Raw genomic sequence first — 67,414 nt, 5'->3', positions numbered from 1 at the left:
GACGGAATGGCTCAATAGTATCATAAATGTCAGGTTTTTAAGAGAATCACAAAATATAAACAAAAGGATTTGTATCGTAAGTGATAAAACATACCTGACTCCATTTCCTTCCTTCAGTTTCTTTAAAAGACACAAGACAGAGAAACCAAAAAGCAAAATGACAGACACAGACGCAGCTGTGTCAATAGCATTAAATACAAATTGAGCCAACCATCAACTCCCAAGACAGGTTGTCATGCTGGACAAGAAGAAAAAGGAACGGACGGGCAATATGTGCAAGCATGTGGCGTTTGCAGGAAACACTTTAGAGTTGAAATAAGGATGAAGAAGTACCATGCAAGCAGATAAGAAATCTGGCATGGCTAGACTAACATCAGACAAAATAGACTATAAGACAACAAAAAATGCTACTACAAATAGAGATATATTTTATCATTTTAAAAGGATTCCTCTTCCAGAAGGATGTGTGATTCATAAACATATGTGCACCCGAAGTCATTGTGTCAGTCTGGGTACTTTAGAGAAACAAACCCACAGAAACTCATGTAGAAGAGAGAATTGTATATAAAGGTTAAATGCACATCAAGAAAACACCCCAACCCAGTGCTGCCCAAGCCCACAAGTCCAATATTAATCCATTAACCCATATGTCCAACATCAATCCACAAAGTCCTCTTCCATCTCATAAAACACACGCAACGATGCCTGTTTGGGTCGGGTCTGAACTAGGCAGCCCCTGTTTGGACTAAGCTGAAGCAGGTCCAGGCCCTGCACAAGCTTCCCTGCACATCCCCAAGGTCAGCAGCAGCCGGCGCCAGATACAGTAACCAGCGAAACCAGATGTTACTGGCTCGAAGAAAGCAGCAAGGAGTCCACCAGCAATTCTCCTGGTTTCCACGCCCCTTATGCTAATTACCCTACATCCCTCACCACTCCTTTAAAAAGCCCTCCTCCCCAGCTGCTGAGCGCAACTTCCCTGACCTGTTGACCTAGGTCATGGAACCTCGTCCGGGAGCTCCCCCCACCGAATAAAGCTATTTCTGTTTCTGCTCTCCCTTGTCCTGTCATGTTCGTCTTCCTCCCTGTTCCTCGGTTTCGCCTTTACAATGCCAACTGCAGGAGGAAAGCCGAGTCAGTGAGCATGTAAGCATCTCGGCGCTGGCAGGGGTCTCCACACGGCTGCTCCAGCACCCGGGGCTGCATAGGGGTAGGTCCATGTGGCTTCTCCTCAGGGATGTCTTGCAGGAAGTGAGCTTTGCCAGCTGAAGCAAGGAACTGACTAAGGCAGCTGCACGCTGGTCCGACCATCAGAAAGCAAGAGACCTGAGAACTAGAAAGGCGGGGCTCACTGAGTCATTTATCCCTCTGTCTTTCAATTAATCCCACCTGTGTTTATTGGCCAGGTTGGCACAATAAATGAACTAACTCAGTCATCAACCCAAAACTCGACCAAATAAAATGGAGAACTGGTCAACCCAACAATGGTAGTTGGAGTCTCCGATACCACCCATTCCGTAGTGAGTAGGAGGCATGCAAGGGCGCTCTCTCAGGAGCTTCCCTCACCTCTTTGATGTGCCTCCTGGGACTTGAGTCTAGAGGGAGATTCAGACTCAGAGAGGCAGTAATAGAGGGCCCTGCGGAGAATCAGTAGCGCTGTGCAAAGCAAATTGCTGTAGAGAAACCTTATTGATCCTTCTAGAGAATAAAAACTAACCTCCTCAGGTGGGGTGGAAGGACTACTTCTATTGAAAAGAAATTCTCCGTGGAATTTTTTAGTTCCTCAGGTTGATTGGAATCTGCCTGTGTGTTCCTGTGTTAGGCAGAGTTGACTAAAGAAACCAATCCAGGGACACTCATATATGTTTGAGAGAGTCTTATATCAAGAAGTAATATATGTATCAAGACGGCATCCCAGCCCAGTCCAAGTCAAGTCCATCTGTCCCTCTTCAGACTCACGCAGCCAACATGCCATGACACAGACTGCAGGATGACCGCCAGCCTGTGGGTGCAGCCTCTTGCAGATCCAAGGTTGGCAGGTAGGTGGCAGGGCTCCGGTGGCTGGCTGAATCAGTGGCAGAGAGGGGGTGGGGGTGGGGGGTGGAGGTTCCCAGGACCCTCCAATGAGAAGGCCACAGCCCCGAGGAGGCTCCATCAGGCTGTGTGACCTGACAGACAGTTTGGATGCCACCCCTACACTTGAGTACATTTTCAAGTTGACATGAAATTGTCTAAGTACCACTGTTCCCATCCCAGTTTTCAGGATCCCAGGCCTCCCAAATCAACGCCCTGATGTTAACCAACGGAGAGGTAGGACATTCCATTTGTGGTAAGTCATGGGATTAGATTGCGTTGGATTTCCAGAGCTCTTGGCCCCGTGCCTGAAAGAGATAGACATGTCTTGAGGAGAAGTCATTTACCACCACCTTTCAGGTCTGCGCAGACAGGGATCCACGGCTGGTCCTTTGAGGAGCGCTTGCTGCCCCTGTATCCCAGGACGACACAAGCCCCCTAACCGTGGAAAGGTCATCAATGCCCTTGATCGGGGCATATCAGAGAACCTATTTTTGAAAACCCAGAACCAGCCCAGAGAACACATCCTTAGGATCTTGTTCCTCTGAAATCATTGTGGGTACCAAGTTCTGTGTCAGCAAAAAAGACACACACACACACACACAATTTGATACAGGGATTTGACTTTATGAAGCTTTAAGACGGCTGCCTCTAGCTTGGATGCTAGCACTTGAGGTTCGCAGGGTAGGTGGCCAGAAAGGGGTTCTACAGGTAGGGTAGAGATTGTGTGAGGTACCAAGAATAAGCACAAAGTGGAGTTCACAAGAATGGCTTGAATCCTACGTCGGTTCTTTTTTTTAAAATCATTTTAATGGGGGCTCGTACAACTCTAATCACAATCCCTCCATCCATCCATGGTGTCAAGCACATCTGTACATGTGTTGCCATCATCATTCTCAAAACATTTGCTTTCTACTTGAGCCTTTGGTACCAGCTCCTCATGTGTTCCCCTCCCTCCCTGCTTTCCCTCCCCCATGAACCCTTGATCATTTATAAAGTATTATATTTTGTCATATCTTACACCATCCGATGTCTCCCTTCACCCACTTTACTGTTGTCCGTCTCCCAGGGAGGTCACATGTAGATCCTTGTAACCGGTTCCCCCTTTCCACCCCACCCTCCCTCCACCCTGCCACTATGTCAGTTCTTACCACCCCTGACATTGGTAGTGTGGGCGTCTTGCACAAGTCAAGCCCTAAAAGCCTAGGTCCAGATACAGAGAGCTGGCTCTAGAGTGGGAAAAACTGGAGGAGAATTCTGAGGGGATGGGACAGCTGTAGGCCCAAGTGCTCCCCTACACCAATGAAATGAACCCCCAAGCTACTGGTGACAGCTACAAAAGGCTGCCCCCCCCCCTGCACCAGAAGCTCCCCAAGAAGGAGTCTCTCGAGTCTTCCCTAACTAGCGTCCTCCAAGGAAGGGAATGCTGGCAAGTGGAGTTTAGCCGAGCCAAGCTGACACCTAACACAGCCATGACAGCAGGAGCTAGATAGAGCTCATGGCTTTACCAGCTTCGTTGGAAGCAAGCACAGGAGCAAATCTTGGGGTTCCCTCCCCAACACCTCAAGAAAAAGCACGGTCTCATATGAGGAAACCAGATTCCTTCTCTTTAACGCCATTTGGCCTCGATCCTTCCAAAACAAGAACCTTGGATTGTATTCAGGTGCCTGGCTGCGTTTCAAGAGCTCTTCCATTAGCTCTTGGCAAGCAGCTCTCTCCTGATGGAAGGGCAGAGGAGGAGGCTTTAGTTCGGACCACTGTCTGGCAGACAAACGGTACCCCAGGCTGTAAGAAAGGTTTTGTCTGAGGATGGACAACCTTCTGGGGCTCAGGGATGTGGCTGGAGACTTCTGGGGGGCTCTCAATTCTCAGAATCTGCTGCTGTGCCTTTCGGAGGGCCTACCAACCCTCCCCTACCCCTTTCACGTTTGAATAAAGACGGCTTGGGAAGTCTAGCCCCCTCCCCACCAATCCAACAGACTCTTGGGGAGGCAGTGTTACCCCTGATGGTATTCAGGGTGTCCGTGATTCAGCTAAAGCAGGGGTTCTCAACTTTCCTTATGCCACCACCCTTTCATACAGTTCCTCATGTGGTGGTGACCTCCCCCCCAGCCATAAAATTATGTTCGTTGCTACTTCATCACTGTCATTTTGCTACTGTTATGAATCGGGTGACCCCTGTGAAAGGGTCGTTCGACCCCCAAAAGGGTCGCGACCCACAGGTTGAGAACCACTGAGCTAAAGGCTATGTTTCCGAGCCTTCTTCCTCCAAATACAAGTGGTCTATCAGAAGTAAACAAAAGCCTTGGGGAGAACATCTTGAGAAGGCAACATATGAACATATAAGGGGGTTCAGAACGTTCCTGGGGAATGGGATTGGAAAATCATGGGCGATTTCCATGGACTTTTAACGCCCCCTCATATTTTGTAATACGCTGTACTGCTTCTGCTAGTCAGATCTGGTCCAACTCCAGCTCCCTTCCTACAGAAGTGTGGGAGACTGAGACCCCGGAAGAGTGTCTGCGGACAAACTCTCAACGCTGATGCGTTAAGGAGTCTGGGAGGCCAGGGCTCCCCTGGGGGAGACCTGCATGTTTGTGGGGTGGAGAGGCATTCCATTCCCATTCTTCTAAGTAAAAGTTATTCCCCTCGATGTCCCCCCATCATAATGGCGACTTTGAAGTGGTGGTTGCCAGCACACTGACTCTACTCTTGAAGGTCAACTGCTTGAAAGCTCTGCCTAAAGGTCATGTGCCATCGAAAGCAACAGACCATCTAACTCTAAGCACACCCCGCCCACTCCCTTCTGATAAGGAATCAAAGATTGCTCCCCAGGAGAAGAGTTCAAAGACACCTAAGGTCAAGCCAGCTCAGAGAAGACCAAGATTAGGCCGCCATCTTGACTCTAGAGCCCGCCCATCTTGTTACCCATGTGCCTTCCTGTCACGTGATGTCTCTAGTACCTCCCCTTCCTGTTGCGCGTACACGCCTAACTCGGTGCTAACACCCCTCCTGTTACGCGTATGCCTCTAATACAACCCCTTCCTGTTACATCTGTGCTTACTGGGGGGCTTGCTTGTCTGAGATTAGATAAGTCTGTGAGAGAATGAAGCACAGTCTCATTCTGCTTCCGGTCTCCATCAGAACAGCTGAGCCCTCGTATGCCTTGTCTTCTGTCTCTTTAATGTCTCCCTCCATCACTCACCGCCCCGAGGACCCATCCGGATGTGGGGCGGGACCCCACACAGAAGGAATGGACTAGCCCACCTTAGTGAATGCCCGTGTGACCACGTGGCTCGCTTTCGGTCAATGACATGTGAGCAGACATGATGTGGGTTTTTTTCTGTGAGATCAGGTGTGTGAACAGGTGTGTCTCACCCTGGTCACCTTTCCGTCGCAGTGTCCAGAAGTGTTTCTGCTAGCGGCTGTTCATCGCTTAGCCCCCAGCAGAACTCCCGCACGACCCACAAAGAACATGCCGTTCCAGTGAGAAACACGCTCAGATTTGGAGATTCTTCATGATCAATGATTCTTCATGATCAATGATTTTTCAAAGAAGCGAGTTGATCAAGTTCTTTGGAAAGACTAGTGGAGTGGACTGAGGCTCGGCATATGGTTTCCAGAAGGCACCCGAGTTCACTCACGGGAGAGCGTCCCTCTCCGTCCAACCAGGAGGCTCTCCTAGATGTGTCAATGTCAAGATTGCGTTGCTGTGAGACCCAAGGATCAGGAGGTCGTCACCACGCAGAACAGTTGAGTTCTCACTCCACTCAATGCCATGAAGTCTATCTGAACTCACGGTGAGCCAGTAGGACTGGGAAGAACTGTCCCCGTGGGTTTCTGAGATTGTAACTCCTGAGGCCCTGATGTTCAAGGAGTAGAATGCCTCATCCGTCTTTCTCCCCAACTGTTCCTTGGTGCCACCAAGTCAGCCCCAGCTCCTTGCCACCCTGAGCTCAACAGAGTCAAACGCTGCCCGATCCCACGCCATCTTCACAATCATTGTTATGTTTGAACGCAGCGTTGCAGCCACTGTGTCCGTCCTCCTTGTCAAGGGTCTTCCTCAATTTTCCATCCTCCTACTTTATCAAGCACGATGTCCTTTTCCAGGGCCTGGTCTCTCCTGATAACATGGCCAAAGTCCGTGAGATCAAGCCTCCCTGTCCTCACTTCTAAGGAACATTCTGGCTGTACTTATTCGTGGTTGTCCATGTTGTCCTATTTCATGTTGAAGTCGAGTTTATATGTCGTAAAGGACACACGTTTGAAATGTAATGTAATGCTTACTCCCGTTTCAATCTACTACATACCACTAGCAAGGGATTGAATGTTTTGATCCACCCAGAAATTTCCCTCGTGCCACTTCGGAATTTATTCCCCAACCCTCACCCCTCTAGAGACAACTGCCATTCTGATTTGAATCCCCACCAGTTAGTTTTGCTTATTCTAGAACAACACATACCGTATATACCCGAGTATAAGCCGACCCAAATATCAGATGAGACACCTGATTTTACCACCAAAATTGCATTAAAAATGTTCTGAAAACTCAGCTTGTACATGGGTATATACGGTAAATGGAATTATCCAGTGTGCTCTTGGATCCACTTCCTCTCATTTGCTCAGGAAAATGTTTCTGAGCACCGTCTGTGATGTGTTTCTGAGCACCGTCTGTGTTGTGTTTGTGAGCATCGTTTGTGATGTGCTTCTGAGCACCGTCTTGTTGTGTCTGTGAGCACCGTCTGTGTTGTGTTTCTGAGCACCGTCTGTTGTGTTTGTGAGCACCGTCTATGATGTGTGTCTGAGCACCGTCTGTGTTGTGTTTGTGAGCACCGTCTGTGTTGTGAGCACCATCTGTGTTGTGTTTGTGAGCACCGTCTGTGTTGTGTCTGTGAGCACCGTCTGTGTTGTGTTCGTGAGCACCATCTGTGTTGTGTTTGTGAGCACTGTCTGTGTTGTGTTTGTGAGCACCGTCTATGATGTGTGTCTGAGCACCGTCTGTGTTGTGTTTGTGAGCACCGTCTGTGTTGTGAGCACCATCTGTGTTGTGTCTGTGAGCACCGTCTGTGTTGTGTTCGTGAGCACCGTCTGTGTTGTGTTTGTGAGCACTGTCTGTGTTGTGTTTGTGAGCACCGTCTATGATGTGTGTCTGAGCACCGTCTGTGTTGTGAGCACCGTCTGTGTTGTGTTTGTGAGCACCGTCTGTGTTGTGTTTGTGAGTACCATCTGTGTTGTGTTTGTGAGCATCGTCTGTGTTGTGTTTGTGAGCACCGTCTGTGTTGTGTCTGTGAGCACCGTCTGTGTTGTGTTTGTGAGCACCGTCTGTGTTGCGTGCATCAGGGGCTCTTCCTTTGTTGTCGAGGAGTGCGTCAGGTATGCAAGGACCACCCTTTGCAGCCACTCAGCTGCCAGGGACCTTTGGCTTGCTTCCAATAGTTAGGCGACCAAAGGTGTGCTTCGATCAACATTGATGTCTCTGTGTGGAGGCAGGGCTGGTTTCTCTTGGGCGACTGTTTAAGAGTGGGCTGCTGGGTCATGGACCTTTTTAAGAGCCTCGTCCGACAGCTTTCTGAAGTGATGGTAACGATCTACTGGTCATCTCTTATCTCCGGATAAGAGAGCTGAGTCCACACCGGAAGACCCTGTCAGGGGGCGTCTGGGAAACGCAGGGTTTGCTTTCCGTCTCTGCTGCATGTGATAGTGGGGGATGTACGACGAGAACTCACTTATAACAGGGAATCTGGATGCTAGTATCCCACGATAGGAAAGCCACCACTTTGGTAAGTTAAAGCCCTAGTCCATGATCCTGATTTAAATGTCATTCCCACAGATTCTCCCCTAACAGCTGTGCTGCCTTAGAGTGAGCACCTGATTGATTTTATCTCCCTGCAGAAGCAGACATCGGTTGTTATCTCCTCCCGCCGTGTTACTCGGGGGCCCCCCCACCTTCCCCCAGTGCAAGCATTAGGTTTCCTCACCTGTGAGCTCAGGGTCCTTAATGTAAATACCACCCACCTTGTGAAACATGTAACTACTGAATATGCGTGTCTTATGGCTACCTATGAATGTCCCAAGAGAGTAAAGATGCCCCTCTCCGTCTCTCTTCTCCCACCTCCACGTGGACCACCAAGAGGGGCTGAGGTGAGGATGCTACCATACACTATGTCTGACTCCATTATTTTATTCTACCTCCTATCTTTCCTATCCTCTATGACTTTCCTGCAATCTTTATATATCACTGCCATACAGTTGCACCTACGGATCCCTCGGTTGTTAGAGGTTGGCTTCCTCTGACAGGACAGGACATGGAACAAGGGGGAAGTGGAAAGACTGAATGCCAATCCACCGATCATCTGTGCAGAGGGTTTGCTCTGCCCTCAGCTGCAACCCCTGAGCAGGCCATCGAGTAGTTACCTAAACCTCACTCACCTAGATCTCACTGCCACTGGGTGGATGTCGGCTCACAGCGACTCTACAGGACAGCGCAGAACTGCCCCTGTGCGTTTCCGAGACTGGGAATTGTCTCCATGTCTTTCTCCCAAGGAGCAGCTGGCGATTTTGAACTGCTGACCTTGCAACTAGCAGGCCAACCTGGAACCACTACGCCACCAGTGGTGGTGCGTGAGACGGCTTTAAGACCCAGACAACACTGAGTCCCAATGAATCTCATCATGAGAAAGTACGGAACCTTTTGAATATCTTAATCCATCAGGCTAGATGAGTGAGCAAGTCTCTGAGCAATAGGATGACATTCACACTCTAAACATTCCAAGCTTTCCCTTCGTGGGGCGGATCTCAGCTCAAAGGCCTTCAAAGGCCCGCGGCCCAGGATCCAGCTAGGACGCCGTGTAACGTTTCCTTGTTTTCACTGGGTTCATCCAAGGGCTGCCTTCTCTTTATTGATCTAAGCAATACTGGTTTTCCATGTATGGTGACTTAAGCTTTAGGTACATTTACCTAAGCTGAAAATCAAGCTGATCTGTGAAAAATGCATCCTAGGAAAAGGATGAAGAGACCGTAGCTCTTGGAACAAGGATGAGTGATGACTGCGGTTTGGGAAATATTATCCTAGAAATGTGCTCTGCACCCTGGTGTGGCTACCCAGCTGGGCTAACCGTGCTCGCCAACATGTTCTGTTTCCAGAGACAACTTCTCTTCCCGCATTTGCTCTCCCTGCAATATCCCCATTATTTTTATTTAAAGATCCACAGTGTGATACATTTCCTATCACCCATGAAACGTATCATTAGGTTGAACCTTATGAAAAGAGCTTTTGTCAGTCAGAAATATTTGAATAATGATGTATGTAATAAATACAGCACATTCTAAATGCATGAGTATGTGTGTCTATTTATACATCGATGTATCTATTCTTTTGTGACTGGTTGGACATTTGATTAGTAGGTGACAGTATAAAATATAAATAAGCCAATCAAAATAATTTAGTAGCCTCCCTACAGGTATATCCATACATCTACATATAGAATGTGCATATCCCATATTGTATGTATGTGTGTAGGAATACATACATTGCATGTATATGTGTAGGAACACATACATTGCATGTATATGTGTAGGTGGCACCGTGTGTTACATGTTAGGTTGTAACTGCAATGTTGGCTGTTCAAACACACCAACTGCTCTTTGGGAGACACAGAACTTGCTGTTCTTCTCAAAATTCACAGCCCCCAAACCCATAGGGGCAGTTCTACTCGGTCTATAGGTTTGCTATAGTTGGAATAAATTCTATTGCAGTACATTTGGTCAAAGATATATGTGTGTATGTATAATTTTACATGTTGTATGTCAATGTATTTATATATTATATATGCATGTAAAGGTGTTCTCTATAAACATATATGGTCTGTGTGAAGATAATATATTTGCATGTTTTATCATTGTGATGTACTCTGATGATGATTTCTACTTTGACCTCTTTCCACCACTTTCTTTTCTTTCTGTCTTTGCAGAGCCCCCACGGACTGGGACCTGGGGGTTGTGAAGTGCTGCTAGGCAGCCCCCAGTGGGCACGATCGTGTCCCTTTCCTTTGGTAGAGTCCTTAAACCTGAGCAGAAGGCCCCTGCCCTGAGCTCAGGGCTTCAGAGGCCCTGCTCTACCTGCACCCCCTCCCACCGGCTCAAGAGCCCAAAGGCTTCAGAACATGACCATTGAGTTCCCATGTCCCTTCTCGACATGCTCCAAGTCCCTGCAGCCCCACACCTCTCTGCCTCGGTGGCTCTGAACCCCGCCCAGGGCTTGAGTGGCCTTCTTGTGGGCACAGCCCTAAGCTGAGGGTAGCCTGGAGGTGGTCCTTTATGGGGTGCGCTTGCAAGTGCATGCTGGGATGTCGGTACTGCAGTGGGTGAAGACTCGTGCCACATGGGAGGAACCAGATGGGAACAGAATGGGGTATGTGATGAGCCAGAGGCCTCTACTCATGCTGCTGTTTGGGCATGGGGGTCTCAAACTGCCCACAGCTGGAAACCAGTCTTGACTCGCTCACTGGCTTGAGGGATCAGTGAGCCTCCCGCATCACCCCCAGTCCCTGCCGGCCTCACCCCTGCCTTGTCCTTTGAGTCTGTGGAGCCTCACTTTATGTGCCTTCCTCCCACCCTCCTTTCACAAATGACCCGAGACATCAAGGCAGGGACCACAGTCCTTTACTTTGGGTCTGAACAGAATGGGTAACTTGAGGGGCAAATCCTGCAAGAGCCGATCTGGGTGCGCAGGGCACTTGGGGACATCAGTCCATGTTCTGGCTCCATCTGCATCTTCTTCTGTGACCGCTCTGTAATCTCCAGGAAAGGAGCAAGCTGGCAGGGCATGGAGAGCTGACGGAGGTGTGGCTTGGGGGGGGTGATACCCACTAAGATTTCAGGCCCCGCCTCCCCACTTAGGGCGGGTTCATCTGCAAGAATTCCGGCACAAGTGTGACAGCCGTCTACATTTGCCACCTGTGGGTGAAGGAGGAAATGGTTTGGTCATGAATTCAAACACTATTGCTAGCACCTGGGGCCCCTCGGGCCCTGCCTCCCTACAACCAAGAGAATGAGACGCAAACGCTGGGAGAGCCTGGTACAAGGGTCCCCTGGGAGGAGCGCCCACATCCACACAGAGGTGATCGCGGTGACAATCCACACAGTGCCCTCCTCCTGCGTTCAGCAAATGTTTACTGTGTACTGAGTGGGGGCCAAGGACCCCCATGATGCGATGGGTTAGCGATCGGTCTATGGTTCAAACCCTCCAGCTGCTCCCCGGGAAAAAGATGAGGCTGTCTGCTCACACAAAGATTGGTAGTCCCAGAAGCCCGAGAGAGCACTGCTCCTCCATCCTCCAGGGCCGGCCACAGTGAGACAGCACTGACCCGGCAGCGGTGCCAGACACTGACCCAGTAGAGCTGACTGCCACGTCAGGGAGGCCCACGAGGAGAGAACGACTCTGTCTGATATGACCCAGGGAGCCTGGTGGGGTGGTGGGGGACCCTATGGGCTGCCAAGCACAAGGTCAGCAGTTTGAAACCACCAGCTGCCCCTTGAGAGAAAGACGAGGCTGTCTGCTCCAGTTCCAGTCTCAGAACCCCACAAGGGAAGTCTTACCCTGTCTTTGTGGGTCACTATGAGTTGGCAACCACCCGGTGGCTGTGAGCGTGGTTGGGTTTCTTGGCATCTCTAACCCAAACCCAACCCGCTGCCATTGAGTCGATCTTGTCTCCTGTGGAGCTGCTGCCGTGTCACTCACCAGACCTTGCGGTCAGCAGCTGAGCGCTTAACCGCTGCACCAGCAGGCCCCCTAGCTGTGCATGCCCACCCAACCCACTGCCATCAGGTCCAATCGGACTCAGAGCCACCTGTGGAGGGTTCCCGAGGCTGTCAGTCTTTGCAGGAACAAGCCGCCCCATCTTCCTCCAACCATTACACTGTGAGAATCTACACTGCAGATGATGATGAGGCTGGTAAGAGCAATGGAGGAAAAGCAAGCCAGGAAGTGCATGGGCAGGGAGGTCCAGGGGGTGCTGTTGACTTAAAACCCAGGTAGAGCCAGCAGAGGCACGCTGGGGGAATAAGAGGGCTGGCTCACTGAAGAGGTAACACTTGAGCAAAGACTTGAAGGAGAAGGGGCACGCGGGTCGCGGGGATGGGGTGGGGGGGAGAGTCACGTAAACACCTGGACCAAGTAGAAGGACCAGCTAGTGCCAAATCCCTGGGGATCCAGGGAGGATCACAGGACAGCAGGGAAGGCAAGAGGCTGGACCAGGGAGAGTCAGGTGAGGATTGTAGAAGCCAAAGGAGATGTCAGAAAACAGTGCCCGTCCCCTCTGGCTGCCACCTTGCTTGTCGCTCCCTGACCTCCCAGCTCCATCTGCCTATGCTGCTCCCCTGGCCCACACTGCTGCCCTGAGAGCTTCCTCTCAGACACTGCAACCTACCTGGGCCACTCCACCCCCGGGGCTTCTCACCTACTATGTTTCCCCGAAAGTAAGACATCCCCCGAAAATAAGACCCACCCACAGCTTTGCCTCTCGCTGAAATATAAGGCATCCCTCGAGAATAAGACCTCCCCGAACATAGGGCCTCCCCAATAATAAAGCCCCTGAAGCTTCTGTGACTCTGGACCTAAGTGGTGGGCACCACTACACAGCCAGAGCAGACAGGAAGTGCGAGTCAATGTACCACAGATTATGAGGAAATGTACCCTCGATTGTTGTTCATGAAATAATGGTAGTAACAAGAAATTCTTGATACTCTTTGATTCAGTTTGTCTGGTTATGCTGGTCTGTGATGACAACTACTACCAGTACCGTATACAGGTAATAACTTTCCTTTTTTGGTTGTTCAACAATAAATGTGTACCGTATTCTTCATGGAAAAATAAGACATCCCCTGAAAATAAGACCTAGTGTGTCTTTGGGAGCAAAAATTAATATAAGACACTGTCTTATTTTCGGGAAAACAGGGTAGTTTTTCAATCACAGTCAGCAGCAGCGGAGTCCACTCTGATGTCAGAGAAAGCCTTTCTCTTACCCACCCACCCCCACCGCTGTCCATCTCCTCACTTTTCTTTGCCTTCTGACAAATATCTTTCTCGAATGGCCCTACCCGTTACTATGCTTCACTGTTGCCTGTCAGCATCCCCACCTGATCTGACTTCCGTGAAGGCAGAGACAGGGCTGTTTGTCATGGCTGTGACCCTCCCGTCGCCCACTACCCGGTTGGTGTAGGCCCGGCACAGAGTGTGACCCACAGGTCTCTTCTTGTTGGAATAAGGGGCGGCCTGAGGGCTCAGCTTTCACCAGCCCGGGGCCTGGCCCTCCTCTGATTACTGCGTGCCGAGTCCCAGGCCCCATCCTCCCCCCAGCCCCGTGCTCACTGGTGAGGATGATGATGCCCGTGATGAACAGCACAGCTGCAACCAACAGCCCCCGCTTCCGGAGGGTGGCCTCGTCTGCAGTGAGAAAGATGGAGGTCAGAGGGGCCCCCACCCGCGCTCCTCCCCAGCCCCCAGTGCAGTGTCTCACCATAGAAGAAGGCGTCATCCGTGGCCTTCCCCGACCCTGCAGGGGACACACAGGGATTACGTCAAACTTCAGCAGAGACTTGTGGGGTGAGCAGATTAATAGCAGGATCAGGAAGCGGGGACGCCTAGGTGACAGACTGGCAGCCTTACAACCAGACCTCCCTGCAGGGCACCTGCTGGCTCCTGCCCCCTCGAGTCTCATGTCCACTGCTCTGCCCATCAGTCACTGCGTTCCAGCCCCACTGGCATTCCTGCTGCTCAGGGCTCGCAAGGGCACCTCTTCCTTCAGGGTCTTCTCCCTGCCCTTGCCGGCACTCCCCAGACACCCCAGCGCTCCCCCGCCCCCTGCCCGCTGCTCACTGACTTTCTGGGGCCTTGGCTATAAAAGGCCCCACCATTATATCACACGACTTCACTCATGTTAACAGGATGTATGTGATGGTCACGACGGTCCATTTCAGAACAATATCTTCTTGTTCGTGTTGTTGTTAGCATTTCCCATCCTCCGTCCTCCCCTGCCAGGCCCCTCTCCAGTTACAGTCTCCAAAGCGCTACCTATCCGGGATTTCCTATGCAGAAAACCATACCAGACACAAACACCAACAAACAAAAGACAGCAGTGACTAGACAGAACAGAAAAGCCTCAGTCGAAATGAAAGCAATTCATGTTCAAAGGTGAAATAACTTTAAAACGGGTATGAAGGGAGAGCAAATTTTTGTTCAAGCGAACATTTTAACTAGCCATGTCTGCACGAACGACTTTCCACGCTGTCTGTCTGACGCATCCCTGGACCGTGGTCAGAGGGGGTTCATGGGCGAGTCAGTCCAGGTGGGGCCACTGCAAGTGGGTTTCGGCTTCCACTGTCAGTCAGAGCCTGCTGCAAAGTGGGCGGTCACAACTTAAGCTCTGATATTATCCCTCCTTTGAATTTCTTGATCACAACTTAAAATCATCTAATGCATAAGTCATTTCACATAAGTAACTCATTAGGTGTAATTCCTTGTATTATGTGTAAATCATTGTGTTATGTGTAATTCATCATGTGTGTTATATGTAATTCATGAGGTGTGTTGTGTGTAATTCACTACAAGTGTGTGTAAATCACTGTGTGTTACATGTAACTTGTGATGTGTGTTACGTGTAACTCATGATGTGTGTTGCGTGTAACTCATGGTGTGCATTGTGTGTAATTCGTGATGTGCGTTGCGTGTAACTCGTGATGTGCGTTGCGTGTAACTCATGATGTGCGTTGCGTGTAACTCATGATGTGCGTTGCGTGTAACTCGTGATGTGTGTTGTGTGTAACTCGTGATGTGCGTTGCGTGTAACTCATGATGTGTGTTTCATGTAACTTGTGATGTGTTACATGTAACTCGTGATGTGCGTTGCATGTAACTCGTGATGTGCGTTGCGTGTAACTCGTGAGGGGTGCTCTGTGTAACGCGCTCACTCGTCTGTCTCCTCACTAGAGTGCCAGCTCCACAGGGCAGAGACTGTTTTAAGTAGTTTGATTGGCATGTACTTCATAGATCACACAGTTCAATCACATCAAGAACATCTGTGCAGCCATCACCACAGTCAATCTCAGAACATTTTCTTCTCATACTCCTTGTTGCTTGCTCCCCATTTCCCCTCAGCCCCCCCCCCCCGCCATGCCCCTAGGCAGTTGTCAGTCCAGTTACGGTCTCTATCCAGCTACCTATCCTGGATGTCATGCACAGGAAACCATACAACACACAAACAGGAAGCCAGCAAACCAACAACACAGCAGCCGTAACCAGACAAAGCCTAGGACACCTCAATCAAAAAGGAAGCAGAGCTATTTGAAAAGTGAAGCAACTTTAAGATGGGGCCAAGGGAGAGTTCGTGATCAAGGGCTGCGTTCACCTAACTCCACGGAGGACAAAGACTTGTGTAGCGATGTGTGTCCGTCTGGGAACTTTAGAGAAACAAATCCACAGAAACTCATGTGTAAGAGAGAGTTTGATATAAAGGGTAAGTGCACATCTAGAAAACATCCCAACCCAGGGCTGCCCAAGCCCACAAGTCCAACATTAACGCATATGTCCAACACCAATCCACAAAGTCCTCCTCCATCTCACAAGACAGACACTATGATGCCAACTGCAGGAGGAAAGCTGAGTCAGTGAGTGTGTAAGCATCTCAGCGCTGGCAGGGGTCTCCACACGGCTGCTCCAGCACCCAGGGCTGCATCGGGGTAGGTCCATGCGGCTTCTCATTAGGGATGTCTTGCAGGAAGTGAGCCTTGCCAGCTGACGCAGGGAACTGGCTAAGGCAGCTGTACCCTGGTCCGACCATCACAAAGCAAGAGAGTCGAGAACTCGAAAGGTGAGGCTCACCGAGCCAATTATCCCTCTGCCCCTTAATTAGCCCCACATGTGTTTATCGACCAGGTTGGCACAATAACTCACTACCTCAAGTTCTCTCCAGGACTTAGGAAAGTGCCTGGCACACAGACGGTGATCCATGAGCCCCCGTTGAATAAATGGATAGACATTTTTTGTGACTCTGGTCACTGAGGAGTGGGGGTGACCAGTCATGGGGTAGAGGATCAAACCATGAGGGATAAGTCAAGGTGTCCCTAGAAACAGCTCCTGAAGAGCCTGCAACTCCCCTCAGATTCAGGAGCAGGTACAGCTGCGACCAGCAGAACCACCCTGCTGAGCCCAGTCTAAATTTCTAAACTATGGAATCAAGCACGAAATAAATCAAGCAGAGCTACCGTTCCGGGACGTTCTGTACGTGGGATTTATGTACATGGGAACCCTGGTGGTTCAGTGGTTAGAGCCCACAGCTGCTCGCCAATGAGACAGCAGTTGGAAACCAGCCAACGCTCAAAAGGAGAAAGGCGTGGCAGTCGGTCTCTGTAAAGATGGCAGCCTTACGACCCCAGGAGGGAAGTGAGGCGCTGGTGGAGGTGTCTGACTGACTGGTTGGCGATCAAACTCCATCTGTGGGAGAAAGATGAGCTTGTCTGCTTTCCATAAAGACTTGTGGTCTCAGAAACCCGCTGGGGCAGTTCCACGCTGTCCCATGGGGTCACAAACACTTAGATTCGATGCCCTTGGGTCTGTTCCAACTCACATGAACCCTGTGGGACAGGGTAGAACTGCCCCTGTGGGTTTCTGAGACTGTAACTCTTTATGGGAGTAGACAGCCTCATCTTTCTCCCAAGGGGTGGCTGGTGGGCTGAAACTGCTGACCTGGTGGCTCGCAGCCAAGTGTGCAACCACTAAGCCACCGGGGCTCACAGAAACACGCAGCAGTGGAAAACAGCCTCTTTCTAGTCTGAGAAGGTAGGCATGGACCAGCTGACCTGGGAGCAGGGCCGGCTTTCCTGCCGACTTTGCCTGGGGATCGTCTCTCAGCGAGCATGCGGCCTCGCTGGGACCAGCTGAGTGGCCAGAGGATGGCTCAGGGCAGGAGTGAGGCATGAAGGCAGTGGAGAAGGGCTTCACTGAGAGTCTTGTGTGTGAGGGAAGTCCCCTCCGCACCCATGCAGCAGGTGTGCAAGGCACCTCACTCCTCCTCAACTAAGCCTGCCCCTACGGGTTAAGCCAGGCTTCACCTGAGGATGCCCAGGCCCCGCCCCCAGGACCTTCTCCACTGCTGTATAATCTACTAACTAAAGGGCAGTACTGGGCATAACCAAGAAAAGGGAGCCTTCGGAACCTTCAGACCCAGATACGCAATTCTGAAGATGAGAACAAAGAACCACTGCCGTCGGTCCAGTCCGACTCGTAGCACCCCTACAGCTGAGGGCAGAACGGCCCCTCTGGGTTTCTGAGACCACCAGTCTCGATCTTCCTCCCTCAGAGCAGCTGGTGAGCTGGAACTGCTGACCTTGTGGTGAGTGGCCCAGTGCATAACCACACACAATCCAGAGGTTCCCCCGGCCCCAACTCCAGAGAGGTCCTCTCTTTTAAACAATAGTTTTAAAACGTCAAAGCCCATAAAAAGGCCTGCCCCCCGGCGCTGAGAAGAGTCGCTAAGCCGAGCAGTTGCCCCTGCCTGGCACGCTGGGTGAAAGCAGTGCATGCTGAAGCTCCCCTGGCCCTTGTCACGCCCCCCCCCACCCGGGAAACACGCCTTTGGCGACCAGAGATCATGGGATGTTCAGAGGAAGCCGTGCCATTAGGAAGGGATAAGCAAGATCAACCGCAGGGACCAAGATGCCACCATCACGGAGGATGACGAGGACAACACGGGGGAGAGAATGGAGCTAGAGAGCCAGGGCTCACATTCCTGGTGCTGCCGTAGTTAGCTGTGTGGCTTAAGGCCAGCTCGGTCACTTCTCCGGGCCTCAGTTCCATCCCCTATAAATGAGCGGTTCTGAACGACAGGAGATCACAGGTGAACAGTCCCTGCTGTTGAGCCCCCCTACAGACACCAGTCCTTGCTGTGACTGCCTGCTTGGCAAGCTCCCTTCCTCGGAGAGCAGCTCCCCGTTCCTTTGGGAGAATACTCCCTCTTCACCCCACCATGTGGCTCCACGGGCTGTCAGATGTAACCCAGGCCACAAGGGGAACGTGAAACAGCGGGCCGGCCAATCTGAGCCCTCCCCTGAGACCTTTCAATTCCCGAGTGGGGATTTAGAATGACGAAGTCACGTGGCTCTGAGCTGGGAAGTGACAAGTCATTTCCCCACCATGCTGAAATGGGGCCACACATGGAGCAGCAAAGAAGGCTGTGCTGAGCCTCAGGGGGTCTTTAATGCTCAGGATCTGGGAGACCTGGAGAGGAGGTGGTGCCTTCTGCTGCTCAGTTCTGTGTCCCTCGCTGACCCGGGAGAGACCCAGGTCTAGTTCGATCATGTGTCGCCAGACCTGTGGACCAAGACCCAGAGGCGCTCAAGGATTCAAAGAGACATGAATTCAGGAGCGTGAGTTCTCATCTGCTGGGAAGTCTGACCCTGCCATGCCCTGCACCTCACCCACACCTGGTTGGGGCCTCCTGATGGAAAATTTTAAAAGGCACCCTTCCCCCAACCAAGACGTTTTCATTTCTATCTGTTGGAATATAGTGCGGCAAGACAGACACGCTATGAAGGAGGGGGCTACTGCAGTGACTGGCAAATTAGAACTCTTCATAGGCACCTCCAAGAGGGATGGATGCCGCCTCCTTGGGTGGTACCCTCCTCCACAATGCCCAGCCAGCCTAGCCTGAAGGGGGGGTGGGCGCAAGGGACGCTCCTTCCCCCTGGGGCTTGTCTCCTGGTGCGGACTGCACCCAGATATCACGGGCCACCTGCTGCCTTCAGACCAGACCCCATTCCCATCCTCCTGGTAATATCCACTCACTTCTTAAGGCTCCCAAAGGAGCCTCTTCCCCAACTCCTGGTCCAAGTGGCTCAGGGGGAGATGATCCCCTCTTCCTCACCAAGGCAGGGCAGGAGACCTGGGGCTGGCCATTTCCTAGGTTCCCACTGGGTCAGACTCAGCATGGGCCCACCACTGGGAAAATATGAGTTGATCCTAAGCTTTGGGCCCAACCCCTCCCCAAAAGAAAAAAATCAAAAAACACTCACTGCCATCACGGACAGAGCAGAACTGGCCCTGTGGGGTTTCTGAGCCTGTGAATCTTTACGGGAGTAGAAAGCCTCATCTCTCTCCTACGGAGTGGCTGGTGGTTTGGAACTGATGATCATATGGTTGGCAGCCCAGTGAGCATCCCACTATGCCACCAAAGCTCCTCTTAAGTTTAGAGATGCTGATAAAAAAGAGATTCTCTAGCTGCGGGATCTATGACTATTTTTTATCAAGAGGGGGACAGCTGTCTGAGAACAAAGGTAACAGAACGAAGGCAGTCATTATGACGTGCTTTGAGCCCCTGGACCTCTCTATGCCTGAACCCGGACTTGTCAGAACTTATGCAGCAATAGATGCATTTCCCTGTCATTTGCAGCTTGTAATAGGTAGATTTATTGTGCCAACCAGGCCAACAGGAACATGTGGGATTAATCAGGTCGCAGTTTAAGTGGAGGGCACAGAGATAAAAGGCTCGGCAAGGCCCACCCCTCATTCTTGCTCTCTGATGATCGGACCAGCATGCGGCTGCCTTAGGTAGCTTTCTGCCTCAGCTTGTGAGCTACACTACCTGTGGGACAGCCAACCCATAGATCGTGATGCTAGAGCGTGAGGTTCCTTCGGGACCTGCTTCTCCACGCTGTTGGTATGCGCATCGCTTGAGCTTGAGGCTGGTGGATCCTGTCACCTTGCATTGCTTGCATGTGATATCCCATCTAGGCCTGCTTCGCTAAGCTCCTAGCTGCTGACTGTTGGAGACAGCCCCCCAACACTCCCTCCCCGCTGTTTGCTGCCTGTGGGCGGACTCTGCCTGTATTGCTTGAGGGAAGACTCAGCTGTCTGCTTCCTTGACCTTGAAACAGGCAGCCCTTCTGAGTTGAAGGACTTCCAGCATATTGACTGTTCCGCAGAGATGAGTTGAACTCAGCCCTCTGTACTGCTGTGTGGACTAATAGCTCCTTCATGCCCTCTAAATCTATCCAGCTATATGTCTTCCTAAGTGTCTTGTTTCTCTAGAGAGCCCTGCCTAACGCACAGCTGAACAACATCATTGAGAGGATATACACGCAGGAAACCCCGTAGTCACAAACTCAGAACCAGCCCACAGGAAAAGACCCACACAGAAGTGCGTTTCCTCCAGAGTCGACGATGACAAAATTCAAACATGACAGAGGGAAGGATATCAGAACCTAAATTGTGAACCCCCAGTTTGTAGAAGGCTATGGAAGACAGTGGGAGCCCAAAACTGATCTGCAGATTCTATCCAATCAGATTAAGCCGCTGGCAGATCCCCTCTGGCCACGGACGGGCAAGGGTCTCGAACAGTTTTACTGTCAGAAAGAGATCATTATAATCGTGATTACATGGGATCATCTGCAATACTTGGTCAACTGACCTCCTTCTTGACCCAACGGAAATTGTTCTAAGAGCAAGTATTTCTTGCTTGGTCCACGACAAAAATCTCTTCCCTGGGCCTTTTAAATACTGATGGTGGTCTTTGCTTTCTTACATTTACTTGTATTTTTATATTATTATTATTTTGCCCTGACCACATGATTTTGTTTGGTTGGTTTCCCAGCTTGTGAAGCCCAGAAGGAGTAGGTACATAGAGATGATAACCGAGGCAAGGGTTTATGGGGGAAGTAGGGGTGGGGGGTGGAGACAGAGAGGGTGAGGGTTGGGGAACCAACAATGAATGCGGGAGGGAGGAGGGAGCACTGGAACCAGTGATGACACAACTCATTTAAAAAACATTTTAACCATGAAAAGATAAATGTTCTAAAATTGACTGGAGTAATGATTGTTCAATTCTTCTGGATAGAATTGAACTATTGAATTGTATATGCAAATTATGTGCCAATAAAACTGTAAAAAATAAAAACAGAAGCGTGTTCCCAACACCATCAAATCTGAGGAGGGCTACACACCGGATGACCCCCTCCTGGGAATGCTCACTACAAATGGGCTTCTTAGAGACTGTGGATTCCCATCATAAAGACATGTGTTGGACTTGAGCTCCGAGTTTCCCAAATCAATACCTTTGACCACCGACCAATCTCTCTCTGTGGTTTTAAAATCTATTCACACTTCCCAAAATGGTGGGTATTTGGGGAAAGCCAACCGAGATAAAGAACAAAACAAACATTTCATGTGGGATGCTGAGCGCCGCTTGGTACCTTTCTTGTCTCTCATGGGCATCTTTGCACCTGCGGTCAGAAGATCATCCATCTTCTTTGGTCGCTGGGTCTGAGCCTGGGTCCGAGCCTGGGTCTGGAACTGGGTCTGGGTCCTGGCCTGGGTCTGCATCTGGGCCTGTGTCTGGGCCTGCGTCTGGGCCTGCGTCTGGGTCCGTGTTGTTTCTACTCAGATCCGGAGAACAAGCCAGGGAGGATGAGGAATGAGTGAATGGACAAACACAGCTCCAGAGGACAGCAAGGGGCCATCTTCCTTCTATCCATTGACCAAAAAATCAAATAAGTTGATCTAGTCAGTGTTGCTCTGGGTCAGGAGTCGGGGCTAGGGGGAGGGAGGGCAAAGCTGCTTCCTGTGGCAGGAAAATTGAGACCCAACCAAGAGGAACAGATGAGGGAGGGTAACTACACTCACTGTGGCATATGGGCCCCCTCCATCGGGAACTCCCTGCAGCAGTGTAAGGAACAAGGAGGGCCCCTGGTGCAGGAATATGGGAAGAGCTTCTAGGGGTGTTGAGTGAGCTATAAACCCCAAGCTAGTGACAGAGCAGGGATCATAAGCTGTCCTTAAAAACCCAATCAACTCACTGCCATCACATCAAGGCCAACTCATGGTGACCCTACAGGACAGGGCAGAACTGAGGCTGTAACTCTTCACGGGAGCGGAGAGCCTCATCTTTCTCCCACCAAGTGGCAGGTGGTTTCCAACTGCTGACCTTGCGGTTAGCAGCCCAAGGTCTAACCACTACACCACCAGAGCTCCTGTGCTGTCCTCAAGCTCCAGGGGGAAAAAACCCCAAACACCCCACTCCGTGGTATATTTTCTCCATTGGTGATGTAGCAGTTACAGGTCGGGCAGTTCAAAACCACCAGCTGCTCCATGGAGGAAAATCTGGGCTTCCTACTCCGGTAAACAGTTACAGTCTCGGCTACCCCGAAGGGGTTGCTATGAGTCAGCAAGGACTCGCTGTGACCCAGTGGGACCCTGACTTCCATTGGGACCATTCCACCATGCATCGTTCTGCCGTGAGTCACATTCCACCTTCCCGGTTTCTCTCTCTAGTTTTCCGCTTCTGATCGGGATCTGCGTAAACCCCGTCCATCAGTCTTTGTCTGTGAGGGTTGGGACCATTACCTATCTGAAGACGATAGCATCAGCAAGTTGTGCACTGTAACCTTGCACGTAGTACACGTAACTGGAGATAAGATGTAAGGGAGAAAGACAAACAAACTGCTTTGGAGGCAGTTCTTCGTAAAACTCAAAGACGGTCATGAGTGGTGGGCCCCACACAGGTGGGTCAAAAAGTCTTGCTGCAGCATCATAGGTACCCTCGTTAAACCCCACTATCAAAAGGTGAAGTTAAGATCTCTCGGCATCTCTCCCACTTGGGCCTATTCCGTTCTGGAGGCTGTGGCGCCATCTCTGGGACCCTCACCCCTACAGAGGCCTGGGCTCTTGGATTGACAGCAAGGCGCAGGGCAGTTTGGCCTTCCTCCGGTGCTAAAGCCATCAACTTTCTCGATGTTCTTTGGGGCTCGGGGAACCAAAAGAAATCTGAAGGGACAAGACCAGGGCCATGGGGTTTCTCAATGCAGTCCTCTTTGTTACCCTTGAAGAATGAGCGGGTGCCTCGTGATGAAGGGAAAATATTCCCGGGGGCGACTTTCCTGGCCTTTCCCCCCAACAGCATTTCCATTTGGTTAACACGTTTCCTAAGGAACCCCCTATGCCTGTCCTGTGTTCTTTGAAGAAGAAACAAACTCTCCCTCCAAAAGCAGGTGCCCGCATCTTCTGCACGGGCCTCTCTTTCTGGACTTTAGCTGGCCCAGGTGAGTCCGTGGGAGGGCAGTGTTTTGACTGGCCCTTTTGTGGTGAAGGCTCCTTAATGAGTGGCGTGCTGAGAAGATTTGCCTGCAGCCACCCACTCCCTGTACAGAGACGCCGTTAAACACGCTCCGTTTGGGATAAACTCATGCACGTACGAACTGGGATTCTTGCGGCAATATTTTTTTAACTTACACTTATATATGTGTGCGTGTTTGTGAGGATCCATATCTTCTTGTGATACATTATTGGGAAATATCCCTCGATAGTAGTGGGGGAGCCCCCTCAGAGAACAGAGATGGAGGTGCCTTCCCTATGACCTTGTGGCACAGGGGGCTGTCAACGGCAAGGTCATCAGTTCCAGACCACCAGCTGCTCCTCAGGAGACAGGTGAAGCCTTTTGCTCCCCTAAACATGGCCAGCCTCAGAAATACACTGAAGTCCCTCCACTCGGAGGCCGAGTGTCCCACCTGCCGTACGGCCACGTCACTCCGCATTCATTCTACGAGCATAGGGATCCTGTGATCATCTTCGGAGAAAAAAATCTGCCAAAATTGTTTGGAAAAGGAAGGAACAAATGGGGGTGGAACATGAAGGAGTTCCTAGGGCTAAGTTCTACCCTGACCCTTGACCCTTGAACCAGGAGGGTTCCATTTTGAGTCATCGATGTGGCACTTATGTACTTGTACTTTTTGCGTGCCGACAATTTCACAAGAATCTGTTTTTCTCTTAAAAACTTCAAGGAGGTCAGGATCCGGAGACAGAAGAGAGAAATGGGCAGTCAAGGCCTCTGAGCGCCCTGGGACTCACCTCCCATTCCCCCAGCCCCGCCCCTACTCACCCCTGGCCTTTTGAGTGGAGGCCTGAGAAACAGACTGCAGATCCGGGTGGCCAGTACCTGTAGTTCAGAGGCAGGAGTCGGGGGCAGGGGGGGAACAAAGAGGAGAGAGAGAGACGTGGTGAGGTGGCTCGAGGACATGGGCTCGGGAGATCTCATAGCTACTCAATTCAAGTGATGGGAAGGATGTAATCTAGATGTGTGCTAACTGCCCACATTTAGCGTCTGTACCCTAACCCCCAGATGCCAGCTCCCCCTACTCGGCACCCATCTGCCTCTGGTAAGAGCCTCGCCCCACCCCCCACAATCTCCTCTTGAGAGCCATCCTTCCCAGACTGTGTCCACTTCCTTCAGAGGGGTTGGTACTAGCATGTTTAGAAGCTGAGCCTAAGCCAATCAGAGAGCTTTCTGAGCCTGTGGCCACAGTGATTGGCTCAGGGTGGGTATATGGCCTGGATCTGGCCAATGACACTCAATTCTGGGATAATTGTGGAAATGGTGACAAAATAATCCTCTTTCCTCTGGACTCTTAATAAGTGAGATGGAAGTCCTGAATGCCTACAGCCATGTCTGGGGAAATCTGCCGGAGTATGAAGCCAATACAGAGAAAACAGAGCGCAGGGATGGAGCCAGGTTCCTGATCCTATCCTCCGAGCACCTAGATCCAGCCGTGCCTGAAAGTCTACCATTGAACGTTTCTGGACTTTGCCTAACTCTAGAACTTCTCGTTTTGGCCGAGTCAATTTGAGAGGACTTGCCGTGAAGGGGTCTGTCCTATCACAGTCTTGACAGACCTTTCCCCGTTTCTCACCTGGGCCTTGAGTCAGGACATGACTCTCTGTTGTGCTTGGTTCAGTTGGAGGGAAGGATGTGGTCTCCTTCGCTATCTGTCCTGCTGGAATCAAGGATGAAAAGTCAGTGGGGAGGAGGGGCCGTGGTCTCCCTTCCCTCACCGACCATCGCCCCCCTTCTGAGTCCTTCGAGCTAACTCAGGGGGTCCTATCTGATGGAAGAACCCCTCGGCTGTGGCCAGGTCAACCCTATCCGCTGTCTTCGTCTGAAACCTGTTGGGAACCATAGAAACACACAAGTGGTGCTGGGGCTGGAGGTGCATGCATCAGGAATCTAACCTGCATCTCCCACGTGGGGGCAAAAAGCCTCCCCACCTGACACAGGTGAGTGAGGTGGGAGAGGGAAAGGGGCCCCTTTGTTCAGCATGTAGTCAGAGCAGGATACAAGTACTATGTCCATCCTGCTCCAGCCTCCAGTCTCCCCCTTGGAACATCGCAGGAGCCTCTCACCTGCTCGCCTTGCTCCTGTGCCTGCCCCTCACAGTCTGGTCCCCACACATAGCTAAAGGCACCCTGTGGATGCTTGAGTTATATCAGGACCTCTTCAAGGAGTCTTTAGTCTCCATCACATCCTATAAGTTGTCCCTCTCCCTGCTCCCCAATCACCTTCCCCACTCCTTCCCTTGTTCCCCACTCCTTCCCTGCTGGTCCTCGCACTCACCACCCAGAATGTCAGCGCAGGCACCCACCCATCTCTTGCTATTGTTTGCCTATCATCCCCTCCACGCAGCCTTCTCTGACCACCGGGTTAAAAATTCCACACTGCCTTCTCCATAGATGTAGCACTTTCTAGGAGTGGTGAAGGATTAGACTTCCAACTGTAACGTCCCAAACCACCAGGGACTCTGAGAGAGAAAGATGAGACTCTGTAGAGAGTGACCGTCTCAGAAACCCCGGGGGACAGGTTCACCCTGTCCTATGGGGTCACGAGGAGTTGGCATCACCTCGATGGCAGAGTGCATAGTGTGAAACCTAAAAAACAAAACAAACCCCAAATTCACTACCATCGATCCAATGCCAACTCATAGTAGCCTTAGACAGAACTGCCCCTGTGGGTTCTGGGAGTAGAAAGCCTCTCTCTCTCTCTCTCTCTCTCTCTCTCTCTCTCTCTCTCTCTCTCTCTCTCTCTCTTTCTCTCTCTCTTTCTCTCTCTCTCTCTCTTCCTCGGAGGGGCCAGTAATTTCAAACTGGCTCCCTAACATGTAGTTCCTATGCCGCCAGGCCATCCAACCCCACTCAGATCAAACCCACTACATGGAATCGGTTCTGACCCATAGTGGCCCTGTACGAGTTCCTGAGGCTTTCTAAATCCGGCCCCTGTGTTTCTCCCACCAGCTGGCTGGCGGGTTTGAAGGGGCAGGACAGTACTAGGTGCTCAACAAAACTAGGTTTTGTTGAATGACCGACCGGGGGCGGGGGCGGAAATCCATGACATTCAATGAGAAATGACATCCATCGTGTGGATTCGATCGTGGCGACCCTAGAGGACAGCTGCCCAGTGTCTCTTTGCAGGGGCAGTCTCCTCCTCCTCCCTCGACACCTGCTGGGTTTGAACTGCCGACCCTGAGATGAACTGCCCACTTTATGACCCACGGTAGCACGGGGCTCCGAAGCAGTGCCAGCTTGCCCTCAGGATGCCTGGCCTGGGGATCTGAGAAGCTAGGAAAACGGACACCCATCTTCCCTCCAAAGCAAACTCAGCAAGTTATCTTGGAGGGGAAGTGGGGGGGTTGCTCAGCGGGATGCAGTCTGGCCAGACTCCTTGGAAGCAGCCACCCCAGGCCTGAGGTGTTTAAGGAGGGTGGGACTCAGGCCAGTTCAGCAGGAGGTGGATGAGCCAAGAGGGCAGAGAGATCCCCTCACTCAGCGGGGTGGGTCAGGGGGCTCTGGATGCAGGATGGAGAGGAGGGCGGGGCTTACCTCTGGTGGGCAGAACCAGGCCAATGAGGCTGAGGAGGCACAGACGACCTGAAGGCGACATCTGAGGATTGAGTCAGAGCTCTGGTCAGCCACGATGCCACTATCCCCAGTGAGGGGAGAGGGGGCTTCAAGGATGGCCTGCCAGTCCCAACAGCCAGCTGCGGGGGCAGGCTCGAGAGTACAGCACCCTGGTTTACCAGCCTTCCCTTCAACCCGCAAGTGTCTAGAGAAAAGCGACCCCAGAGACTGCCCAGGCACCTCAGAGCCGAAGATGCCCCTCCCAGTGCCCAGGTCCAGGCCCCACCTTCACCCGCTTGACCAAGAGCGCGCGCACGGAGAGGGGTCTGGCGCGGGAAGCGATGCACCCTGGACCACGTCCCCTACCTCGGGGCCTGTCCCTGGACTGGGGACTGGTGGGGAAGAGGAAGTGTGAGTACTTCACGCCTGAACGCAAAGGAAAACGTGTGTTGGTGGCCGCGACTGCTGGGCAGGGGGACAGGATAGATTTGGGAAGGACGGGGCCCCGAGAGGTGGAGGAGAGATGGGGAGCCCGAGGCACGGACGGCAAAAAGCGGGGAGCGGGTTGCCCAAGGTGGGCGAAGGAGGAGTCGACCGCGGAAAAGGAGCCAACCCCGGGGGTGGCGAGGCTCCCAGAAGTTCAGCCTTCTTCCCGGGCAGCGGGGCAGCGGGCGGAGGTGGACGGCGGGAGGGACTTACGACCGAGCCGGGGGTCGGGAGCCGCGGGCAGCGTGGTGGGCAGAGGACCGCCGCGGTGCAGCGTCCCGGCGGAGGGTGGGGCCAGGGGCGGGCGGGCGGGGAGCCAGCCGGGCGCAGTCATTTCCTCTTGGGTTTCCTGGTTGCGGAGCCCGGGGTGGGGACCGGAGGGGGGACGTTGGAGGCGATGCCGGCGGGGGTGCGAGGGGGGGCAGTGACCTTCACCCACCAGGCCTGGGGATGTGGGGAGGGGGCCACCGGCTCCGAGTGGGTGGGCTCCCTCTGTAGAGGTTAGGAGGGGAGGAGGAGGGGGACCGGTCTGGGGTCACTGGACGAAGGGAAGGGGCATCTCTGCGGAAAGGGAGGCGGAGCCTCGGGACTTGGGGGCGGGTGGTGGGGGGAAGGAGGGGCCGCCCAGGTCCAGTCCATTCACCCCTCCCACCCCCCCGCCCCCACCCAGCCCAACCGCCCATCGCGTCGTTAGGCCCCACAGAGGAGAGCGCAAAGCCAGACCGCGGGGACACCAAACGCACGTTTATTAAGCTCAAGACAGAGACGTCGAGGGCGCAGGGCGACGAACCCTCGAGCCGGAGACGCGGAGGTGATGCGAGGCGGGACTCGGGGGACTCAGGGACTCCGGGGAGCTGTGAGTGGGCTCCCGGATCCCCAGAGCAGGAGGCCGGGGTCCCGGCGCCTGGGGTGCAGACAGGCTCTTTGGGGGGTCCTCCTCTCCAAGGCCTGGGGAAGGGCGGTGGGGTGCAGTGGCTCCCGCCTCCAAGTGGGTGTAGCGGCTCATTCCGGGGAGCGCTCCCCGGCGCAAACCGGGGGTCCCCACCGCGTCCACCTGGTCCAGAGGCTCCCGCGCTCAGGCAGGGGGCAGCAGTGGAGGTGGCAGGAGTTGGTCTTACACGCCGCCACCGCCAGGGGCTGGACAGACAGACAGAAAACACTTGGCTTGTATTAATCAGCAAGGCCAGGCTGGTAGCTTTCCATCCTATAAAAGTTGCTTGCGTCTCAGAAATTGGGCCAGTACTGGGAGATGGCACCCCCTTCGCCACATTCTAGCGGTTAGTCTCTCAGGGGCGCTGTCTGAAAGGACATGTCTTCAATGTAGCCAGGCCCTAGGCCCACTTAAGACTGCCAGAAAGAGAACCCCCCACCCCCTCCTACACACACCCCCTACTCTCCCATCTCACCTGCCCCTTTCTCCCACACCCAATATTCTGAACATTCGGGTACAAAAGGAATTTTCCTATTTCCTGCGTAATCCAAAACTATGATTCAACTGAGACAGTTGATACATTTGTAAACTGCCCTCCCACCCCGCCCCAGTTTCCAGGGTCAGCTAACGCTATGAACCCCAGCCTGCCCCTTCCGCCATTACCAACACCCATCCCTGGCAGCTTCCCCCAAATATTGAGCGCCTCAAGCGCCATTCCCCAAGCCCCCCTCATCTCTGGGGACTTTTTTTGGTTTGGTTTGGTTTCTCAGTTATAAGAACTTTATCAGAAGTAGGGAGATCGAAATATTCCTGGCTCTGGAGGTGGTTTTCTCCTTTCTCTCCCTGCAAAGGACACAATCCCACTGAACACACAATTTCCCATCCTGAAAGGGTGCTCCCTCCAGGAGTCGCTGCCCTTCTTCTTTTTTATTATTCTTAATTTATTTTTAATCATTTTATTCGGGGCTCATACAACTCTTATCACAATCCATACATAACATCCATTGTGTCAAGCGCATTTGTACATTCATTGCCCTCATCATTCTCAAAACCTTTGCTCTCCACTCTTCGTCCTTATTCTTAACCTTTCCTACACATCCTCCCCGGGAGCTCCGGGCTGCTAACCCCAAGGTCAGCAGTTAGAAACCACCAGCCGCTCCTCCAGAGAAAGATGAGACCCTTTGGGAAACCCACTAGGGGGTTTGACTCTGTCCTATAGGGGTCACTATACACAGAATGGACTTGGCAGCACTTTCCAGCCACCCTGCTTTCTACTGCCCACCCACGCCATACCCACCTCCCTCCTCCATGACTTGACCCTTTCCTCCCTGACTCAGGCCTCCTGTGTCCCAGCCCCCCACCCACCTCGCCATCCCCCTTTCACCTTTACCCTCCTCACTGGCCCCACCTTTTGTACCCTATGCCTACCTATAGTACCAACCTCTTCCTCTTCCCTGACCCCTCTCCGGCACCCCATTCTCTCCTCCACCTCTCCTGCCATCAGCATTTGTCCTCCTCCCTCATTACCTGGTAGCTGGCGGTGGCATCGTGGTTACTCATTGGGCTGCGATCTGCAACGTCAGCAGTTCAAAGCCACCAGCCCCTCCTCAAAAGAAAGGTGGGCCTTTCTACCCCCATAAAGCGTTCCAGTCTCAGAAAGCCCCAAGGACCTCCATGTCAGAGAGTTTGGTTGGTTTTGTTTTTCTTGTGCTTGCACCCTAGCCCTCTCCCCCTTCCAATACAATACTTCTCCCCTTTCTTGGACCCTGCACCCTTCCCCCAACCCCACCCTCCTTAAGCCTCTACCTCCTTCTCCCCCTCCAGCCCCCTGAGGCCCTCCCTCCCTTGTCTTTCTCTCCCTCCCCCTGCCTGTCCCTTCATTTTTCTCATGCACCCTCCATCCTCAGCCTCCTTACACCCCTTTCTCCCACTTCGGTTCTTTAAAGACCCGGTGTTATAAATAAATAAATAGACCTGTGTCACATGCTCCCTCTGCCAGTGTGACACGGTTATTTGAGAGCTCATCTGTCTGTCTGCCTCTCTCTCTCTCTCTCTCTCTCTCTCTCTCTCTCTCTCTCTCTCTCTCTCTCTCTCATTGATCGAGTCCGTGATCTGCCCAGATAAACAGTCAGGTCTAGGCAGCAGCCCACCTTCCAGTTGTCCTTTTCCCAAACGGGCCCCTGGTCTCTTACACCGGTGGCTTCCTCCTTTGGGGAATCAATTCATCCTGACTGTAGCCCCAAACCAAAGCTCACTGCCCTTGAGAGGCGATGCTGATTCACAGTGACCCCATAGGCCACACAGGGTGGAGCTGCCCCTGTGGGTTTCCGAGCCTGCAAGTCTTTCCAAAAGTAGCAAGCCTCATCTTTCAGGCCTCCCTCAGAGCAGCTAGTGCTTTCTAACGGCGCCCCAATAATCACTACACCCCCAGGGCTCGTCAGCCTTATTTTCTGGGCTCCTGGGATTGGCTCTGGGCAGCTCTGTGACTCTGTGGCACATTTCACAGCTCTCCACAGTTGAGTATCTTTGAGCTACCGGCTTCCCACCTCCTGCTGAATTCTCCTGTGTGCCTCTGGTGCACGGAGTCCCGTTTCCCAGATGCACCGAATGCAATGCCCACTGTTATCACCCACCCCCCATGCCCGCTCCCACCTAGCCTCCTCTGCGAGCCCCACACCTCCTCCCACTCACCTGAAGAGGGCAGCTCTGATTTACAGGATTTGCACGTGGGGCTGGGGAAGCAAACAGGAGAGAGGAAAAAAAATGCATCAAGAAGACTCACCCCCAACAGGCATCATGGGAAATGCATGACAGGCCCAGAGGGCCTACTGACAGGGAAGCACCCCTACAGCAGCACCTCCTTCCCCACTCCCCGCACCCCCCTCGCCCGCCCCATTGCTGCCAGACCTCTCAGACCTGGAGTCCGATCTCCTGCATTTCACCTTCTTGCCTGGGAGGCGACAAGAACAAAGGGGACAGGACATGAGGGTCTGCCCAAGAAGGCAACAGGGACAAGGCAGGGGCAGAACTGAGAAAGGGAGGGCACTTACTGAGGACGATGATGATGCCCAGCAAGAACAAGATGGTAGCCAGAGTCATGCCCACAGTCTGCACAGTGTTGTAGTCTGGGGAAGACAAGGCCCGTCATCAAGGCAGGGAGGGGTAGGTAGCTCAGCCCCGCCCTGAGCCTCAATCCCGGCCTCCAGGTTGGCCAGCCACCTGCCCACATGCCCAGGGATGCTGCAAGCCGTGCTGGGGGCTCCTCTCTGGTTTGCTCCCCAAAGATCGTTCTCTGGTGTGCTCCTTGCTCTGCCTGCTCTGGTCATTTGCTCAACAAACACACACCAGACCCCTCAGTCATCGAATCCTTACCGGCTCACAGTGACTCGACTAGACAGGGTAGAATTTCCCTTGTGAGTTTCTGAGACCACAACTCTTTACCGGAGTAGAAAGTCCCATCCTTCTCCTGCAGAGCTGGTTGGTGGTTTCCAACTGCTAACCTTAGGGATTGCAGCCCAACGCGTAACCTCTAAGCCATGGGGGCTCCAGCCATTTGCTAGTTTGGTTTTTTGATTCTCTCCCTCTCTGGCCCTGGTCTGTTGACTGACCATGGTGTCCCACTGGGCCTACTGGACCAGTCTTCTCTATGACTGTTCCACCCGACCTCACCCCTATGTGCACTCACCCCCCATGAAACCACGGGAACCCTGTGAGCACCTGAGCCAAGCTAGGGTTCTCCCCAACTCAGAGCTATTCCCTGACACCCATCCCACTCAAGGAAAAAGCAAGACGTGTCCCCCATGGTCCATGGGCCCTCCGTTATCTAGTCCCTGTTCCTTGTTAGACTCGTCCACTGCCCACTCACCCACAATCCTCTACTCCAGCCACACACCAGCCCCCTGGCAATTCCTACAGCCTATCCGGCAGGGTCCTGCCTTAAGACCTTTGCACCTACTGTTCCCTTCTGCCTGAAAGCTGGCCCACCCCCTGGCTCCCTGCCTCACCACTTTCTGGGTTTTATTTCAATATCTGCCAATGGCCATCCCCGGCTGGCCCGTTAAGAGTTCCATGCGCCCTCCTCAACTCAGTCTAATTCCATGCCCTCCATCTGCCTTCACCAGGACGCTTTTTCTCTAAGACACCACACATGGTTTCGCATTTCTTTGCTTGAATGCCCGCCTCTCTCCCAGGCGTCCCAGTGGCATCCTGGCTACCCATTGGGCTGCTAAACACAAGGCCAGCAGTTCAAAGCCCTCAGCCACTCTGAGGGAGGAAGACAGGTCTACCCTGTGTTAGCAGTGAGCTGGGTTTGAGTTTTCGTCTCTCTCTCCCAGTGAATGGGAGGGCAGGGATGCTTGTCTTGTTTCCTGGGCGGCTCCGGGGCCTGGCAGCTGCTCAGCACGTATTGGCTGGGATGCGCCTGTGCGGAGCATCCCCTCAGTGCCAGCAAGGGGCCAGGCCACTGTCCTCAAAGAGCTGACTGTCTCATTACTATAGGAGCCCCGCTGACCCTGTGGTTCTGCGCTGACCACAAACTCAGCAGTTAGAAGCCGCCAGACCCCGCCAGGGAGAAAGAGACTTTCTACCCCCACCATGAGTTACAGCCTCCCACACCCACAGGGGCCCTTCTGCCTCGTCCTAGAGCAGTGGTTCTCCACCTTCCTAGTGCTGCGGCCCTTACACACAGTTCCTCATGTGGTGGGGACCCCCCAACCATAACATTATTTCCGTTGCTACTTCATCACTGTCGATTTGCTACTGTGATGAATTGAGCGACCACTGGGAAAGGGTCATTGGACCCCCCCCCAAAGGGGTCTCGACCCGCAGGTTGGGAACCATGGTCCTAGAGGGTCACTGTGAGTCGAACCAACTCAATGGCAGTGAGTTTGGGTTTGGGGGTCTTGTGAAACAGTAAAAAAAGTACACACGCACGCATGCACACACACACGCATGCACGCACGCACACAGTCCCAAGCCATGTGACCAAGGCTGGGTGCGGGTGTGGCTCTAGCCAGTGTAATGAGGAAGGGCCAGTCTGAAGGGTGAGAAGACTGCGTTTGCTTTGAAGCCTGATGGGGAGACAGCCCTGCTGGGTGCAGAGCTCACGCCCCTGTGGGATCATCATTCCCCCTCTGATGGACCCTCACCCTCGGAGGACACGGGAGAACTGCCCCGGTGGGTTTCTGAGACAGCAGCTCCTTAAGGGAGTAAGAAGTCTCCTCTTTGTCCTGGGGAACGGCTGGTGGTTTGGAACTTTCGATGTTGCGGTTAGCAGCCTGATGGGTAGCCGGCACGCCACCTCAGCTCCTGGGGACAGCCAAGAGAAGAGGGTCCCTGACAGGTGGCACGGCCTTGAGGTGAGCAAGAGTGGGCATGATGGAGGAGGGAGGACTGAGGGAGCAGGGGGCTGGCGCGAGCGGGGGCTGGGGCTGGATCTGCCTGACTCAGAGGTCTGCCGTCTGAGTTTTAACAGTGTGAGGACGGCTTCTGGGTGAATTGTCCCCATAATCCTTACTAAAACAACACCAGAAAATGCAGCACCCTCTCACTCGATCTTCCGGTATGATCCATTTAAATTTGGTCTCGTTTTTCCTCATGTCCCCTTCCCAGCCCTTTGTTTTACTTGGTAATTCTTGTGAGTGAGTGAGTTAGTTTGTCTTTCGATGTGTTTCTGTCTATGAACTCCAGGCTGGGTACATCTTCAGAGATGGTACCTGGATTGATGGATCCTGGGGGGTACCGCAGGGAAAGCTGCGGGGAGATGGGGGGGCTAAGGATGAGTCCAAGAACGAAGGACATGATCTGAAAGTGACTGTGGGGCTGGCTGTGCAGGTCCTCATGATGTGGGCGAGGGACTGGTGGGGTGGGTGCAGTATGTGCCCGGAAAACCGTTGGGAGAAAAACAACAAGCGCCTAGTGCTGTCTAGTCAGGCCCCACTCATTCGCTCCAGAGCAAGGCTGCTCCACAGGATTTTCTTGAGTGTCATGCCGTGCAAACAAATCACCAGGCCTTTCTGTGGCTGCACCCCCAGGTTAATCATTGTGAACAGCACCAGGGACCGAGCAAGCACCATGTGGCTGAAGTCCAGGCCAACGCCAGTGCCCCAGGAGGACCTGGGCAACCCCCCCCCCTCCATCCCAGAGCTCCCCAGAGCACCCTCACGTGGAGCCCAACACTCACCATAGTAAAATGGGTCAGGTTCCTGAGGCACTGTGGGAAGGAAGGCAGAGAAAGAGAGAGGGGACATATTTCATCATGGGGGTTCCTAATGTTTTTAGCATGACACACAGGCTGCGTGCTAGCTCCTACTTGATCAGTGTCCAACCTGCCCAACCGCACAAGGCAGTCCTGATGTCAGGGCCCTGGGGAGTCTGCTGCAAGCTATGATCCCCCTCCCATCCTCCCTTTTGCTTATGATTCCAGGGCCAGTGCACAGAACCCACTTCCCACTGGTGAGGGAGCTGCCAAATGCATCCCTAAGCTCTCCTCACCCCAGCTCCCCGACTCCCATAATCCCTAAAACTCTTCAGTCCCCTGACAGCTCCTGGGGGCAGGCCCTACAACAGTGGCTCTCCTCACTTGCCCCTAGGGCCGAATTCCATACAGAGGACCCCCTGCTGGTCCAGCCCATCAAAGCTGGAGCTTGTGTAAGGCGGAAACCTATCAGAGATGGAAGACGCAAGAGCGAGTGATGGAAAGGTAGAAAGACAGTACCAGCCAAGGGCAGGCAACCTGGGACACCCAGGAAAACAAAGCCGTGCCCCAGGCTTCCATCTCTCACAGGAGTCACTGCATGGGACTTACCTCTAAGCCGTTACTGAGTTTGAGATATTCAAAAATCCATTTCCTGATAGCTTTCTCGGGCACCTGAGGATGTATGTAACTCGACCACCCGAAGTGTGTCCATTCATCGCCCCCGTTTCGGCAAGGTCAACGTGCGGATAAAGTGCACGTGTGTGTGTGTGTGTGTGTGTGTTAACACATCTGCATGCCCCACCTCCCAGCTCCAAATCTTTTTCTTCAAGGCAGCGCATGATATCCTTGCCACTGAAGAAACCCACCCCCTAGCTCTCTAATGCCTTTGACAGCTCCTCATAACCTTCCGTCTGGTCTAGGGCAGAATTCTGCCAAGTGTGGGAGGTGTGCCACCTGGGGAGCAGTGTCAAGTGTCACCTTCAGTGTTCTTTCCCCTTCCAGGCCTCCGTAAGGTTGGGCGGAGCCACGAGATCGATTCTGGCCCATGAACAGTGAGCCATATGCCGCAGCCGTGAAAGACCTACAGCAGTTCTTGTGCCTTTGGCCTAGTGACCAGAATGTTCACAACCGTGCCTGTTCCCATTTCTTTCGGTGTGTGGACACCCTGAGCTGTCCTGAGGTGGGCACAGAGTGTGCGTGAGAAGGCAACTTTGGTCAGGGTCTTGGGTGCCATTTGTCACCGCAGCATGGCCTACCCTAAACTGACGGATACAGGTGGTGCATGGACAACACTGAGTGGCGCTGACACCCCGAAATGCGGCTGGTCCTTTCCAGCTCCCTGTCCAGCCTTCGAAGAAACAGTCTTAGCTTGGTGTCACGTCTGCAACACCTGTGAACCATGTTAAATTCTGCCCCGACCCAAAAGCAAATGGGCCCTGAGCTCAGAGCCTTCGGGAGGCAAAACGTCCATGGGGAATTTCCTTTCTCTTTCCATCCCATTTGCCCCTGCTCTGTAGGTAGAATTTTGTGACATCTTTTGGTTTCCCTCCTTCTGGTCTTTCATTGACCTCACCGGTGTGTTCCACGGCACTGACTCCCTGCCAGGCCCTTTGGAGGGCGTTTACGGATATTGGCACACTGAATCTTCACGGGAACTCTGCTGTAGGTCTTCGTGGGCACTCTCTGATGTACGTGTCCCTGTCATCCCCACTTCACAAAAGAGGCTCACCTGGGCCCAGGAAGGCGAAGCCACTGTCGCTTGCTCAAGGTTGGTTTCATACTTGCCTTCAAACACAGGCCCCAAATACCGCTTCTCCATGGATGGCAGTGATCAGAAAGAACGCTGACCGTGTTTGCATAGGGTTTGGTCCTTTGAGGGGAAAATCGTAAGTGAAGAGTGGTGTGGAGAAGCTTTCTAACCAGCCAGCCAAGCTCACTGCCGCCATCGAGTCGATTCCGACTCACCGCGGCCCTATAGGACAGGGTAAGACTGCCCGCGTGGGTGTCCGAGAGAGTAACGCTTTATGGGAGAAGAAAGCCTCATCTTTCTCCGACAGAGAGGCTGGTGGTTTCGAGCTGCTGACCTTGCCGTTAACAGCTCACGGCATAACCCACTGGGGCTCCTTGGGGAACGTTTGGACAGAATCAAAGTCAAGAAGGGGGTACTCAAGAGCATCCAGAGGGGAAATCACTTGTTTGAGAGTTTCTCTCTTAGCACCCACCACCAGGTGATGAATAATTTTGCCTCAGCTATGCATTGGTCCTGGCGTTTAAGACAGACTCCCAAAGACATATGCTGAAATGAAGACATGAACAGATTGATGAATGTGAACCCCACCCCCCGACTTCAGGGGGTCATTGCATTAGCTTGCTTTTGTCTCTTGTGTTTCCACACACTCTCCTTCCCCCAAAGTCCTCAGGAACCCATTGGGTCAGCAGCCCCTGTCCCAGAATCCTCGCTGGTTGCTTCCTGAGTAGTTGGAGCACTGTGCCCAAGTTCTGCCCTGGCCCAGGCCATCTTAGTCCCAGGGTGAAGCCAAGCTAAGGGCGGAGCTGGGAGGCAGACAGAAGATGTTCGACTCTTGGCCAGTTGCCAAGGAGATACTGGAAAAGAGATGGTTACTATGGCAACTGGGGCATCCTAGGGAGTGAAGAGAGGTGATGGGCTGTACACCTACGCCTGGGGTGGGGTCTGTGTGAGACCTGGGGTCCGAGTCTCTGACCATGGGTCCCACCGCAAACCCTTCTCTCTTCATTCTGCACCTGCCATTGGTACCCCTGCAGAGCTGGCTTTTGGCCAAACTGAGGGTTCCTCGCCAGGACAGGGATCCAGACCCCCCAATGCTCACAGGATCCCTTTTCTGGTGGTATGCCAACCCCCAAATCTATCTCCCAAGCCCTGGTAGGACCCAGAAGCCTGCAGGGCCCTGCCCCCTACCGTTCGTAACAATTCATTAATCAATTTCCTTAAGTGGCTTCCCAGAGCATAACAAGCTCCCGGCCCCCACCCTCACCAGTCTGCTTCCTGAGATCTGATGGGGGGGGGCCCACCTCCTCATGCGGTGAGTGGGTGAGAGTGAGGTAGGGGTGTGGAGGCATCTGTTCTTCCAACTCTGTCTGTCTGCTGCCATTGATCTGCTAACCACCACCTCCCCAGAAGTCCTGGGCTCCAGCCAGGCCTGCTGGCTCAGCCCTGCCCCCTCTCCCCAGGGTGGCTTCCAACCTCTGCAGCCACCACCCCCTCCACCCCCCCACCCCACACCCCGCCCTGCTTCTGATTCTGCAGATATGGCTCTCTGTGCAGCAGCCCCCGGCTGCCAGGAAAGGGGACAGGGCCAGAGAGGTGGGGAATCGGGGTTCCTTACATGCCCAGGGGTCCCTGAGCACACCCCACCCATCGCCCTGATCTAGTAAGCTGCCCATGCCCCTGGTCCCCTCGCCCCTATTAAAACATTCCTGCCCAGCTGCTTTGCAGAAGGAGGTTCAGGAAAAGAGGTTGTTGGGGGTAACAGTGCCTAACTGGGTTAATGAGTGTGAAATGCAGCGAGGTGGGGGTGGGGGCAGCTCTGTGCGCACGTCCTCAACCCAGCAACCTCCTGGATGCAGGCTGGGCAGTAGGTCCCCACTGCCCCATCCCCATCCACAGGAGTTCACTGCAGTGCCTGCGGCCCCGCCCAAGGCTGCCTCCCCCTCCCCTTTTCTCCTGGTAGGTCTGCGCTCTCTCTCGCTCGCTCTCTATTCTTGCACCTACCCCCAAGTCCCCCCCTCTCTTTCTCTAATCGTGTGCATGTGTGTGTGTGTGCGCGCGCGCGCGCGCCCGCGCTTCTGTCCTGCTTCTTCCCTGAATCTTCAACTCGCCTATCTAGTTCTCTTCTCTGAATCTGTCTCTCTGTTCCTTCTGTTCCATCTCTCCGTATCTCTGTCTTTCCGCCACTTCCTCTCTCCAACTCCGGGGCTTTCCCTCCGAACCTATCCAGAATGTCAGGTAACCCCGGCCCTAGGACCCTGCGCTGCTGAGCAGAGGGCTGTAGCCCCTCCCCCTCCCCCCAAGAACACCTGATCTGGGCGACCCCCTTTGGCCTCAGGTACGCCGCGACCCTCCCAGCCCTCCCAGCCCCGGGCTTCCCCCGCTAGCTCCACAGGGCTGGACCAGCCACCCAGTTACCATAGCAACCAGTCTGAGTTATCCCTCTCCCGGGCCGCCACGCCGCTCTCCGACCGCGGGTCTCATACTAGGTCAACACTGCCTGGACTGAGGTGTCCGTGAGACCCGGAGGGGCTGCCAGGGGGTGGTGTGAGAAGGGCCTCCGCCCAGGAAGAAGTGGACACCCCCTCCCCATGTCTCTCTTTCCAGTGCTGGAATGCCCCCACACCCTGCCTCCTAGCCCTGCAGCCCCCTGGGGGTCCTCCCCAGGCGCAGCTCACCCGTTGTGGGGGCCTGGGTTGGGGTCGCCATGCTGGGCCGGAGCAGGGGGCTGCAGCAGGTCTATGCGGTGAAGGCGCGGTTGCAGCAGCTGGAAGCGGGATGGACTGAGGGGGGGTGGGGGGAGCGAGGAGCCCTGGTGTTGGGGGCGCCTGCAGCCAATGGGGGCCCGGGGAGCCCGCCCCCGTCTGGGCCACCCCCGCCCCCGCCCCCGCCCACTGCCGACGTCCCCGCCCCTTCACCGAGGGTGGGGGCCCCCCTAACGGGGCCAAAGGGGCGTCCAGCCGGCGCTCAGAGGCACTGAGAGACCCACAGGGCTGGCAGGGGAGAAAAGCGTGTTTTATTGGAGGCCTGGGTGCCAGGGGGTTGTCTGTGGGCAGAGGCGCAGGGGTAGGCGCGCAGGAAGTAGGCAAGAGGTGTCAGGTGCCAGGAGAATCCTGTAAGGAGGGGGGTAAAAAGGATGAGAGGCAAGAATCCCCCCACCCCCACTTCCCCATCACCCTCCTCCTGTCACCCCTCTCCCCTCAATACCCCTACGCCTCCTTCCGACCTCCCGGCGCCCCCCAGCCCAGTCCCAGCGGCAGCACCTGCAGTTCCATCGCGCCAGGTGTTTCTACCGCCTGCGGCTAGACAGACCTAGTTTGGGGGTAGGGGGCACAGAGAGTTCAGGGTTTGAGGAGAAGCACCCTCAACTTCTAGGGAGGGGTTTCTAAGGCCGGGAGAACTCCCATCTGCCCCTCCTGCTAGGAGGATCTGCAGGGGGTCCTTGGACCTAGCTCCTACTTCTAGAGCAGTCTTTCCGCAGCCTCCCCGTCCGCCCCCACCCCCACTCACGGCGGATGGAGCTGCGGAAAGTTCCCTCCTCTTCGTCGGGCTCCCCGGTCCTGGGAAGGGAGAGGCAGCGAGAATGCGGAGGCAAGACAGGGAGGCGGCCAGCGAGGCCCTCCGTGCCACCATGCCACCGCCCGGGAGGGAGGGCTGGGGCCGCCCCGGGAGCCCCAGCAGCTGGAGCAGCCTGCGTGCCAGCGCCCTACCCAAGGTAACAGTGTGTACCTTTGGGGTGGGGCTGGTGGGTGGTCCGGGAAGGTCTTGGAGTGGGAAGAAGAGAGATGGCCAAATGGACAGAGGACCGACGACTAGTGACATGGACATGGCCGGGTTTGAGACCCAAGATCTCCCCTTCCAGATCTTGGCCAGGGACCATACCACCCTGTGCCTCAGTTTCCTTCATCGTAAGTGGGGGTAGGAATAGCACCTACCTCCTAGAGGCGGTGGTGGTGGGATGATGGTGGTAAATAAAATCTACACCTGAGCCACATCCGACACATACCCATATCCTCGCCTCTCACTGCCATCCCATAGCGACCCTACAGGGCAGAGTAGACCTGCCCCTGTGGGTGTCTGAGACTTACTCTTTACGGGAGAAAGCCACGTCTTTCTCCCGCGGAACCGCCCGTGGCTGCAATAACAGCAGCAGTGATAACCCTGGCCCAGCGCAGGATTGCCTATCTTTAGCACCAGAAGATCCGCCCTAGGTCTCGCCGGGAAAGCCACCCCCACCCCCGAGGGCCTGTGCGTCCAAACTTTATTTGAAGAGGAATCAAAGAGAGGATCCGGAAGGCGAGCTAAACTGGGCCACCCCGAGAGGTGATCTCATTTCAGAGCATCCCTCTCGCTCCCAGCACCGATCACTGTGACCGTCACTTTGTGACTGTCTAGGTGTGGGCTGGTCGGCCAAGCGTCGCAGCGGCGCCCACCGGGCTGGGGGTGCGGGCGGGCCAGGCGGGGGGCTTGGCTGGTGGGAGACGCTGAAGGCCAACTTGCTGGCAGGGTTCTGGCTTCGGCTGGGTCGCCCTTCCCGCCTGGGCCCCAGCGCACCCCGGTGAGGAGAGCCGTAGAGCCGGAGGTGGGGAATCCTACCTTTGCTGCTGGTTGAATTTGCACCGGCATCTTCTGCCTGGGGGGCGGGTAGAGGGAGGAGAGGGCTGCCAAGTTTGCCCTCGGCGGGCACCTCGCGGCGCTGTTGCTCCAGCTCCCCGGCGAGGGGGCGGAGCCGCGGGGAAGTGGGCGGATGGGCGGGGCGCGGGGCGGGGCCGGAGGGGGACTCACTGAGGATGATGAGGATGCCCAGGATGAAAAGGATCCCCGCGATCGTGAGGCCTCCGATTCGCAGGGATTTGTAGTCTAAGCGCAGCGGGGAGGGTCGCGGGGACGGGGAGGTGAACAGGGAGAAAAGGAGACACATGAGCGTGGGAGGAAGAGGAGGAGGAGAGAGGGCAGGAGGTGATGGGGAGGGTTGTCTAGAGAGGCGAAGGAGGAGGGCGTGAAGGAGGAAGAAGAGGAGAAAGCAGTGACCTGATGGGGCAGGAGGGCGGGGCCATGAGACAGACCTCAGGAGGCTTCAGAAAGTTCGTGGAAAATGGAATTATCTTTTCATTTCATTTTTTCCATGAAGTTGTTGAAGCCCCCCTCCTAGGCACAAGAAGAGAAACTATCTGGGGAGGGGAATCACTGCCCCCCAAGAGTAAGCGAGAAAAACAGAGGGAGAGTGAGGAGACATCTGAGGACCAAGACTGCAAGAATCTCAAAAAACTCACTGCCTTAGTCAGTTCCACCTCACAGTGACCCTGTAGGACAAGGTAGAACTGCCCCTGTGGGTTTCTGAGACTGTCACCCTTTACAGGAGCAGACACTCATCTTTTCCCTGTGCGGCAGCTGCTGGGCTCGAACTGCTGAACTTGTGTTAGCCGCCCAAAGCATAATCCACTATGCCAGTGTATGCAACAGATGGACAGACCAACACAGGGGAGATGATGGGGACATACGGGGAGAAAGAGGGCAGAGAGATGGAGAGCCTGCGAAAGAGGAAGGGGGGTGTCAGACAGGTAGCCCCCTCCCCCAGGTAGACACCCTCACCATAGGTGAATGGGTCGTGTTCCGGTGGGGCTTCTGTGAAGAGAAAGAAGAATCAGGTGTGGGACACCTTCTAAGGTCTTGCTAGGGGATGCAAGTTTGGGGCTGTTGGACTCTAGACAGCTGGGTTCCAGCTGCTCTGTCTGCACTGCCCTGGGCAGGGTGCGGGGCACCTGACGTCACCAATTCTCTGTCTATGATTCCATCATTCCCCAAAGAAGCCAGCCTCCAATACTGCCCCACCCCCACAGCCATAAACACCCCTGTCTACGCCTGACTGAGGTCATCCTTTCCCCCTCCCTCAAATGCCCACCTGTGACTGGATCCTATGTGGAGATGTCCAACTTAATGCCTGACCCAAATGACCCTGTTTAGGTTGGGGTCTCCCAACTGGATTGTCATGGGGAGCTTCCCTTGCCCTCTGGCCTTGGGGCTGAGGTGGGCGGAGAGGTCTCTCCCAGACTCACCTGCCTTGGCCATGGCGAGGAGGCTCACACAGAGAACCACGATGGGGCTGAACGGAGCCATTGTCCTGGGGAAGCACCCAGGGTCAGTCAGTGTGTGCTCTCGACCCCCCACCGTTAGGGCCTGACCCAGCCCTCCCCACCCCACCCCCACCCCGCCCCCCACACACAAGGGATTGAATCCAAGCTATTCCCAGGTCTTAATCCCACTGGGCTCATCCAAGCTCAGTTGCCCCTCGCAAGGGCGCCCCCTGCTCTGAGGGGAAGTAGCGTCACCACCACCATCCACACCCTTGGGGCAGGGCGGGCAGAGGTCACACAACCAGAGAACACAAGGGCACACGTGAGAGCCTCCCCACAGCAGGTCCCCTTAAACCTACCCCAGCAGGGGACGCCTCGGCCCACCCAGGTGGACAGACCAGAGACGCACAGAGAGACCGCTGGACACCTGGACACGCTTAAGGGCCCACCTGCTTGCTGTGCGCGGCCAAATCCCAGCTCCCCTTGCCCTGGGCCGCCTGCCTTCTCTCTGCCTGACCCTGGGTATAAATATCTCCCACTTCATCCTGGAGGAATTCGCCACGCACTGGCCACCATGGCAACAGGCCGCCTACCCCCACCCGGGGGTCACACACCGCTAGCAGGGGCGAGGGCCAGCTGCCACTGCACCACGGGCGGCCCCCCCCGTGGAAAAGGCCACCCCTTTCCACAAGAGGGGACAGCAGCCAGCCTCCTCCATAACCGATCAACAGCAGATAGTGACAGGACGCCCGGGCCAGCGGCCGGCCGAGGGGCTAGGAGGGAGTGGAACTCCGTCGACCCGTTCTCTCCTCTGGACCCTCGGTGCCCCCAACGATGGCACAGTCAGAGCCACACGCGTGAGTGCCCCGAGCCCCCACCCAGCCAGGGTTCACCTGCCCCACCCCCACCCTAGAGGAAGCCCCAAAGTCCCAGCCACACTCTCCTCCCTCTTGGGTCTGGCCTGCCTGGGAAGCCACGGGCTGGCCACTCCTGCTCCCAAAATAGGCAGCCCAAGCAGGCCAGGGGTGAGGCCTAGAGGGGGAGGGCGGGGTGGAGGGGCTCTCACCCCAATCAGGCTGTCCCCTGCTGGAAGAATCCCCCAGACACCCGGCTGTGCCTGTGCCCCCGGGTGGAGCACTGCAGGTCCCCTGGCCCAGAGCTGGACACCGCCCCCAAGGATCTCCCCTCAAAGCCCCACCCTGTCCTTGCCCGCCCCAACCAGCAGCTGTAACTGGAGCTGGGGCTGGAGGGGGGCCAGGGGGCGGCCCCCAGCCCAGACCGCCCTGGCCCGCTAGCTTAACTCTCTCTGCTCAGAGGGCCAAGCAGAACAGCAGGCGCTCGCTGGAAGAGCGCGGGAGAATCTGAGGTGCAGGGGCATGTGTGTGTGTACACACACACACACTCACTCACACAGGCACACACCTCTCACCCACTGGAGGCAGCTTCTGGACTGCAATGGGGAGGCGGAGCAGAGGGAAGGGGCTGGGGTTTCCTGCCTTGCACCCTGGGAGCTGGGCCCAGCTAGGGTCTAAGGTCACCTAGTCTAATTATTTGGGAGCCCGCTGCGCCCTGCCCTCAGCACCCTGTGGTGCCCCAGGACCCAGCCCGCTGCAGGACTGTTTAAGCGGAACTTGTGTGAGTGTGGCCAGGAGCCTGGTGGCATAGCGGTTACCCGTTGGGCTGCTAACCACAAGGGCAACAGTTCAAAACCACCAGCCTCTCCACAGGAGAAAAACGAGGCTTTCTTCTCTCATGAAGAGTGCCAACTCAGAAACTCACAGGGGCTGTTCCATCCTGTCCTATGAGGGTCTCTATGAGTTAATATCAACTCAATGGCAGTCAGGTTGAATTTTGGTTTTGGGGTGTGTGTGTGTGTGTGTGTGTTCTGCTGCTGATTCTGAACCCCTTCTTGTACGTGCCCACACAGCAACCCCAAGAGCCAGGCACACTGCCAACCCCTCTAGGCCCCTCCCCAAATAAGCAGACGCACACCTTTGGGAATTTACTCTCACCAGAGGTCACACACCGGTGCACGCCAGCACACCAGCACAGACACACACACACTCAAAGCTGCAGACATACAGTCTCCAAGAGGTAAAGGCCAACATGGCTGTGTGCGCACGGACACCCTGCCAAGGGCATCGCCACACTACACACAACCACGGAAACAGATGTGCACAGGCAGGCCAGGAAACGACAGTCTCCCTTGAAGGTCACGTGTGTGACTCCCTGTACCCTGGCAAACATGCACTCTGCTGGATTTATGTAGGGGTTTGCATGTTGGGCGGCTCACTACAAGGTCCATGGTTCAAACCCACCGGCTGCCCCGAGGGAGATAGATGAGGCTTTCTACTCTCATAAAAATTTACAGCCTAGGAAACCCACGGGAGCCATTCTCCTCTGTCCTATCGGGTTTCCGTGAGTAGGAACCGACTCCAGGGCAGTGGATTTTATGGATTTATTTCGTAAGTGAGAAAATCTAATTCCACAAAGTGCAGCCAATGTCCCCCTGTCCCGTGAGGGGTTCGGGCAGAAGCTGCCTCACTCACTCCCTCTCAGTCAGACACAGGCGTGGTTAATGATAAGCCCCGTGTTTATATAGCCTGGGGAGGAGGGGTGGCAGAGAGACCCAGCTCGCCAGCCAGCTAGCTCTCGTTAGTCTTCCGCTGCCTGCCCTCACAGAGGTGGCACTGGAGCCCTGACCACCAGAGCTGGAGTCCTAGCTCTGCCTATCTGTAGCTATGTGGTGTTGGGCCAGTGACTCGACCTCTCCTTTACACAGGGAGCCAGCATTCACCCCCGAGGACGGTCGGGATGGTTATCCAGGTAAATCGTGGAGAACAAAGCAGGACACACTGTGAGTGGCTAAAAGAAGACGAGGCGGCTAGCCTTCCTCCTCGCCACGGTTACTCTTCATCCTCAGCCCTGCTGAGAGTAAGCCTCTCCTTGGTGCTCCTGGCCCTGAGCCTCCTTCAAGGGTCCCATGCAGAAGTTTCTCCGCCCACTTTACCGACAAGCAGACCCAGCGCTGAAGGGCCTCTCTGGAATCACTGACCCCAAAGCTCCACCCCCAGCTGCGACTGATGCCAGGGAACCCACTCCGTCCAAACCGCACACAGGGCCTGTTGCTTCCACCGACTCATTGAGTCCTCGCCACACCCAGAAGGTGGTACCACAATGCTCCCATCTGACAGATGGAAAGACAGGGCACCAGGGAGGTTGAGCCACTTACCTAAGGCCACACAGAGAACCATGCCTGGGACCCACAGAAGTGTGAGCCCCTGACCTGATGCTGTCACGACCCCCAGCCCTCTGGCTACTCTTCTGGGCCTGTTTGCCAGCAGGGAGAGGGCTTGTGAGCGTCCCTGAGTGGCTAAGGTGGGTCCTGGGACCCCAGGCTATACGATGGTGCTGTCTTGTGGGCTGGGCGTAGATGGGACCGGCCTGGCAGCGTGGAATTCTCCTTGCTCTCCCTCATGCCTCTGTCTTCCCAATCATAAAGTGGGCATAGTGTATACGAACTACCTAGTGGTGGGCACCAATTGAGCAGATCTGCAGAGGTGTGGGCACAGAGCAAACATTCAATAAATAATACTGCTCCTACTTCCCGCGTCGTTGGGTCTTATTTAACGGACACAATCTATCCAACTCTCTAAGGACTTAGACCCAGTGAAAATCACCAGTACTGCACACGTACCCATGAATTCTGATCTCAGAGGCAAAATTGAAATGACAGGGAGACGCCTGGCCAGGCTTCAAATTCTGACTCTTCCCCCTAGTTGGGGAACCTTTTCCCCTACTGGCTTGACTTTACCAGCCTCCAGTCCCTCCACCTACAGAATGCTGAAGGCAACCATGTCAACCTTGGAGGCTGCCGGGAGAACAGGATGGGTGGATAAGTGGAGAGTTTTTAGGGTAGAGTCTGGTGGGGAGAAAACATGCAAGAAGGTCATGACATCATCATCACCATCATCACCATTGTCTTTACCACCATCACCTTAATCACAATCGCCACCATCATCGTTACCACCACCAGCAGCACTATTACCACCACCATCCTCACCATCACCTTCATCACCATCATCACCACCATCATCCTCACCATTGTCTTGACCACCATCACCTCAATCACAATCACCACCACCATCATCATCACAATCCTCACCACCATCACCATCCTCACCACCATCATCCTCACCATCATCATCCTCACCATCATCATCATCACCATTGTCTCGACCACCATCACCTTACTCACAATCACCACCATGATCATCATCACCACCACCACCAGCATTATTACCATCACCATCCTCACCATCACCTTCATCACCATCCTCACCATCACCTTCATCACCATCATCACCCTCATCACCACCACCATCCTCACCATCATCATCACCATCTTCACCATAGTTATCACCACCATCATCACCCTCATCCTCATCACCGTCATCATCACCACCCCCACCAGCAGTATCACCACTACCATCATCATCATCGTTGTCTTGGACTTATACTCTACCCCCAGTGGGTAGAATGAACTCCTGGTTGGTGGAGAGAGGCCCCGACTTGGGCAGGAAAGTTGTCCTGGCTAATGTAGCCACCAGAGGGAGCAGCCGGACCTGAGCCGGCCCCCTCCCTAGCCCTATGGAAGGACCGGCCCTCCACATCTTCCTAGAGCCAGGGCCATCTGCAAGGAGACTGGCTGGGAGTAGCCAAGGGGCAGTCCTAGTCCTCAGTGACTTCGCCTCCCTCCCACCCCCTCTCCTTCAGAGCCATCCGGTCCCCACCCTAACCACAAAACACACTTCATCACACTCCCCAGTGCAGTGGAGTAGGGGAATCTGGGCAGGGGGCTGGCTGGGAGTTGCCCGGAGGCAACCCCTGGCCTCAGTGGCCCCTCCCACGGGAAGGGGGGGAGGGAATCCAGTCCCTTCCCCAGGGAAGGCTCCTCTTCTGTCCTCTAACCTCCTCCTCCTTCCCGCCCTCCCCTGCCAGTTCTCAAGGGGCAAACCTTCCCAAACCTTCAGGGAGAGGGGACAAAGGGTGTGGGATCCTGCAGACAGGACAGGGACTGAGGGGGGAGGGGCGCAGGGGGAGATGAGCAATCGAGATATAAGACACAAGGGCACACACACAGAGGCCAAGGGAGGAGACCTAGAGGGGCAGAAAGACAGAAAGACGCAGACGAAACTAGAGAAAGACAGAGCGGGGGTGGGGGGTGCGGACAAACGAACTCAGAAAGACACAAATAGCAGGGAATAACCAGAGAATTAAACCTCCAGCCGCTGCAGGCAGATACTGAAAGAGCCAGAGAGAGAGGAGGACCAGCCAGCCGGGGCGTGGAGGGACGCCTGGCATAGGAGATGGAGTGTTGACATCTGGGCCGAGCTGGGTGGGCAGAGAGGAGCTGGAGCTTCAGAGGGGGAGGGGCAGGAGGGAGGGGAGCATGGGAGGGCTGGGCATCCTGCTTCTGCTGCTGGCCGGGGCGGGGGCAGGGGTGGGGGTGGCCTGGAGACCCCCAAAGGGGAAGTGCGCTCCACGCTGCTCCTGCTCCAGAGACAGCGCCCTGTGTGAGGGCTCCCCGGACCTGCCGGAGACCTTCTCCCGGACCCTGCTGTCACTGTAAGTGCCAGGCCCTCTGCGGGCCCATGGGTGGGGGCGAGGACCCTGGGGGGTGGGAGCAAGGTGTCTCCAAGAGAGCCTGTCAGAATCCTTAGGAGGTGTGAGTGAACAGGGGTGGGGTGGGGGGCAAAGGAAGATGAAGGGAGCAGAAGAGAACTTGGGAACTCCCCTGGGATCAGGGGCAGCAGGAGGGGTCCAGGGAGCAGAGATGGCCAATGTCTGCCTTTCCTGGGGTGTAGGGGAGAGGGGAGAGGGGAGTGCTGGTGTACTGGAGGGGTTGCTGGCCCGCCCACCTCTGCCCATGCCCCTCAGCTCTCTGGTCCGGACTGGCATCACTCAGCTGAAGGCTGGCAGCTTCCTGAGGATTCCATCCCTGCACCTGCTGTGAGTGAAGGGGGGAGGGACCTTGGGGAGCGACTGTGTCACAAAGTACCTGCGCCCACACGCATAGTCAATGCTGTAGGCACGTGTATGGGCACGTGTGTGCCCTACCTGTGTGAAGCCAGGGTGGAAACCCAAGCTTATGGTCAGGAAGGGCGGCAGCTCAGGACAGACCCCATTCTTGCCTCCTTTGCCAGGCTGTTCACGTCCAACACCTTCTCCGTGATTGAGGACGACGCGTTTGCAGGCCTGTCCCACCTGCAGTACCTGTGAGTGAGGCCACAGCATGGGGCAGGGCAAGCCCAGGAAGAGGGGAGGGTCCTACAGTCTCCCAGTAGGGAGAGAACCCCTCCTAGGGGGAAGAGGTGGGGTCAGGGCTACCAATTTTTGATATGAGCTCATCCTGCACCCCTCCCTCCCCTGCCTGTGCTTCAAGATTCCCAAAAGATTTAGATACCCAGAGGCCATTCCTGGCCCTGTCTGAGGGAGCTCTCTCTCACTGCCCTCCAGTCAATGTCAACTCATAGAGACCCTACAGGAGAGGGTAGAACTGCCCCTGTGGGATTCCAAGACTGCACTGCTTCACGAGTGTCGTCTTTCCCCTTGGAGTGGGCTGATGGTTTCGAACTGCTGACCTTTGTGGTTAGCAGCCCACTACGCCACTGGGGCTCCTCTGAGGGGACCCCAGGAACTTAGCAATAACTGCATGGTTGGATGGTGGTGGTGAGACAGTGTTGATGATGATAATGACAGTGGGGAGTGGTGGTATTGAGGGCAGCTAGGGGGCGTGGTGATGCCGACTTTGATGTTGGTGATGATGATGGTGGCAGTAGTAGCGGTCCTCAGAATGCTGCCACTGCCAGGAAAATGGCAGCGTGATTGATGATGGAGTGGGGATGGTGTTTGTGTTAGACCGGGCTGACTAGAGAAACAAATTCAGAGACTCTAAAATATGTATAAGAGGGAGTTCATTACATATCAAGAAAACATCCCAACCTAGTCCAACTCAAGTCATTAAGTCTGATGCTAGTCCATAAGTCTGTCTTCAGACTCCACAGTTACATGCAATGATGCACAGTGCAGGAAGATCACAGGCCGGTGGGTGCAAAGTCTTGTGGATCCAATGGCGGTGGAAGCATCACAGGGCTCTAGCAGGTCCCAGAGTGGCTCACCAGCAGGAAGGTGAAGGTGGGGAGAGTGAGGAGGTTCCCAGGGCCCTCCTTAAGGGAAGGCCACGCCCACAAGGAGGCACCATCAGCCTGTGACCTGATTGCGGACACTTTTATAGATCTTCAAGTTGTCATGAAGCTATGTGCTGATTAAAATGACCACTGGTTGGTACTGTGATATGGATCATCAAGACTATGGGGTGGAGACTATGGGGTGGTCAGAATTCTTAGTGTTGGAAGAGATGGGTAATTATGGGGTTGGTGTTGATGTTGGTAATGGTTGTGGGTAGAAGGTTGGTATCATTGGTACAGGTTTTGGTGATAACGGTGGAGGTGTTGGGATTGTGGCAATTAACATAATCTCCTGTCAGTTTGACCGAAGGGGTGGAGTCTAGCCTGTCAATCAGGGGGTGGAGTCTAGCCTGTCAATCAGGGCCTAGCCATTCATGCCTCTATGTTGGCATGACCTTCGCCTGAGGATTCTAGGAACTCCTGTCTTCCTCCCTGGAGGAGGACACACTCTCTCTGCTTTGCCTTCCTGTTGCCAAATCATATGGAACCAGGCTGATGGCAGCCAGAGCCCTGGAGATGCATCCACTGCCATTGGACCCACAGGCCTTTCCACCCACCAGCCTGAGATCTCCCTGCATCCGGCATCATTGCATGTGCTGCGTGAGTCTGAAGAGGAATTCATGGGCTACTATCAGACTTAGGTTCTAATATCAAACATATGGACTTGATCTGGACTGGGCTGCCATGTTTTATTGAGGCTCGATATAAAGCTCTCTCTTACACACGAGTGTCCCTGGGCTTGTTTCTGTCATCAGTCCAGCCGAACACAGTGATGGTGGATAAAGACATGAGCGTTGGGGATAATGGTGATGTTGTTGCTGTTGGCAAATGTAGGTGCTAGAGGTGGTGATTGTTACAATAGTGGCCATGTGGGTGGTGACGATGGTGGCAGTTCTGTTGACCTTGATCGTGAAGGTTGCCGTGTTGATCATGGCTATCGGTGTTGCTGGTGTGGAGTTTGGTGAGGATGCTGGTCGTGGGTGGTGCTGTTGGAGACCACCTTGACAGAGGTCATGGTGGTAGGGTATGGTGATAATGACAATTGTTGGTACTGGGGTTGCTAGGACAGCGATGGAGGCTTGAGTATTGGAAGAACCATGGCCGTGGCGGGATTCATTCATGGTGCCAATGCTGGTGTTGGTGCTTGTGTTTGTGATGGTGATAGCGACGGTCATGGTGAGGCTGGCAGTAACCATCAGGCAGAAGAACGAGTGTGAGGATGGCGCAGAGCGGTATCATTCCTGATGGCGCCTAACAATGACAATAGGTTCATGGTCGTGCAAGGTGTTGGGCTTGGAGATAATCCTGCACCTTCCAGTGGCCTGTGGCTTCTCTGCAGGGAGTTCCCCAAGCAATGCGAGGTGCTCACGGGGAAACAGGGGTCTCCACGTCACCGTGCCTTCCCTCCACAGCTTCATTGAGGACAATGAGATTGGCTCCGTCTCTAAGAACGCCCTCAGAGGACTTCGCTCGCTCACACACCTGTGCGTGTCCCAAAGGCCTCACCCTTCACCCCCCAGCTCTCCCTGACAGGCCGTCCTCCCCGTGGCTCAGAGCCATTAGATCTCCAGGCATTTGCTGAGCGTCTCCCCTCTCTCCCTCCGCCAGGAGCCTGGCTAATAACCATCTGGAGACCCTCCCCAGATTCCTGTTCCGAGGTCTGGAGACCCTGACTCATGTGTGAGGATCGATGGGACCAAGAGGGTGAGGGGAGGCTTGGCGGAGCTCAGCAGCGGGAGGGGGCACCCGTGTCACTTTGGGTCAGTCAGCAGGTATGGGGAGACTGGCCCTGGTTCTTACCCCTCCACCCCCGTGGAGCCCCACCGTGGAGCCTTACCTAGGGAGGGGGTGGGAGCATGACTTCCAGAAAGTGGAAACCCCGTTGCCTGGGTTGCAGCCCCCCTACCCCAGCCCCATCCCGGCCTCTTACCCCAGGGACCTGCGAGGGAACCCCTTCCAGTGTGACTGCCGTATCCTTTGGCTGCTGCAGTGGATACCCACGGTCAATGCCAGTGTGGGCACTGGGGCCTGCGCAGGCCCCGCCACCCTGTCCCACCTGCAGCTCCGCCACCTGGACCCCAAGACCTTCAAGTGCCGAGCAATAGGTGAGGGCTTGCCTGGCAGGGTTGGGGTGGGAGGGCTGGGGAGAGGGTTCAGAGAGATTGGCTTCTGTATCATGCCCTGCCCTGCCACTTCCTTGCTGTGGGACCTTGAGCCAGCACGATCGCCTCCCTGAGCCTCAGTTTCTTTATCTGGACAGTGGAGGGTGACAACCAGTGACACTAGGTGCTGAGTGGGCGCTGATGACGCACCCACATTTGGTGCCTGGTCTAGCTTGTGAGTCCCTCAGAGACAGGCTAATGTAAAATGGATCATCTTTAAAATAATTCCTATGCACCAACAAGAGGGGGACACTGTGGTCCCCCTGGGTCCTAGTCTCAGGGGCCTTACAGCCCTGAGGGTGAGGGGAGATAAGACACTCAATAGAACATTGCACAAATAAATAGAGAGGCCACCAGTTGTGAGAAATGTTGAACAGAAAGGAGATGAACAAAAGAGGGGAGACCCCTGACTTCTGTTGGGGAGTCTGAGAAGCTATTTCCAAGGTAACGACATTCGGGTTTGGTTTGCTGAGTGAAGAACAGAGCGAGTGGGCCTCTCGAGAGAGGACAGCACATGCAAAGGCCCTGAGGCAGAAAACGTGTTGAATAGGTACCTGTGAGTGTGCTTGAAGAAGGGAGGGATAGGCGGAGGATGGAGCCAGACAGGGACCTCACTGTGCAGGACCACAAAAGCCAAGGGGATTGTGGAAAGACAAGGAGGGCTTGGAGCGGCTTGGACATGACTTGCTGGGTTTTACAGGAGCCCCCTTTGGGGTGGGCATCCTTTGGATGGCTTGGTTCACAGCTGCACACCTAGCACAGGGCCCGATGTGCCAAATGAAGCACAGTGACGCCGAGTCCCGCCACGAGCATGCCGGCGCCTCAGTTCTCATGTCAGCTAAACTGCTGTAGCAAAACCCAGCTGTCCACCACTGAGTCCATGCCGACTCACTGCCCCTGTGGGTTTTGAGACTATAACTCTTTACAGGAGTAAAAAGTCCCATCTGTGGCTGGTGGTTTCGAACCGTTGACCTTGCAGTTAGCAACCTAACTCTACTACCTAACCACTACTAGCTGTTGTAACAAAAAGGCTCAAAATGCTCAAGAATGAAAGGAGACAGAGAGTCTGCAGGGAGCATTCCAGTGGGAGGGGCGGCCTTTTGGCCTTGCCTGGTTTTTGTGGTCGAAACTGGGTGTGGCCTGCCAATTCGCTGGACATAAGAGGCCAAGGTTGGAGCAAGGCTTTTGCTTCCAAGCCCGTCAGGGGAGCACTGAACCCATGGACCCCTGAACCTGCTCCACGGGGCGCCTGCTCTCAGCGGGATCCTGCCCAGCTCCCAACCAGTGGCTGGAATGACGTTGTCCCCTGGGCCAGCCGCACCCCAAGCCCAAACCCTATTTTTCCGGAGGATGGGGAGGAGGGGATTTTCCGGGCAACCGGCTGCCTCTGTCACTTCACCTTACCTGTGAGGACGACCTGCCAACAGAGAGCACCTCTTGGGACTTTAGTGCCCATCAAAATTATGTGAGTCGCTTAGAAAAATGAATCTACTAGTGCTGAATGTCCCCTGGAGGTGATGAACGCGTCGTGGCCCCTGTTATGCTCTGTGAGGAGGGCTTTGCCCCGCTCCCCGGGCCTGCCTGACTCTCGTCCGCACCCCCAGAGCTGTCCAAGTTCCAGACGATCGGCGAGTCTGCACTGGCTGCGGAAACCTTCTCCTACCACGGGGAACCCCATGTCGTCCTGGCGCAGCCCTTTGCAGGGCGCTGTCTGGTGCTCGCGTGGGACTACAGCCTACAGCGCTTCCAACCCAAGGAGGAGCTGTCTGGTGAGCCTCCCCTACCCTCGGTTCTCCACCCACCCAGACACCTGGCTCCCAGACCCAGGGCCTGCCCGGCCAGGCTGATCTGCTGGGCCATTCTGACCTGCCTTCCTGCCTCCCCTGCGCCCCCCAGCGTCCTCGGTGGTGTCCTGCAAGCCGCTGGTGCTGGGCTCCCGCCTCTTCGTGCTGGCTGCCCGCCTGTGGGGGGGCTCCCAGCTGTGGGCCCAGCCCAGCCCGGGCCTGCCGCTGGCCCTGACGCAGGCGCTGGCCCCGCGACAGCTGCTGCGACCCAATGACGCTGAGCTCCTGTGGCTGGACGGGCAGGCCTGCTTCGTGGTGGCCGACGCCTCCAAGGCGGGCAGCACCACGCTGCTGTGCCGGGAGGGTCCTGGCTTCTACCCGCGCCAGAGCCTGCACGCCTGGCACCGGGACACGGACGCCGAGGCCTTGGAGCTGGACGGCCGGCCCCACCTGCTGCTGGCCTCGGTCTCACAGAGACCCGTGCTCTTCCACTGGTCGGGCGGCCGCTTCCAGAGACGCACCGACATCCCGGAGGCCGAGGACGTCTACGCCACGCGTCACTTCCAGGCGGGCGGGGAGGTGTTCTTGTGCCTGACGCGCTACATCGGGGACTCCATGGTGAGGCCAGGGGGTGCACCAGGCGGGCGCTGGTCTTTCCCCCATGCTCCCTGCCATCGAGTTGATTCCGACTCACAGCGACCCCCTGGGGCGGAGTAGAGCTGCCCCGGTGGGTGGGCTTCTGAGGCTGTAGTGGGGGCAGGCTGCCTCAGCGGTCCTTGCAAGCAGTTGGTAGTTTTGAACTTCTGAGCCCTGGTGGCCTATAATGCTTCCACCTGCAGGGGTTCTTGGCCTTCCTAGTGCCACGGCCTTTCTTTCGTAGTTCCCCCAACCATAACACTATTTTTTGTTACTAATTCATAACTGTCATTTTGCCACAGTTATGAATCGGGTGACCCCTGTGAAAGGGTGGTGCAGGCCCCCCAAAGGGGTCACGACCCACAGGTTGAGAACCGCTGGCTTACAGGCTGGGCTGCTAACGGTAAGGTCAGCCGTTAGAAACCACCAATCACTCTGTGGGAGGAAATGTGAGGCTTTCTACTCTGAGTTAGTCTCAGAAACCTGCAGGGGCAGCTCTACCCCGCCCTGTTCAGTCGCCCACCATGAGTCGGAAACGACCCATTGGCAGTGAGTTCTTGTTTAGTTCTGACCCTGGGGTTAGCAGCCCAATGGATCACCTCCTATCCCACTGGTTTCTGTAAAGGCTCCCAGGCTGACCTTTGAACTCTGATCCCACCAACGCTACCTCCTAGACGATGACCCCTTCACAGCTCACCCTAAACCTTTCCACGCCCCTCAACACTTGCACTGCCCTCAAGATTCTGATTTACCCCTCAAATGCTGACTGTCACCCTCTAGGACTTCACACTGCACTGTAGCCCCCACCCCACCCCGAGACCCTAAGCCCCCAGGCCTGAGGCTGCTCCAGCCCCTCCTTGCCCCAGTGCTCCCCTGGCTGATGGTATCTTCCTGCACATCCGGGACCTGGCGGGTCTGGAGGACGATGGGCTGACCCTGGTGTCCCCAGGGCCATGGTGGGGAGGGGACAGAGGGCAGGGCCAGAGCTAGGAGCCGGGAAACCAGGTGTGTTAACTGGGGCTGGGTCAGAAGGTACCTGCAGTATATGAGTCGGACTTTCCAGAGATTGTGGGGAAATTCCATTCACTCTCCATCCCATTTTCCCCAGACTTTATGAAACCCCTCCTTGCATCACTTCTGGGGGTAAAACTGACAGGCTTTGCTGGCTAGGAGGGCTGAGGGGTCACTAAGGGTCAGGGGGAACTCCAAGATTCCACGTCTAAGTAGCTTATTTCTGCAGAAAGTTGCTAAGCTTTGGGGCCACACAAACCCTCAGGTTGTTTTAAGTCTCCCGGTGCGGTGCATGGAGGGTGCCGAGCAGCCTGACCTTCCGGATAACCTCGTCCCTGACTAGCAACTGCCCCGCAGGTCATGCGCTGGGATGGGTCCATGTTCCGCCTGCTGCAGCAGCTGCCCTCCCGCGGGGCCCACGTCTTCCAGCCGCTGTCCATAGCCAGGGACCAGCTGGCCATCCTGGGCAGCGACTTCGCCTTCAGCCACGTCTTCCTCCTGGAGCCGGACAAGAAGCTTCTGGAGCCACTGCAGGAGCTGGGGCCCCCAGCCTTGGTGGCCCCTCGAGCCTTTGCCCACGTCAAAGTGGCTGGCAAACACTTCCTCTTTGCCGCCTGTTTCAAGGGCCCTACGCAGATCTACCAGGTTCATGAGTTAGACCTCAGCGCTTAATACCAAACGGGGCCCTAGCTGGGGACATGCGGTGGGGTGGGGCAGGGGGTGCCCTGGCGCTCCCGGCACCCCTCTACTGGCTTCCTGGCCCAACTTGGGGTGGCGATTGGTCCTGTGAGATGCCGACCACAAACCAACATCACCAGCGTCAAGGTCAAGCTGTGGTCCACGCCTTGGAGAAGCTGGGCGCACTCCAGGAAGGGGCAGGTCAGCTGCTGCAAAGCGCCCCCCACCCCCCGTTCCGTCTGTGCTGGGGTCAGCTGCCCCCACCAAAGACGATTCAGGGGCTCAAGCTGGGACGCTGGACGAAATGGAAGATCAAAGTCAGAATGGAGGGGGTGTGCCAAGCTTCGCGAGGTCTAGAGGTTCCTCCGACCCGCCTCCATCAACTCCTAAAAAGAACCGCCCCTTTCCCTCAATCTGGCCAATCGCTTTTAGCGCCCTTGCCCATGACGTCAGCAGTTGCTCGGTAGTTTTCCCGGCCCGCCCTGTTAAGGGCCTTTGCTGCTTGTGCGCGCGCGCGCGCGCGCGCGCGCCTGCGGTCCTTCCCGCTTTTGCGCCAGCGGAAAGTGGGGCCGCAGGAGGTGTTGCGGAGTCAGGGTTACCTTCCCAACGGGGAGACAGGGACAAGAACAGTATGTGCTCAATAAACACAGCATGCAACCGTCTCGCCTGTGACGGTGGAATCACTCGGAGCGGGTGTCTTACAGTAGCGGGTGGGGGTCCTGGAAGGTGGGGACGAGCCCACAGTGGCACCCCACAGTGGTCATTCGTGGTGAGCTGTCACGGGGTCTCTAATGGGGTATGGGGACACCACAGAAGGTTGAAAGGATTGAGTGATTCTACAGAGTAGAGTTCTACTGCCCAGCGGGTTTGCAAGGCTGTACATCTATCTGTAGGGAAGCTAACCGCCACACCTTTCCTCCGCGGAGAGGCTGATAAATGGGATCGCCCCTCTCTTAAGTGCCACCAAGGCTCGTGGTATGAGGGATAAACCCAAACCAAACTCCCTGCCAGTGAGGCCGTTCTGATCATAGCGACCCTGTAGGACAGGGGACGACTGCCCCCTGGGGTCTCCCAGACAGTAAGTCTTTACAAGAGCAGGCAGCCTTGTTTTCTGTGGAGCAGCTGGTGGGTTTGAACCGCTGCTGGTGTGCCTTGTACAAGAGATGACAGGGCCTTCATTATTTGGAAACAGGTAATGGGTGGTAGGTAGGTAGGTCCCTTTGAGGGGCAGGAGTCATAGTAGGAGATAATTTGGGGTATGTTGAAGGGTTCTAGGAATGTTATGGGTGCCCCTTGGGGGCATTTTGGATGTCTTCTTGGGTGTTAGAGGAGCCCTGGGGGGCGTAGTAGGGTAAATGTTGGGGTGATAACCCAGTAGCCAACAGCAGCCAGTCTGCCGGAGAAAGACCAGGCTTTCTCCTCCTGTAAAGAGTTTTGGTCTGGAGCAGCCCCACCCTGTCCTAGAGGGTCCGGATGAGTCAGCATGGACGGCAGTGAGTGAGTGGGGGGTGGTAGGGGTCTCAAGGGAGCCAGAGGCTCCTTTGAGGCTCTTATACTTTGAGGCCATTCCATGTTGTTTGCGGTCAGGTGGGAGTGATTTGAAGGCCTCCCAGGGACATTTGGATATTTGGAGAGGTGTCCTATAAGAAGTAGAGCCTGGGGGAGGCAGGGAACAGGGCGGGGGGCAGTGAGTGGGCAGGAGGATGTAGCGTTCTTCCGATTACCATCAAAGCTTTCTGGGTGTTGGCATCTTGGCAGGGTGATCCTACAGTCTAGCTTTTCAGGGGTGGTGGTCGCCCAGGGCAACGTCCCAAAATTCCATCTGGTGACACCCTTCTCAAATCAACGGAACCGTCCTTGTGAGCGCGGTGCTGGACCAGGCCTGCTTCGTTCTGTTGTGCAGGGCGCCCCGGAGTCAGGACCGTCTCCAGAGTACTCATCCACAAGAACCGATTCCGCGCTAACTCACAGGCGATGCGACTTGAAACACTTTAATTGCGTATAGGATTCCCACGAGCACAGAGGCACAGGGCAGCCCCTGTGCCCCGCACCGGGCCACAAGGGAACAGGCCTTCAGTTGGGTTGATCCCGATAAAGAGGCTCAGGGGGTGGCTTCCACTGCAACCCTCAGTGTCTGCCCCACTTCCCCCAGGTCCCCAACTCCCTGCCCAGCACACACTGACGGGCTCTCAAAGCGGTTTGAAGAGGAGGCATGATCGATCGTCTCAGATTAAAATGAATAACGAAATTCCCCTGCAGGGAAGGGGATGAGGCCCTGGCAGGACTGCCCGAGGAGAAGAGGGACAGCCCCATGTCCAGTCAGCCAGGGGAGTGTGGAGAGCCAGGGCCTGAGGAGGAGGCAGGCTTCTGGGCACACTTGCTCTCCCCACTGCTCTGGGCTGTTCGGTCCTCAGCAGTGGTGGGCAGATCCTGGGAAAGATACTAGCATCAGCCTGGGGGTGGGGTGGGGACGAAGGCATTTTTCTTTCCCTCTGGGGCATACACCTGCGTGCTCCCGCCATTTCCTGCCGCTCCGCCCTCCTCTGGCCCCTTCTTACCTGGGGCGATGAGAGGTGGGACTTCCCCAGAACGGTGGCTAGGGAAACGAAAACAGTGAAGTCTCTAGTGAAGTCTCTACCCACCCCAGTGTGCCCGTGCCCTCTGGGCTGGAGGAGCCCCAGCTTGCCCGGACATGCCCACCCACCCCAGCCCCTGGCTATTGGTCCCCATTGAGTTTAATCCCAGGGGATAAGGTTCAGGATTTAAACCCATCTGGAGATGATTAAGTTTAACCATGAATCAGAAAGTTGGCAAGGCTTCGTGGCAAGAAGTCCCCAAGGCAGGGCTAGAGGCCTCGTCTTTTTCTGCAAGAGACGCCTCTTTCAGCCCGAGATGGTGGGCACCTGTCCAGCCAGAGGTGGACATCTGGGAAGCCATTTTACCTGTGCTTCTTGCCAAACTTGCATTTGCATTTGCCACCTGGAGGGGAGAGGAGAGTGATCAGCAGAAGGGGATGCTCCCCAGGGCCTCCCCCCTGCTCTCGCCCTCTGGGGGGCCTGCACTCACTCAGGAGGATGATGATTCCCATGGCGCACAGAACGGCGGCACAGATGAGCCCGCCGACCCGGAGGCTGTGCCAGTCTGCGAGGGAATCGGAAAGGAGAAACTGGAATGCCAGCGTGTGCCCCCCCCACCACCACGTGTGCCCCGTCCACTTGACAAATAGCGAGCTCTAGGGGAGGGTGCCCGGAGACCCCAAGCAGGCAAAGTTCCCTGCCAAGATCTGCTACTCACTCCCTGGTTTACCCAGAAGCAGTGCTTGAAGAAGAGAACCAGGTTGGGGTGAGAGGTTAGAAGGTCCTTTAGAAAGGAGGGGAGAAGGCCTCTCCAAGGAGACCACATCGGAGAAGAGACCGGCAGGAGATGAGGGAGGGGGCCTGTCAGAAGGCACAGCGAGGTAAAGGTCTGGAGGCTGGGAGTATGTCTGCCTTGTCTGAGGACTGCAGGGAGGAGGCCCGCCCTGTGTGAGGCTGATTCTGGCAGAGGCAAGGGCAGGGATGGGGGGTGGGGAGGTGGGGAGGGGAGAACATGGAGGCTGTGTGCAGATTTGGATCAGAGAGGCCGGCAGCCCCAGGACATCTGCTCAAGTCAGGCCTTCTCCAGGCAGTGGACTGAGCTGCAAACCTATGCCAGCTACTTGTGGTAAGCTGCCCTCACTTCCTGTGTGCTGGAGTGGAACCCTCCGATTCAGTGTTACCATCTCGTGGGCCTTCGAGCCGGTGTCCAGTGTCCCAATCCAAGGCCCTTCCTGTTTTCACTCTTTCCGTTCCTGTCAGCCCGTCTCGTTCGCTCTGGGGTGGGGACCTTGGCGCGAGACAGTGTGGGGGTGAGGTGGGCAGGGGAGACACAAGCACTCACCATAGTAGAAAGGGCTGTCTTTATCTGAAAAGAGAGGGGTGAGCAGTGAGATCCAGAACTCCAGCTGAAGGTGGGGGGGGGGGCTGGAGAAGGGGTGGGGGTGGGGGGACGCAGTGGAGTGCAGCCTGACTCACCTTCTGGGTTGATGGCATCCAGGGCGGACAGGCCTGGGGAGGAAACACAGACAAGTGGGGGAGATGGGGGTGGTAGCTTCAGCCATCCCGTAGGACTTAGGGCCTCGACCTTTTCGGGACAGGTCCCCCACCTCCCGTAGGTGCAGGGACCCAGCCACGGACACTGCACATTGCACCTTGAAGAGGTAGCACACATCTGTGCAAGCTCTTGGCCGCCCACCAGTCAAGGCGGCATTTTCCCACCTGCAACATGCTCTCAGCTGGGCGACTGGTGGTCACTGTCGGGCCCCATCTGTGCAGACACCCTGGACCCAATGCAAGACCTCCCACGGAAACAGAGGGATTTTTCTTGCCAAATCAACAACTGGTCTCCATCTTGCGATGCTATTTCCCAAAAGCCAGTCATTCCCATAGTTCAATCACTTTCGAAACCCACGGCTGCTGGGTCGGCCCTGGCCCATAACAACCCTGTAGAGCAGAGCAGAACTGTCCCATAGGGTCTCCAGGGGCTGTACATCTGTACAGACACAGCCTCTACTTTCTACCGGGGAGTGGCTGGGGGATTTGAATGGCCGCCCTTGCAGTGAGCAGCCCAATGCTTAACCCGTTGCAACAACAGGACCGCTTCATAAATGTAAATGCCCTTAATAAAAGATATCTTTATAGGCAGTTATTCGAGATGCAGCTTTAAATCACTTCCCTCAGTCTGACTGGTGTTGCAGTTACTGAAAGCAAAACACTGAAACTAAATTCACTGCCAGCAAGTCAGTTCTGACTCAGTGTCCCTACAGAAGGGGTAGAACTGCCCCTGTGGGCTTCAAACTGCCGGCCTTGTACTTAGCAGCCCAATGCATAACCACTACACCACCAAGCTTCTGATTGAAGCAAAGAACTAGAATTAAATTCAGGGCCCACATTAAATCCGAGCCCAAGTTCTGTTCTTTCTCTGCTAAGGGAAGATGAATCAATGCTCGCTGTGTTTAACCAAACACACAGTGCTTGCTCTGAGCCAGGTGCTGCTCAGGGAGTCTCAAACATGAACTTGTTTCAGCTGCACAATGACTCAGGGAATTGGCGGGACCCTCGGGCACATAACTCATTGCTGAGTCACAGCGACCCTGTAAAAACAGGGGAGCGAACTCTCCCTGTGGGTCTCAGGGGCCCTAAGTCTGTAAGTCAAGAGCAGGCAGTAAGTCAAGAGCAGGCGGCCCTGTCTGTAAGTCAAGAGCAGGAGGCCCTGTCTGTAAGTCAAGAGCAGGCAGCCTTGTCTGTAAGTCAAGAGCAGGCAGCCTTGTCTATAAGTCAAAAGCAGGCAGTAAGTCAAGAGCAGGCGGCCCTGTCTTTCTCCCTTGGCGTCGATTTGAGATGAACTTGTTTGTCACTAAAAGAGACTTTTCCGCATTTTCATACTTTTATTATTAGCATCCTTCTGCGTACAGATGGAGACATTTAGGCAGTGAGTGGCTTGTCCAAGGGCCTGCCCAACTCCTAGGCTTGCTGCTACCTCTCAAAATGAAGTCGCCCCTGCCCTTGACTTGATCCCCTATAAGGCCAGGTGGCATGGGACTGTGAGGTTTCTGAGGCTGTCGATCTTTATAAGAGCAGCCAGCCTCCGCTCTCCCTTGGAGTGGCTGGTGGGTTTGAACTGCCGACCTTGAGGTTAGCAGCCTGGCACTTAACCCACTGTGCCACTAGGCAGAGCCTCCTCCTCCTGGATGCCCTCAGAAGGTTTACACCAGAGGGAGATGTGAGAGCCACTGCTGCGAGCGGGCTTGTTGCCTGTGTCCCCTGCAGTATGACCAAGCCAAAAAAAAAAAAAATCCAAACTCACTGCCATCGAGTCAATTCGGACTCAGAGTGACCCTACAGGGAAGGGTCTGCCCCTGTCAGTTTCCAGAACTTTAACTGTTGATGGGAGTAAAAAGCTCCATGACCTCCTTCGGAGCTGCTGATAGTTTTGAACTGCCAAGCTTAAGGCTCACAGCCCCTCGTAAGCACTATGAGACACTGTCCTGATGTTCATTGGGCTGATGGCAGGTGCGAGGCAGAGGGCGGGGGGAGGGTGGGGGTGGGTGGAGGGGAAGTACCACCCAGAGATGCATTGGAGGGTCTCAGGAGAACCGGTCATTCCAGGGGTGGGCACTTACCTGCCAGAAGGATGAGGAAGCCCAGGACCATCTCCTGCATGTCGGCACACTGGGCTAGGGGTCTGAGGAAGAGGGTCCAGCTTCAGCAGGGCTGCCACGGTGCCCTGGGCCTCTGTTTCCACACCCCCACCAACTCCCACTTCCTCCCTGGAGCATTCACAGCTGCCAGCGAACCTAGCTGGGCCCAGTGATAAGGAGCTGAAATGTGGGGGCTGGGTGAGACTTAGACCAGCCGGGGGACCTGCAATAAGAACTCACAGGACACAGACTTTGGGCTCTCCCTCTCCGTGAATCTTCCAGGCCTACCATCACCCCAGTATTCAGATGGAACACTAGGCCATAAGAGGTCAAAGCCACTGCCCAGGCTCACCCAGCTAGGAAGCCAGATGGAAACCCTTCAGGATTCACAATAGCTGTTTCTAAGCCCGGGCTGCCAGGGCCTGGGGCGGGTGGGGGAGGTGTCAGGAGCCAGGTGGCGGGAAGCCCAGGTTCCTAGGAGTGTCTCCCACAGACAGCTCGGAGCCTGCCCGGCCCTGCCCGGCCTCTGCAGCCTGCTGGCTAGGCCTGGCCTGGGCACCTCCAGCTGCTCCGGGGCAGGAGCAAGGGAGAGGGAAGCGGAGGACGGGAGGGACAGAGAGGGGAGGCCCATGGACCCACTCTAGCCCCATCTTCTGCCCCTGCTCCTGTTCCTACCACTGGCCCTCCTCAGATCTTGTCCAGGTCCCAGTGAGGCCCAAATGCTAGCCACGCCCCAGCCTGAACCCTTAACCCCTGCTTCATCACCCCAGCCACAACACAGCCCCTGTCTCCCTCCACCCACCCCAGGCTCTGTCCAGGCTCCTCTTCTGCCCTAGCCTTGCCCCCTGCCTCTCCTGCAGCCCACTCTGCCCTCGCCTAGCTCCCCCAGGTAGCAAGCATCCTCCTCTGTGCGCAGATGGGCCTTCCTGCTCTCCGCAGGCCACATGCCCTCGACCTTGTTCTACCACAGGGCCCCAGTCAGGAGTCCGCAGGCTGCTGTGTGGCTCTGGCCCCCTGCCCAGCTGCTATGAAGGTATGAGTCCTGGCAGCAGTAGCTAACCCTCCAGCTCGCCCGTGTGCTGGGCACCCACTGCTGAGGCTCCACTTATTCTGCCCACCCCCCACCCCCAGCCCTCAAAGGCAAAACTCAAGCACAGAGCAAGTCTGGGGCTAGGATGGAAATCCAGCTAGGTTTGGGGGTCCAACCGATGGACCATCCTGGCAGTGAATCTCCCTAGCTCTTCCAGAACTTCCGTGAGTCTCAGAACCGGGGGTCCTCAAACTTTTCAAACAGGGGGCCAGTTCACTGTTGCTCAGACCCATTGGAGGGCTGGACTATAGTTTTTTAAAAGAAACTATGAACAAATTCCTGTGCACACTGCACATATCTTATTTTGAAGTAAAAAAAAAAAACAAAACGGAGCAAAAACACCCGGTGGGCCGGATAAATGTCCTCGGCGGGCCGCATGTGGCCCGCGGGCCATAGTTTGAGGACGCCTGCTCAGAACCCTCTGCTCTCTAGCCAAAGCACCTAACTCCGTTCTTCTAGGAGGGAACCCCCACGATCAGTCAAACACCCTTCATTTTATCAATGGTGAGAGGGTCTGTGGGGTGCACCCCCATCTCCTTTCCTCTGTATCCCCGATATCACTCCCACTCAGAGTCTGTGTCCTGCATGGGCCCAGTCTCCTCCGTCTCCCAGTGGCCAGCCCAGGTCCCGGAATCCATCCCAGAATCTGTGCCGTGCCGTTCCTCGTGTAGGCTGCCCAGACCGTTCTGGTTTGAGCATCCATGTCATGCAGGCCAAGGGCCTGCGGCTTGGTGGACCGTTCTCAAGGTGTTGGGGACCGCAGTGGGGGAAGGGGGCTGCGAGTCCTAGGTGGGAGAAGGTTGCGGCACCGGGCTGCAGCAGCCCCACCTGTTACAATACTGGCCCCACGGGGCCACCGTACCTCCGGGACCATCCCAGCACTTGTTTTCTGAGGATTTCCCTTCTAGGCCCCGGACACTTGTCAGAGGACAAGGATGCCAACACGGTCATGGTCCCATGTCGCTGTCCCGCCTGTCTTCCTGGAGCCCGGGACTTCAGGGTGACGCTGTGACCTCTGACCCCCGGTGACTACTGAGACTCAGTTGGTCAGCCTCTTTCCACGAATGTTTCCAGTCACCCTCCACCTGTGGGCCCTCCGCCACCCCCAATTCCCAGGACAACACCTGTCGGGTGCCTGATGGAGGGGGTCGGCCGCACCCAAGTCTCTGTACAACCACTCCCAGTCCAGCTCCCATGGGGCTTGACAGACCCTGGGAGCTGAGGGTCAGGCACCTGCCCACACCTTCCCACTCAGAGGCCCCTGGGCCACTCCGGGACTGGCCGCCGTTGGTGGGTCGCTTCGAGAGCAGGATAGCCTGTGGCTGAATGCCCGTTCCCTGTCCACACAACTTTGTTCCTTCCGGGGTTCCACCACGGGCTGGGGACTGTGTCTGCCAACACTGCCGCTCTGTCCTCCATCCAGCGGCCACCACCCCCTCTACTCCCTCACAACCCTGGCCAGGCCTTCAGGGGACACAGAAAGGCCACCCCACCTCCACCCCGCCCCCAAAATCTCCCAACAAGCTCTGTGTTCTCCTCTCTCCAGGCAGCCACCGCTCCCTTCTTCTGGAGACCCTCCCAGGACTCATGTGTTTGCAAAGTACCTAGACCTCCCAGGCCCACCCAGGTGCTCCCACCCAACTAGAGACCCTTGGTCCACGCAGACACGGTGTCTTCAGATTCTCCCCAGTCCCACTGTGGGTCCCACCCTCACCCCAGTACCCAGGCTGGCGGGTGGTGGAGGGACAGGTTGATGTGTGGCTGGTCGGTGGGGGCGGGGGGCTCCAGCCTCTCACCTGTGCGGTGGGCTCGGCAGGCTGGCTTGGAGGCTCTGGAGGAAGCTGGGGCTGCTAACCCGTGGCCCTGCCTTTATCCGCAGGGCCACGCCCTGAGCAAACCTGGGCAGGTAGAGAACAAGTCAGACTCCCTAAGGCTCCTGGGCACCCCCACCCCATTCCTGCTCTTAAAGACACAGCACCACTGCCTCCCAGGCTGGGAGCAGCTTCAAGCTGTTTCCCCCTAAGACCACCGCAGGGTGGGCAGTTGAGAGGACTGGGTTGGATTCGGCCCCTTTCATTAGAAGGGGGCTTTCCCTAGTGTTCTGGGTCCAGAAAGGAGTTTGCAGTGGGAAGGTTCTGGAGCCTCTAACAGGAGAGTTGTTACAGGACAGGAGCAGTGGGGAAGGCGAGCTGGTGTGTGTGTGTGTGTGTGTGTGTGTGTGTGTGTGTGTGTGACAGGGGTCTAAAATCCCCTCCAGGCCACATTTAGCAATGACACATTCTGAGGACCTGCAGAACACGGCAATATGACCCAGGATGGGAACAGGCCGAGGGGGGGGCCTGCCAGCGCTAACTCATTGAAACGCACGGCCGGAGAGCCAATGCCCACTCAGCGCGAGCCTGTAGGACAGAGTGGAACTGCCCCGTGGGTCTCTGAGGTTGTAGCTCTGTACAGGTGTAGACAGCCTCATCTTCCTCCAGCAGAGCGGCCGGTGGGCTCCAACTGCTGACCTTGCCGTTAGTAGGCCAGTTCCACCAAGAGGGGAGCTTGTGGGACCTCTGGCTGAGCCATAACCCCCACCAGCCTTGGGGAATCTGGAACCAGCCCAGAATTTCCCAGTGACTCAGAGAACACACAGCAGCAGGATGTTTGGGTCCCTGGAGTGAACAGTGGAATGGGGGACTGCCTCCCACTCTAGAGAAGGTCTCTACACTTCTTAAGACTTCCGCCTCCTCCTCTCCTCCCGCCCCCACGCCCCGTGGCATTCCTTCCGTTTGGGGTCTTTGCTGGCCCCCACGTGGGCCCCCCCTTGGGGTACCCCTTCCCCCCAATTCCGCCTTTGTAGACAGAGGGACTTTTGTCTGGGGGCTGGACAGAGAACAAGGGGCCTTTGAGTGGCTGGCGGAGGATTGGGGTCATGAGGAGGGGCAGGGCCAGGAAAGGGGTGGCTCTGAGCCGGCCACCAGTTGGACTCCAGGCGACCCCCCAGCCCCCAGTGCCATTGTGAGGGTGGGGAGGAGGGCCACGAGAGCTAGGCTCGGGGATAAGGGGGGCGGGGGTGAGCCAGAACATGTGGTACAAGACAGGGATAGGGGTTCCCTGAATACAGACTCCTAGGGGTCTGGTCTGCTCAGCCGGGGAGACAAGACTCCCCCACTTTTCAGCAGGGATGAGCAAGGTGCTCTCTGAATGTAAGGCCCTCCGTGATTCTACCCCAGGTCCTGGGTCAGAACAAGGTATTCCCCAAGCCCTAAGGAAGAGGGGCCCATCCCTCTGGGGAGTGGAGGGGATTCTCAAGATGGGGTACAGTTCAAGGGGTAGGGCTCAGGGGCCATAGAAACAGAATTAAACTGGGGAGGAGATTAGGTCCAATTAAAGGGCGCTTTATAACAGCTGTTTCCCAGACACTTCAAGATCACAATGACCTTCCCAGGACCCCTGTGGTGGTCTTTGGGAGTGGAGTGGAGCCTCCCTCTGCTGGAGTGTTCGGGAACTTCAGGAGTCAAAAGGACCGGTCTGCAAACTAGGAGGCAGGAATTGTGGGTGAGCTAAGGCATGGGGGTGGGGTGGGATAGCAAGAGCACGCCTCATCTAACTTTATGGAGAATGGGAATGCACCTCAGCCCCAAAGAGCGTGTGACCTCCATGCTCTAACCTTATAACCAGTTCTGGCACCGGCCACCCTCCCCACGGTGCCCCACTTCTCTGCTGAGTCTGATCATGCATGACTGAGGCCCCACAGAACTCTAAGGCCATATTCTGTTAGGTGGTGTTTTAGGGAAGGAACCTGGGATCCGGATGAACGTAGAGGTGCCTGGAACAGGCTCAATCGGAAGACCCCCCACAAGATGAAGAGTCCCCCCTCCCTTCTTTAGTACAGGACAGCTGTTTCTTTCCACCATTCACAGTCCCTTGGGACAGGCCACCTCTCAGCCTGTGTCCTGTTCAGGTATGTATTACAACTCTTCTAACTCGACTGAGAAGGGTCCTGAGGCAGCTGCTCCACCAGCAAGCCTTCTGCCTGAAGGCACTTAGCTCTCTTCCTCAGAGCATCCAAGACCCCCTGTAGCTGCCTCCTTCTGTGGGCCAAGAAGCCCAGCAGGCCGTCTAATGGACCGTCTTCTGGTCCTGCTGCTGCCCCTCCAGTGTTAGACCTCTCCATGTCGTGGGTCTACGAGGTTCTTAGCACAGGGACTCCAGGTCCAAAAGACACCCTGCATGCCAGGCTCTTTCTGATGCCCTCAGGTCCCTTCTCAACCTCTGTGGGATGGCTGCTTATATAGGCAAGTGGATTTTCTTGGCCAGATTGTATGCACCCTATTTGCATAATAGCTGACCAATCCTCTCAATGGATCAAACTGGCCAATCCCCTCACA

General features: G+C 55.3%; 5 protein-coding genes across 10 annotated transcripts; 1 reads left to right on the top strand and 4 right to left on the bottom strand.

Moving 5' to 3' along the window:
• Positions 1–10,714: 10,714 nt before the first annotated feature.
• FXYD5 (FXYD domain containing ion transport regulator 5) lies at positions 10,715–27,812 on the bottom strand. Of its 3 annotated transcripts, none has more exons than XM_075537042.1 (9): positions 27,476–27,804; positions 27,063–27,202; positions 26,759–26,819; positions 24,799–24,882; positions 23,991–24,047; positions 21,310–21,492; positions 13,587–13,622; positions 13,439–13,513; positions 10,715–11,025 (listed from the first exon to the last, which is right to left on the bottom strand). In XM_075537042.1, exons 1-9 carry the CDS (start codon positions 27,594–27,596, stop codon positions 10,976–10,978), a joined length of 807 nt encoding a protein of 268 aa, XP_075393157.1. In that variant the 5' UTR covers positions 27,597–27,804; the 3' UTR covers positions 10,715–10,975. The 3 variants fall into 3 exon arrangements, with proteins under 3 accessions (XP_075393157.1, XP_075393158.1, XP_075393159.1); XM_075537043.1 differs by having other exon boundaries at positions 24,799–24,879; XM_075537044.1 differs by lacking the exons at positions 13,439–13,513; positions 13,587–13,622 and having other exon boundaries at positions 27,476–27,812.
• A 564-nt stretch (positions 27,813–28,376) lies between these two features.
• Positions 28,377–38,845, bottom strand: FXYD7 (FXYD domain containing ion transport regulator 7). The gene is made up of 6 exons (XM_075537716.1): positions 38,815–38,845; positions 34,375–34,404; positions 31,244–31,318; positions 31,101–31,143; positions 30,885–30,925; positions 28,377–28,399 (listed from the first exon to the last, which is right to left on the bottom strand). Exons 1-6 carry the CDS (start codon positions 38,843–38,845, stop codon positions 28,377–28,379), a joined length of 243 nt encoding a protein of 80 aa, XP_075393831.1.
• A 285-nt stretch (positions 38,846–39,130) lies between these two features.
• FXYD1 (FXYD domain containing ion transport regulator 1) lies at positions 39,131–43,394 on the bottom strand. Its single transcript, XM_075536286.1, has 8 exons — positions 43,277–43,394; positions 42,193–42,257; positions 41,729–41,761; positions 40,922–40,996; positions 40,733–40,769; positions 39,647–39,696; positions 39,400–39,448; positions 39,131–39,249 (listed from the first exon to the last, which is right to left on the bottom strand). Exons 2-7 carry the CDS (start codon positions 42,251–42,253, stop codon positions 39,426–39,428), a joined length of 279 nt encoding a protein of 92 aa, XP_075392401.1. The 5' UTR covers positions 42,254–42,257; positions 43,277–43,394; the 3' UTR covers positions 39,131–39,249; positions 39,400–39,425.
• Positions 43,395–47,662: 4,268 nt separating this feature from the next.
• On the top strand, positions 47,663–56,374 carry LGI4 (leucine rich repeat LGI family member 4). The gene is made up of 9 exons (XM_075536536.1): positions 47,663–47,838; positions 48,151–48,222; positions 48,417–48,488; positions 50,873–50,944; positions 51,069–51,140; positions 51,396–51,565; positions 53,227–53,391; positions 53,519–54,024; positions 55,411–56,374. Exons 1-9 carry the CDS (start codon positions 47,663–47,665, stop codon positions 55,723–55,725), a joined length of 1,620 nt encoding a protein of 539 aa, XP_075392651.1. The 3' UTR covers positions 55,726–56,374.
• A 1,332-nt stretch (positions 56,375–57,706) lies between these two features.
• FXYD3 (FXYD domain containing ion transport regulator 3) lies at positions 57,707–62,669 on the bottom strand. Of its 4 annotated transcripts, none has more exons than XM_075536516.1 (8): positions 62,624–62,669; positions 61,931–61,992; positions 59,784–59,816; positions 59,650–59,673; positions 58,798–58,872; positions 58,674–58,710; positions 58,290–58,327; positions 57,707–58,161 (listed from the first exon to the last, which is right to left on the bottom strand). In XM_075536516.1, the coding sequence occupies exons 2-8, from the start codon at positions 61,968–61,970 to the stop codon at positions 58,142–58,144; spliced, it is 267 nt and encodes an 88-aa protein (XP_075392631.1). In that variant the 5' UTR covers positions 61,971–61,992; positions 62,624–62,669; the 3' UTR covers positions 57,707–58,141. The 4 variants fall into 4 exon arrangements, with proteins under 4 accessions (XP_075392631.1, XP_075392630.1, XP_075392632.1 ...); XM_075536515.1 differs by having other exon boundaries at positions 62,588–62,636; XM_075536517.1 differs by lacking the exon at positions 62,624–62,669 and adding an exon at positions 62,301–62,448.
• Between the last annotated feature and the right edge of the window lie 4,745 nt (positions 62,670–67,414).

This window comes from Tenrec ecaudatus, chromosome 18 (assembly GCF_050624435.1).
Source record: "Tenrec ecaudatus isolate mTenEca1 chromosome 18, mTenEca1.hap1, whole genome shotgun sequence".
Classification (NCBI taxonomy): Eukaryota; Metazoa; Chordata; class Mammalia; order Afrosoricida; family Tenrecidae; genus Tenrec; species Tenrec ecaudatus.
The sequence above is the reverse complement of the archived record's forward strand: the minus strand, read 5'-3'. Positions and strand labels throughout refer to the sequence as shown.

Excerpts from the sequence above, each read along its gene's own strand:
- FXYD5 (XM_075537042.1), bottom strand. The coding sequence starts at position 27,596 with ATGACTGCGCCCGGCTGGCTCCCCGCCCGCCCGCCCCTGGCCCCACCC. Across the intron at positions 27,203-27,475 it reads TCCCGACCCCCGGCTCGGTC|GCGTGAAGTACTCACACTTC; the intron begins GTAAGTCCCTCC and ends CTTTGCGTTCAG. Across the intron at positions 13,514-13,586 it reads GGATGACGCCTTCTTCTATG|ACGAGGCCACCCTCCGGAAG; the intron begins GTGAGACACTGC and ends TTCTCACTGCAG.
- FXYD7 (XM_075537716.1), bottom strand. The coding sequence starts at position 38,845 with ATGGCGACCCCAACCCAGGCCCCCACAACGG. Across the intron at positions 31,144-31,243 it reads GGGCATCATCATCGTCCTCA|GCAAGAAGGTGAAATGCAGG; the intron begins GTAAGTGCCCTC and ends GTCGCCTCCCAG. Across the intron at positions 30,926-31,100 it reads TCGGACTCCAGGTCTGAGAG|CCCCACGTGCAAATCCTGTA; the intron begins GTCTGGCAGCAA and ends TTGCTTCCCCAG.
- FXYD1 (XM_075536286.1), bottom strand. The coding sequence starts at position 42,253 with ATGGCTCCGTTCAGCCCCATCGTGGTTCTCTGTGTGAGCCTCCTCGCC. Across the intron at positions 40,770-40,921 it reads GGGCATCCTCATCATCCTCA|GCAGAAGATGCCGGTGCAAA; the intron begins GTGAGTCCCCCT and ends CCCGCCCCCCAG. Across the intron at positions 39,449-39,646 it reads TTTCCGCAGCTCCATCCGCC|GTCTGTCTAGCCGCAGGCGG; the intron begins GTGAGTGGGGGT and ends CCCCCAAACTAG.
- LGI4 (XM_075536536.1), top strand. The coding sequence starts at position 47,663 with ATGGGAGGGCTGGGCATCCTGCTTCTGCTGCTGGCCGGGGCGGGGGCA. Across the intron at positions 47,839-48,150 it reads TCCCGGACCCTGCTGTCACT|CTCTCTGGTCCGGACTGGCA; the intron begins GTAAGTGCCAGG and ends CATGCCCCTCAG. Across the intron at positions 48,223-48,416 it reads ATTCCATCCCTGCACCTGCT|GCTGTTCACGTCCAACACCT; the intron begins GTGAGTGAAGGG and ends CTCCTTTGCCAG.
- FXYD3 (XM_075536515.1), bottom strand. Across the intron at positions 58,873-59,649 it reads AGACAGCCCTTTCTACTATG|ACTGGCACAGCCTCCGGGTC; the intron begins GTGAGTGCTTGT and ends ATTCCCTCGCAG. Across the intron at positions 58,711-58,797 it reads GGGAATCATCATCCTCCTGA|GTGGCAAATGCAAATGCAAG; the intron begins GTGAGTGCAGGC and ends TCTCCCCTCCAG.